The following is a 72,089-nucleotide window of genomic DNA, read 5'->3' on the forward strand; positions in this document are numbered from 1 at the left end:
CCTGAAGCCGGAGGAGAACGGGCTCAAAGAAGAAGAGGACCAAATTTATCGAATGAAATTCGTTCAACACTAGTTGACCATGTAATGAACCACGGATTGACGCTGAGGGAGGCTGGACTAAGAGTTCAGGCAAATCTTAGCAGACAATGGCATCTGTCATAAGGACATTTCGACAAGAAAACAGGTAATAAAAATCTGTCTACAGTTACAGTGTCACGGTCTAGCATTTTAGTTTGTATATTAGTCCAATGACTAGTATATTAGTATACAGTCCAATGACGGTCTGGACGTTTCTAAATGTAGCATGGTCAGCCAGGATTTTAGTTTTTATTTGTCTGAGTGTGATAGAGTTGTTCTCACAAACCAGATCTACAATTTCAGTCTCCTGTTCGGCTGTGTAAATGCTATGAAATTGCTCAACAGACCTGAATGTTTAGAGATTTGAGTATTTGTGTGTTGTAGGTTGATGCTTTGAGATTTTACTTGAGAAGTGTGTGCAACAACTGAACATTGTGTGTAGTGTTTTGACAACAAGGTGATGTGTAATTGACATCAGAGTGTAAACAAGGAAAGTCAGATTCTAATGCAGATAAGGGAGTGTGAAGTAGTGCCAAATTGGGTCAAGCGATTGGTGCATGAAGTGAAGGTTGTGCAAATTGTGCCGAATTTTCGCTTTTTGTGTGTTAACAACTGAGAAAAACTGTAATGCCATGCTGATGAAACAAGTGTACAGGGTCCCATTTGAACGGAACACAGCCATCAAGGAGTTATGGTGAGAGTTTGTGCTTGTAAGTACCATACATTCAGCACTGACACATGCATGTATTGTACCTGTAATCCAATATTGTTCCTTTTCTACAGTGTCTCAGTGTAGCCCACTGTGTTGACCTCTCTGTGTCCATACTGTAACTTGCATTCTCATGCTGATCCAGGAGCATGACACAGCTCATGTGTTGTACCAGTACATCTTTATTGATGAGGTGGGATTCAACCTGGTGAAGAGGAGGTGACGGGGCAGAAACGTCATTGGCCAGCATCACAATGTGTGCTGCAATGAATCACCATGGGATCTTGCACCGTCATGCCCACCTAGGGGCCTATAACGCTGCCCGTCTCCTCGTCTTCCTGGATGGCCTGCATGACCTGCTGGTACCACCTGACCAGACAGATGACCCACAGTGGATCAATCACGTTGTCATCCGGGACAATGTGAGCTTTCAAGTGCGGGAGTGGTTCCAGGACCACCCACATTTTTCAATTCTATAACTTCCACCTTATTCTCCTTTCCTGAATCCCATTGAGGAATTATTTTCAGCTTGGAGGTGGAAGGTATATGAACGGAACCCACAGGACCGGGTCCCACTGCTCCAGGCCATGGAGAAGGCCTGTGGTGACATGAGTGCCGAGGCCTGTCAGCATTGTGTGTGTGAGGTTTTTAGTTTTCTGTGTGCAGTTTTGAGAAAGCCGTTATTGTTTTGAAAAACGTGTGTTCACGATTGTGAAAAACTGTAATTTTTGTGAAGGGGGGGGGGGGGGGGGGGTTGAGTAGGCCGGTTTACAGTTCTGTACTGTTCTCTCTGTGTACCGAAATAAACCTTTTTATGCTGCATATTTGTGTGCTGTTTTATGTTTGACTATGAAAAAAGTAGGCCTAAACTGAAACATTTTACAAAAGGAGAAATGGCTCATTCATTCATATGGTGTCTTCCATTTCGATGATGTGTTTTCAATTTTGCACTTCAGTGTGCTGTAAATGCTTGGTAGTGTGCAAGCAAATGCTTAGTTGTGTGTTCCCAATGAATGTTATGTGTGTGTCATTTGAAAATATGGCTGTGTGTACCAAATGAAAACACGAGTTCCATTTTGTGAACAGTTAAGAGATTTGATGGCAAAGAGTCATCTTGCAAAGGGAGTGTCAGGTTCAGCATTTTGTGTGTGAGGTTTTCAGTTGTCTGTGTGCAGTTTTGAGAAAGCCGTTATTGTTTTGAAAAACGTGTGTTAACAATTGTGAAAAACTGTAACTCTTCACAAAATGGAACTCGTGTTTTCATTTGGTACACACAGCCATATTTTCAAATAACACACACATGCCATTCATTGGGAACACACAACTAAGCATTTGCTGCACACTACCAAGCATTTACAGCACACTGAAGTGCAAAATTGAAAACACAATCATCAAAATGGAACACACCATATGAATGACAATGACTCCGGAAAATGAGTCATTTTTCCTTTTGTAAAATGTCTCAGTGTAGGCCTACTTTTTTCATAGTCAAACATAGAACAGCACACAAATATACAGCAAAAAAAGATTTACTTCGGTACATACAGAGAACAGTACAGAACTGTAAACCGGCAATGTTCTCCCTGTCCGAGCAGCGTTGGAAGAAACACCTTGAGTGGCACATGAAGCCCTGACAGGCCTCGACACTCATGTCACCACATGCCTCCTCCATGGCCAGGAGCAGTGGGACCCGGTCCTGTGGGTTCCATTCAAATACCTTCCACCTCCAAGCTGAAAATAATTCCTAAAGGGGATTCAGGAAAGGAGAATAAGGTGGAAAATATAGAGCGTACAAATTTGGGTGGTCCTGGAACCACTCATGCACTTGAGCAGCCCCGGTGGAAGCTCACAGTGTCCCAGATGACAACGTGATCGATCCGCTGTGGGTCATCTATCTGGCCAGGTGGTACCAGCAGGTCATGCAGGCCATCCAGGAAGACGAAGAGACGGGCAGCGTTATAGGCCCCTAGGTGGGCATGACGGTGCAAGATCCCATGTTGATTCATTGCAGCACACATTGTGATGTTCCCACCACGCTGGCCGGGTATCTCAACAATGGCCCGCTGGCCAATGACATTACTGCCCCGTCGCCTCCTCTTCACCAGGTTGAATCCTACCTCATCAATAAAGATGTACTGGTACAACACATGAGCTGTGTCATGCTCCTGGATCCGCTGACACAGACAACATGAGAATGCAAGTTACAGTATGGACACAGAGAGGTCAACACATTGGGCTACAGTGAGACACTTCTCTGGTTATCGATATCTTCCAAATTCTCTATTGTTCATCAAACAAAAAAGAGGCTCAAGGCACTTTTATGCTGCAGTCCTGATTACAAATTGCTCAACAGACCTGAATGTTTAGAGATTTTAGTATTTGTGTGTTGTAGGTTGATGCTTTGAGATTTTACTTGAGAAGTGTGTGCAACAACTGAATATTGTGTGTAGTACAACAAGGTGATGTGTAATTGACAACAGAGTGTAAAGAAGGAAAGTCAGAGTCTAATGCAGATAAGGGAGTGTGAAGTAGTGCCAAATTGGGTCAAGCGATTGGTACATGAATTGAAGGTTGTGCAAATTGTGCCAAATTTTTGCTTTTTGTTTGTTAACAACTGATAAAAACTGTAAATTCACCAAACACTACACAAGACCAATGCTGCAGACTGATGAAAGTATAATTTATTACTCTCTATACACCCAAATCAGTCAACACGTCAACATGTAGAATCACAACAATCATTTTCATTTGAAAGTTAGTGCTTGTAATTGCAAGGAAGGGACATCTTGATATACTTTTGTATTGTTTTGCAAAAAGTGTGAGTCTGACATTATGTTTATAGAGGTGCAAATCTGGGCCGATGTTTTGCTCCTGGAGTGTAAGGTGTATAATTGTGTAATACTTTTGATTTTAGTGTTTATGCAATTGAAAAAACTGTTAGTACTTCCTGCACTGTCATCATGTTTTTTTAACTCAAGGCATGCACATGCAGCTCTCCCTGATTTGCATACACTGGTATCCCACAGGGAATGTGTGAACTCATCCCACTTCAACCTGTTCACTCAGCAGTTTACATGAACATGAACACGGACATGAACAGGCAGGTTTAACCTTTACAATTGTCATTCCTTTCGATTATAATACCCTCAATCATTTGTCAATCACCACTGGCTACACAGAATTCTTTACAGACTGAGCTAGTATTTGTCTCGTCACCCGCAGTTTGGTATGTTTTTCAATCATGATAATACTAAGAATGATAACAGTAATTTCAACCTGGATGTTTTTGGCTTCTTCCAGGTACAACCTCAGATGGGGGAACAGAGCTCGCCCTTCACTCAACTTCCATATTTCTAGCTGCTGTGCTGACATCCGTGCATCAAATGTATAAAGCTAACCTAAACAACGTTGTGACTTTAGCATCCTAATCAATAATCAATAATTATTACATTGGTCGGTAATGCTTACATCTTGAGTGTGATTTATTAACTTTAATGTCAATGTTATTTTTTCACGCCTGAAGAACTTTGTCAATTGCTTAATTTCCACTTTACTCGACCTCTTCATTTTGTAAAACTATGCAAACAAAACAAAATCAAAATGATCGGTTTTAAGTTATGATCTAACGGGATAAAAATACTTGGATTTGGGAATGAAATGTTAATGACGACAATTGTGTTCAATTATTATTAAAAGTGTAATAGAAATAAATACTCAAATTTACTGATCATTTTATAGTTTTTCACAATTGTTAACACACGTTTTTCAAAACAATAACGGCTTTCTCAAAACTGCACATAGACAACTGAAAACCTCACACACAAAATGCTAAACCTGACACTCCCTTTGCAAGATGACTCTTTGCCATCAAATCTCTTAACGGTTCACAAAATGGAACTCGTGTTTTCATTTGGTACACAGCCATATTTTCAAATGACACACACATACCATTCATTGAGTACACACAACTAAGCATTTGCTTGCACACTACCGAGCATTTACAGCACACTGAATCAAAATCATCATCAAAATGGAACACACCATATGAATGACAATGACTCTGGAGAATGAGCCATTTCTCCTTTTGTAAAATGTCTCAGTGTAGGCCTACCTTTTTCATAGTCAAACATAAAACAGCACACAAATATGCAGCATAAAAAGATTTATTTCGGTACACACAGAGAACAGTACAGTACTGTAAACCGGCCAGCTCCCCCTTCACAAAAATTACAGTTTTTCACAATTGTTAACACACGTTTTTCAAAACAATAACGGCTTTCTCAAAACTGCACACAGAAAACTAAAAACCTCACGCACAAAATGCTGACAGGCCTCGACACTCACGTCGCCACAAGCCTCCTCAATGGCGTGGAGCAGTGGGACCTAGTCCTGTGGGATCCGTTCATATACCTTCCACCTCCAAGCTGAAAATATTTCCTCAATGGGATTCAGGAAAGGAGAATAAGGTGGAAGGTATAGAACGGAAAAATGTGGGTGGTCCTGGAACCCCTCACGCACTTGAAAGCTCACATTGTCCCAGATGACAACGTGATTGATCCACTGTGGGTCATCTATCTGGCCAGGTGGTACCAGCAGGTCATGCAGGCCATCCAGGAAGACGAGGAGACGGGCAGCATTATAGGCCCCTAGGTGGGGATGACGGTGCAAGATCCCATGGTGATTCATTGCAGCACACATTGTGATGTTCCCACCACGCTGGCCGGGGACCTCAACAATGGCCCGCTGGCCAATGACCTTTCTGCCCCGTCGCCTCCTCTTCACCAGGTTGAATCCCACCTCATCAATAAAGATGTACTGGTACAACACATGAGCTGTGTCATGCTCCTGCATCAGAATGAGAATGCAAGTAACAGTATGGACACAGAGGTCAACACAGTGGGCTACAGTGAGACACTGTAGAAAAGGAACAATATTGAATTACAGGTACAATACATGCATGTGTCAGTGCTGAATGTTGGTACTTACAAGCACAAACTCTAGCCGTAACTTCTTCATGCCTGTGTTCCGTTCAAATGGGACCCTGTACACTTGTTTCATCCACATGGCATTCCTATGAAGAATACGGTCCAATGTAGAGAGGCTGACGGTCTGGACGTTTCTAAATGTAGCATGGTCAGCCAGGATCCTAGTTTTTATTTGTCTAAATGTGATAGAGTTGTTCTCACGAACCATATCTACAGTTTCAGTCTCCTGTTCGGCTGTGTAAATGCGGTGAAATTGCTCAACAGACCTGAATGTTTAGAGTTTTGAGTATTTGTGTATTGTAGGTTGATGCTTTGAGATTTTACTTGAGAAGTGTGTGCAACAACTGAACATTGTGTTTAGTGTTTTGACAACAAGGTGATGTGTAATTGACATCAGAGTGTTAAGAATGAAAGTCAGAGTCTAATGCAGATAAGGGAGTGTGAAGTAGTGCCAAATTGGGTCGAGCGATTGGTACATGAAGTGAAGGTTGTGCAAATTGTGCCGAATTTTCGCTTTTTGTGTGTTAACAACTGAGAAAAACTGTATTATAATTTCAACTGTATTGCTATTCTTAAAATTAATAAATGTATACAAGTAATCTGTTGCTTGTATTTCTCTCTTGAAGCAGATTTGAAAGAAATTCAACATAATATGTTCTGATGTTTTCCTACCTCAATAAAATCCTTTACTGCACTTTTTACAGTTTTTCTCAGTTGTTAACACACAAAAAGCGAAAATTCGGCACATTTTGCGCAACCATCACTTCATGTACCAATCCCTCGCCCCAATTTGGCACTACTTCACACTCCCTTATCTGCATTAGACTCTGACTTTCCTTGTTTACACTCTGTTGTCAATTACACATCACCTTGTTGTCAAAACACTACACACAATGTTCAGTTGTTGCACACACTTCTCAAGTAAAATCTCAAAGCATCAACCTACAACACACAAATACTCAAATCTCTAAACATTCAGGTCTGTTGAGCAATTTCCCCTCATTTACACAGCCGAACAGGACACTGACATTGTAGATATGGTTCGTGAGAACAACTCTATCACACTCAGACAAATAAAAACTAGGATCCTGGCTGACCATGCTACATTTACAAAACGTCCAGACCGTCATTGGACTGTATTCTTCATAGGAATGCCATGCTGATGAAACAAGTGTTTAGGGTCCCATTCGAACGGAACACAGCCATCAAGGAGTTATGGTGAGAGTTTGTGCTTGTAAGTACCAACATTCAGCACTGACACATGCATGTATTGTACCTGTAATCCAATATTGTTCCTTTTCTACAGTGTCTCACTGTAGCCCACTGTGTTGACCTCTCTGTGTCCATACTGTAACTTGCATTCTCATGCTGATCCAGGAGCATGACACAGCTCATGTGTTGTACCAGTACATCTTTATTGATGAGGTGGGATTCAACCTGGTGAAGAGGAGGTGACGGGGCAGAAATGTCATTGGCCAGCATCACAATGTGTGCTGCAATGAATCACCATGGGATCTTGCACCGTCATGCCCACCTAGGGGCCTATAACGCTGCCCGTCTCCTCGTCTTCCTGGATGGCCTGCATGACCTGCTGGTACCACCTGACCAGACAGATGACCCACAGTGGATCAATCAAGTTGTCATCCGGGACAATGTGAGCTTTCAAGTGCGGGAGTGGTTCCAGGACCACCCACATTTTTCCATTCTATACCTTCAACCTTATTCTCCTTTCCTGAATCCCATTGAGGAATTATTTTCAGTTTGGAGGTGGAAGGTATATGAACGGAACCCACAGGACCGGTTCCCACTGCTCCAGGCCATGGAGGAGGCTTGTGGCGACGTGAGTGTCGAGGCCTGTCAGCGTTTTGTGCGTGAGGTTTTTAGTTTTCTGTGTGCAGTTTTGAGAAAGCCGTTATTGTTTTGAAAAATGTGTGTTATCGTTTGTGAAAAACTGTAATTTTTGTGAAGGGGGGGGGGTTGAGTAGGCCGGTTTACAGTTCTGTACTGTTCTCTGTGTGTACCGAAATAAACCTTTTTATGCTGCATATTTGTGTGCTCATTTATGTTTGACTATGAAAAAAGTAGGCCTACACTGAGACATTTTACAAAAGGAGAAATGGCTCATTCATTCATGTGGAGTGTTCCATTTTGATGATTGTGTTTTCAATTTTGCACTTCAGTGTGCTGTAAATGCTTGGTAGTGTGCAAGCAAATGCTTAGTTGTGTGTTCCCAATGAATGGTATGTGTGTGTCATTTGGAAATATGGCTGTGTGTACCAAATGAAAACACGAGTTCCATTTTGTGAACAGGTAAGAGATTTGATGGCAAAGAGTCATCTTGCAGAGGGAGTGTCAGGTTTAGCATTTTGTGTGTGAGGTTTTCAGTTGTCTGTGTGCAGTTTTGAAAAACGTGTGTTAACAATTGTGAAAAACTGTAATAGCATATGAAGTAACGGAGCATACACTTACAGAAAAACATCCAGATAAGTGTCTTACTTGTTTGTACAAAAAATAATAGCGTCTGCATATTGTTTTTTAAGGGACACAAATGACTGATCACAAGTCAATGCATTGTCACCAAAGTTAACTTAATCCATTCTCTTTCCAACATATCAAGATATCTGCAAGGACTTTAAAAGATAAAGAACTGTTCATACATTTACACTGAATAATATCTTTATTTTGTTAAATTCAATCAAAAAACTTGCACCCAAAAATAATAACATTGGAAAAAGAAGTACCACTGAAAACTGAAAGAGCATTACCCCACATATAAAATAATTCTACTAATATTCAATCCAAGAGACTAGTTGTAAGATTTCACAAGACTTGACATGTTGACATGTTAACTACTGTATGCTAACATTATTGCTAACAAGCTGATAATTAGCAGGTATAACATTTACCATACTCACAATCTTATTTAAGCACGCTAGCATGCTAACATTGGCTAATTCCCCCTGTGTCGCAAACATATTACTTAATAGTATTCATGAAATTACACTGTTTACATGGACACCAATGTTCCACCTGTTGACCTTCATATAGAATAAGACATCATTTTGATATAATGTTTACATGAGTTGCTCATAGAATTCTATTCCTGTTTACATTTCACAGAGCAGTCTGGTTAGGACTCATTACTATGTCCACTAAACCATTATGTCCAATGTCAATCCAACAGATTTAAAACCCCAACTTGTAATAGCATCTTGTTTACACCCGTGCAAATGTCATCAAGCAGTTGGTTACTGCCGTATGCCGATGTCAGAAAATACACTGATAACTCCAACAGGACCTTTTAATGTTATTAAGACCTATACATGTTGTCATAATCTGATTTAGCTTGGAATACTCCACATTTCTTGATTTGAATATTGCTTATTCTGAGTAGGACCTATTCAGGTTAAAGTAATCAATAAATTATCTTTATATGACATTGTCTTATTCTAGTTTCTTGATCGGATTAATATTGAAATGTTGCTGTCCATGTAAACATTCACTGTTAACAACATAATAATCATATAGAGACAAAGGTGGAAGATTAGAGAAGTGATATGGCTTCATGGGTAACAGTGATACATGCACACGTTGTACATTAGTACATTGACTAGGGTTGTAGCCATGATGCACGCAGTGAATGATTTGACCTTTTAGTTGCCAGTTTTCAGTGTAGCATTTGTAAAAAAAAAATTCAGTATCTGATAGCATAACTGTGTGTGTATCCCATTTGTTCTCCCACTCGAATTGCAATGGAGTCAAAGAAACGCCCTGTGGTTCAAAAAATAAAGAACAGCTGAATTGAAAAAGAAATTACTTTGTTTGTTCTTTTATTCTATTTGCACATCGTCTGCTGCAGTTGTTCCAAATGAGTCCTGCAGCTCATCTTCTCTGTCAGTTTAAGTGTACATGGAAAGGTACATCCACTGTAAATAAACAAAAGATAGATTATTTATTTGCTTCTGCATTTCTGCTAGATGCTCAAAATTCATCAAAACAAAGTCGATTACCAATAAGACATTTTCAAATCAACACCTGTGCAGGTTATGAAAAGATAAAACCATTTTGAGATACTCTCAAAAAATAAGTAAGAATTCTGTAGAGCTTGTGTTACCTCTGATTCACGAAGACTCATGGCCGATCCATCAGACAGCTGCTTGAAGATTTCTATTGAGAAAAAGCAACGTATTATTACTTCAGGTTTCCCATGATATAATCATAGCCATTAAAATGCAATGGACAACGGTACAGAGCAGCTCTGGCTTGCTCAAACACTACAATTTCTCCAAATGGTAATAAGTGAAAGGACTTAATGGACTGCTGACAAGTAGTTGATAAAGTGGCTTAGGGGAAGGGGGGAAGGACGAGGGGGACTGGGGGGGTCAACGTGGTTGGAAAAGATGGAGAGGATTCTTTGGGGGGTTGGAAAATGGGGATTGTAATTTCTGTTTGGTAAAAATAGCTTTTGGCTGCAGAAATAATGGCAGAGAAGAAAGAAAGAAGAGATTAATAAGTGAGCAGGTCATCAGGGTGAAGACTTTCGCCATTTCCTTTCTCATGCTCGCATAATGGCTTTGTCGGCTGTCCAAATGCACTTACGGGACATGCATTCAAAGCGAAGAATGAGGCTGATGAAACTCTCCAGCGTCATGTGTCCAGAGGAGGCACCGTAGCGCAGAGCCATCAAATTCAGCATGTCATCGCTGACACGCTTTCCTGAACAATAGACATCAGACAAGAGTTCAGAACATATTCCATTATTTTCCTCACTGATTCATCTGCAGATTATTTGTAATAGGACTCTCATACTGTTGAATTTTGTTGCAAGGAGGCTTGAATCGAACAAAACCACGGTGAAAGGGAGAATGTTCAAAAATTGGCCAATATTTGAATTCATAAATAAAAATATCGGAGGCAGCATATTGCCAAAAAGCGAAGTTCTCCACTCGGTTTAACAGGATAATTCAGTATCTCAATATTTGCAGCAATGGAGTCCAATTCAATACGAATGTGCTTGGCATAAATTCAAAGCATGTTTGTATGTGTTGCTGACCGTATAGTTAAGTGATGACTGAATTAATGAATTAATTAAAAAAGTAATTTGACAAATAAAAAACAAATTAAAAACACTATATTTGAAAAGCACATCAAATGTAGCTCAAACGTTTTACAAAAAATGTATTATATGGGCAAAACATGCCCTGACCAGCAGGATCCCTCTTCAGTTCTTCCCTATTTACTGTCCTCATTCCCCTTTTGTCTGCTGCTGAATTTCCTGTTTCTCCATTGTCTCTACCTATTAAAGACACAAAGATCCCCAAAAATGACCTATTAAGAAATAACTAACCATTGTAGATACTGGTTATTTTTTTAGGGATGCTAGGGGGCAGATCTTGAGTCAATCCCAGCTGACATCTGGCGAGAGGCCAGGTACGCTCTTGACAAGTCGCCAGTGTATCACAGGGACTAACCACTATTTACTCTCACGGTTAATTTAGAGTCTCCATCAACCTATCCCCAATCTGGACATAAAGACCACGGCAAAACCGGGATCTGAGCCAAGAACCTTCTTGCTTTGAGACGACAGAGCAACCTATTAAACCACTGTGACAACAATGTGACACTAGATGGAAAAAACAAGTTGAAGTGTACTGCTTGGTGGAAAACAGTGAAACCCCTTTCACATGTCACAGTCTGACTTCCCATTGAGTACTTTGTCAACATCTGGTGGATACCTTATTTATATGGCACCTGGTTTCCTAGCATTAATTTGTGTTAAAAATTGTTTGGGTATTTTCTGTCTTTGTACACAGTTCATTTGTTTTTAAACAAGGGGAATTTCTCCCACAAGGCAGTGACGTCTGCCCACATGAGACAAAAATAACAAGTTTATCATCCACCTGAGGCCATGACAGCATTCCTGAGCTCATTCAGAGACAGTGTTCCTGTAAGTGAAACGTCTTTTTGGGTGAAGATGTCCTGTGTAAAAAAAACAGTTTTGTTAAATCATGAGGTTATCAGGTAGATCACACAATGTTCAGGATATAAAGCAAGATGTATCATAACTGTTCATTAGAGTAGTGATGTAATAAGTATGATGTAACTAGTCGTTGGGTCCTTTTACCTTGTAAACGATGACCTTCTTCCACAGACGAAGGAATTCCTCGCCATTCAGTTTGCCCGTAATAGACGTCTTTAACCCAACATTAAGGTATTAAGTCAGAATGCTGTCTCATGTGTCCACCTGACTTTTAAATCTTTTCCTGACTGTTAAACGAACAAAAGGGCAGACAGATCTAGTGTAGCATAAACATCACGTAGGATACATCCATCAGAGAAATCATGCTGCGACAGGCATCGATGCTGAAGCCTCCAGATTTCAAATCTCCTGAAAAAAAAAAAAAAGATAGCAAGAGTTTCAGTTCGGCCTAAACTCAGCAACTAAGCAATGCAACAAAAGATTATTACATTCGAATATTTTTAGTCAAAGTTTTCAAACCTTTCAAGATTCGGTCATTTAGAATCGTCTGGAGCATCTCAGCATCCACTTCTTCATACTGGAAAAGAAATCAAGTTCTTTGAAAGAAAGCAAATACAATTTCTCACTATGTTTTGCTATTGCCTAAAGACACATAAACTACCTTGTCAGAGTATTGACGGAATAATTGTCTCTTATTTTGGTCATCCACTCCATTTTTGTCTGGTGTTTTCTGAAAAAGATGCAGTGTTCAGTTCAAGCTGAGCTGAGATAATACATATATATATATACATGTGTCATATATGATCAATGCAATCAGTAAAGAACATGGATCAAAGCACAAACACCAAAATTATATTAACACAGACGTTCAATTAAAAAATCTTGTGCACCTCTTCTGTTCCGTTGTGTTCGTGGTTATGGCCTCCAGAATCCTCACTGAGAGGAAGAACATAAGTCGTCAGTACTCTTGGTCATTGCAGGGAATTATCACATACGCTACTTAAAACTTGAGATTTAGTAATTAATAACTACAGACATTCACACGAGAAAAATAAAGATGTTATTTTTTTCAAGAACCTGTGTAGAATGGTCCTGTTTAAGAGAGGATTTTTAGAATTTATTTCTCAATTGAGTGAAATACATTTCTACATTACACAACAGTTACTTATGCCAGCAAAGCCATTTTCAGACATGAAACCTTGAGAATGTCTGTAAAATAGCGTCCAGACTTTCTCCAGATGTTACCTTTCACACGAGGAACGTAGCAGCTGTTCAACTGTTCAACTGTTCTCTCATTGGCTTATTCAGACATTCTCCAGAGTTCTAACTATATATCTTAATTCATATTTGACCAGTATCCTTTGAGACCAATGACTTTATTCACCTTATCACTGGAGAAGAGTTTTAGGTAGCCTCAGCAAGACAGGACACACATGCTACTCTTGTAGAATTGCTAATAGACCAGCAGATGTCATTCTGGTTGTGCTGGGAAGATGAATCATTGCTTTTATTATTAATTTTTTTATTTTAAGCAGCTGGCAGGTTAAACACCCCAGAACATTCAGAGATTCTCAATTTTTTTTGCAAGCAGCATAATATTAGACAATAGAAGGAGCAGACATTAGATTGAACGTTGACATCAGTGTGGTCTTTGCATGTACAGTGTTCAACCTGTTCATGGACTTACTTATATGCACATGCCATTGTAATGTCATGTAGGATATGCTATGTGGCATATACAGATAAACTGTACATCTACAACACCTTGAAAGCTAATGAGGGAGATCTTAGTGACTTACTGCACTTCGGTCTCGGCCTTGGACAGGATGGTCAGGATGAAGGAGGCCGTCTCATTGGGTTGGTAGGTGGACGGCACAATCAGGTATTCACCAGGCTTCAACATGACGAACTCCGTCACCTCACGTGCGTTCAAATAGGTTTTAGTTTGGGCCACAACTTTGTTTCTGCCGAAGAAAGAGGCTGGGAACCTCCCTTGGTGTGCCTGGTACTGTAATGCCAATAATAAGCAGATGTTTAATTTCTATGCAGCTCAGCTCAATCTCCAGTATGGACGGGCAATGTGTGAGAAATTTTACTTACCTCTTTGGTCAACTTGGATGAGGCCAGAGGAAAATGAAGTTTGTGTTGGGGATAAAAATCATTTGACATTATGAAGTAAATAAAATAAAGATAATGCACTACATGGAATTTAATTTCCCACTGGTACGTTAACATGATGACATGTAATGGCTGAACCCACAGAACGATTAAATGTTTATCTTTACGTCACTATTTTCAACTTAGTTCAATGCATGAACTATTTCAAGTTTAATCCAAATGTAACGGAAACCAAGAAAAAAAACTAAACTTACCTCAAATACGTTGAGTCCAATGTGGAGATTTTCGACCAGGCGTCTGTTCCTTTTGTCGGGCATTTGCATGAGAGACATCAGAAAGTTTTTTTCCCCCTGGTTCTCTGAACACTCACTGAATAATTTGCCGACCTTGATCCGATACTGTGGATTGGTTGAGAATTTTTCTGGAAGATTGAAGGAGAAGGAAACCTCAAATACAAACTTACTGCAGCCAGTTCATCCATGATTGCAAAATTCAAAGTTTTGTGTATGTGGAGTCTGGTGTGCGCCAAAGAAATAATTATAGACTTTAGATTTTGATTATCATTTGTTAATAATTTCTTTCTACATTTTGAAAGGTGATTATAAATTCATTAAATAAATTGGAATGTGATCTTTTAACTGACAAATGATTAGAACCGGCTCTATTTTTCAGGCTTGTTGCTGTTATAGTGTTCCATCTCACATTTGTCTCTGGTTTTACTATTCACAGTTTCCATTTGGAGTTATGTTTGCCTCTTTTAGAAAGTACAGAGCAGAAAAGTGAAACTGCCTCTGTATCTCTGCAAAAGGCAAAAACAGTTTAACTTATTTACAGATATTTGGAAAGTACCAAAGTTCTGCATGCATCCTCCAGCCGTGGTTCCTGCAACCCATCTGCCCTCATAGAATGACGACTTCCAATGGCACGAGGAGCTTCCATCAAGGAAGTCTGGACACAGGCAGCAGATGTCAAGATCATCGTAGAACTCACAGAAGTCTTCCAGTCTCATCCTGTCCAAATCAGAAATGAATTTAGTTGATTATTATCATTGAATTATAAGTATGATAGAATTATTATTTAATAACACTTTGATCCACAAGAGACAAAAAAAATTATTCTGCGTCAGTCACTTGGCTGTCACTTGAGCTTGATCCAAAAATATAATGTAACAAAAGGTGTGTTACCATTTTTGGTATCATTTTTAGCAATTTTAACAATTAAATTAAATTTTGATTAGAACATACATCACACTTACCAAAACTCTCCATCATCTTTCACTGAAAGGCACATTTCACGATCCTGAAGACTCACAGTTTGCCACAAATGCGAACTTTAGCGACAGTTTGACAATAAGAGAGAAGGAAAGAAACCGTTATGAATTTTATAAAAAGATGCATACACACACCGACACGTGTCTCTCTATAGTTGTGAGGACACTCATTGACATAATGCTTTCCCTAGCCCCTTAACCCAACTCTCACATCAAAACTAAATACCTAAGCCTAAACATAAAACCAAGTCTTAACCTTCAAAAGCCAATATAATTTGTGAGGACCAGCCAAAATGTCCTCACACTGTCAAAATGTCCTCACAATGATGGTATAGAACCAACGATTACCCTCATAACATATATGAATGTATTGACATAGATTAACATATAAATATAAATACATATAAAATACAACTGCCTCCAAGGTATTAAAGCTAATTAAAGATACTAATAGAAAGGTGTCTTGTCTCTTGTTTCAGATATCCTCAATCCCTTCATATGTGACTTACAAAAAAAGGTGACAGTGAAAACATCAGAAACATGTTTTTTGGTGAGGATAAAATAACTACTATCTTTATAAATCTTCATAAAACATTTGCTGGGTAGTCATTCTTACTTATCGCTCCACTGTCCGTTCCACTCTGTTTGGCCCCAGGGGTTCCACAAACGCACCAGGTTAACGAGTTTCCCTCGGCTCATAAACTGACGAGAAATGAGCAGCAGACCAAAAATCAGGGATATTTATACAAACACAGAATTCTGTATGCTGCCATGCCTTCACTGCAAATATGACTAGTTACCTGTTTCACACCAGTGACAGCATAGGCATGGCCTTGGACCAATCCATTTGGCAGCACATTGTTGGCAGATGTCTTCTACAAGATAGATGTATACAGTATAGAGAGATGTCACTGAAATGGCATTGATAGACTCAACATATCCTGAAGGTACAGTTCTGAAATTTATGAGCAAACACCATGTAGTAAAAACTTAATTGCACTTGTCAAATAACATTAGACTTGAACTAAATTAACCTGGTAACAAACACAGCAAGTTAAATGCAGAAGCCTGAAAATAATGTACTCAAAATCTAAAGGGAAAAAGCTAATTTGATGACATCAATAAGAACATTATGTGAACTCTCGATGTGACAGCTGAATTGACTTGAATAAATGCTTTCATGCATTATTGGACCCATTCAAAACCCTGACCCCACCCTCTCGCTCGACCAAATACTTTAACTACAGCTTAGAGCACTTCATCTTTTCCTTCAGGCATAGGCTGTTAGTCAAATGCCAAAGGTAATTACATACAGTTGAACTGTTATTATGCCCTACAGATCATTTTCTGAGTTACTGAGCCTTGGGAGCCACTGCTGGCCTTTTACGTTGGGGTAGATTATACTGGAATCTGAAGTGCATATAAGGGATCGATCAAACTGTATGTGAAGTCAAACTACTGTATAATGAATTTAGCTTCCTGCTATGAAAAGATAAAATGCTGGAAGCTAGACAGGTCTATTCATTTTTCCATCTTAGATACTGCTCGAGGACAACCTTAGATTATCTAAGCCTTGAGATGCTTTGATGTTATGCTGTCAACTCTGTGGTTTTGTGTTGTAAATAAATGCTTACCCCCTGAGGAGTCCCACAGCCCATCAGGGAATTATTTTGTCCAGCTCTTGTCATCAGCTCCCATAGGTCCGGAGGAGGTTCTGTGAGGTTGATGCACATGTGGACACCACCAGTGAAGTCCACCAAAGCCTCAGCAGGAGTTCCAGCATTCATGTCTGCGTATGAACCACACACCCTGACAGCAGGTGTTAAATTACTTTCAAAGACTTTAAGAAAGTAAGCTCAATATCACTTTGAGACTATGAGGACTGTGTGATTGAGAAATGCATTGTTTTTCATACTTGGCATAGGCTTTCTCCAGCAAAGCAGGCCAGAACTCAGTCGGAGTTTTGGATTGGACGAAGATTAATCTGCCATCGACTGTTGGTAGCTTGTCATCAATGATAACATCCATCCATTTCCCAAACCTCCAAAACTGAATAGTTGACAATATGAAGAGGGTTATAGCAAAAGGAGATGTATATAATTGATCAAAACCTATTTTTTTGGATGATGTTGGCAATATTTACCCTGAAGTGGAACAGCCCGCAGTAGTCCTCATTAAAACTTTGTTCAAGAGGAACAACTTGCTTTAATATTGAATCCTGGAATGTAAGAGCTCCGATAGATGCAAGGAACCAGCAGTTTCCTAAGTAAAATAGAACCGTTGAGTTGTCAGGACAGTATGTTAAGCAGACAAGACAGTAATATTTGTTTAATCAGGTTTACATCTAAGAAACATTCAAGTATGCTAACACAGCCAAGAGGCAGAATACACTTTGGTACAGTGGTTAGTGTAGGTTCTTACTGTCCCATGAACACAGATGAGGTTAGGTTGGAAAAAACATGGATTTCTTCTCAGTATCATTACACTGATACACTAGCATTACTTTTTCTGAACATTCTAAACCACATGCTGGAATTCAGACTGCTGTGCATAACCACCATTATCTTTCAGACTCGACTTGTTACCTTTTGATCTCGAGGTACCATGATTCATTGAGCTTTCATTAAATAAAAATTCCCTACTTAAATAAGTACATTATAAGTTAAATACATTGTAAGAAAGACATTTTTATGTCGCTCTGAGTCCGTTCCACAGAGATAGAGAACAAGTAGCAACTATTAAATCTTGAAAAGATTGTTGAAGGAGAGGCTTGAGGATTTTCGATTTGTTTTCTTCCAAACTTTTGAAGGGCTCTGCTCTGCGACATATGTGTCACACATGCAAAAAAAATGTGCAATGGAAACAATTACCGCTGTTGCACCTGTGCGATAAAATTGTGTGTGTGTGCAATTTACAAGAGTTTGTGTACTTGCTTGTAAGGAAGTTGACTTGATGACACATCACTATTTTTCGTGCGATTTAAATTACAATTACTTGGCTACAATGCAACAAGTCATTGCTTGTCACATGCAGTACCTGTACAAGTGCGCTGTAACTGTTTTCAGATACCGATAACAGCACAACCCCTTGCCGGTGACAACATGGGTGAACATGTTTGAAACTGAACTACATTGGGCTTGTTTGGGCTCATAGTGCTGTTTTCTACAATTTCCTGAGGATGCAGTTGTGCCACTTGGCTGTGTGGGCATCTCTTAATGACACTGCTGTAGAACCAAAGTTTCCTACCAATCAGGCCTTGACCAAAGTCAAATCTGGAGACCCCATCGACAACAAAAGATGGATTGGAAATTATATTCTGAAACAGAGGAATTATTTACATGTTATTGTTGAAGCTTTTAATATATCAGCTGTGAGAAAATAATATTGCAATAAAATATTACTATAGTTCATACTAATATTGTTTTGCAATATTATTTTTGTCAGGTCGGTCATTCAGCTGGCATCAAGTGACATAGTAAAACACTTAACAGGAGAGAGACCAGGAGGTGACAGACCAAAGCAGGTCACAATAATTTGTAACTACAGTATGTTGGCCTGTTATTGCTGTGTCAGTAACGTGCCATGACAAAATATATGATCACTAAAGTGTTAGTGTTATCTTGTTTTTTGCCACTCACTTATGGAGTTAAATAAACACAAACAGACAGTCACTTGAGTTTGCCTTTTTAACGACATGTTCATTTAACCATAAACTTAGATAACTGTTATGCTTAATCCCATCTTTTCAGCTACCACACAACTCACCGCTGGTCTCAGCCACACCACACGGTCCAGGTCAGAAGGTGTCAGTAACCCTTCGCCGATGGTGTTACTGTCAGGGGGGAACATCTCATCAATGTACCTTACTCGTCGGCTGAGGCAGTACTGTTTCATCTGCTCGTAGTCTTGGTTGAGGAAGCTAATGGGGTTGGTGATGGTCCCGCGGCCACTTTTCTGATGCCGGGCATTGATGATGTTCATACACACACCAGAGGTAGGCATTGCTGCAGTGGTTGAGCTCTGTTCAGAAAAAAATAAGATAAAATATCATCTTGGCATAAAACAAACTTTACACAAAGAAGCTTTATCTTATCACCTCTATGCAAATATAATTACAACAGCGATCTCTGATACTGATACAAATAATTGTAATTACCAAATCAGAGGTTGTTCTTGGGTTGGCGAAGCCAAGTGTTCGGTTTAGGAGCAGGAAGGTAACTCCTGACTAGTTTGTCCTTGGTAGTTGAGGCCCTTCTGAAACTGACCCCTGGGGTTCAGTGAATACCTCCCGTAATGAATGATTGCGCTCAATGATGTCCCAATTTTTCTTTATGATATGTTTCATCTGGATAGCTTATAAGGTGTAACAAAGTAAGTAGTAACCCTTTAGATTAGCGGTCACTAACAGGCCGACCGCGGTCCAAGTCCGGACCCAGATGCCCTCTCGTACGGACCCGTACCTACAGCCAAAACCGAAGGTTCTGTTTTTAAAACCTGACAGGGCACTTCTATTTGTTACCGGCGCAGTTTTTGTAGTCTTTACGGTAGTTGTTTATCGGATAAGGAAACGCACAGACCAATTGCATGCAAGGTTAACCCATCCCACGTGATACTACTAAGCCAATCAAGTCTGTGCATTCCAGGTGGGTAACATTGCGACTCTACAATGCACGCAGATGAGAGAGCTAGAGGCAAATTAATCCCACGGGATTAATAAAGTATCCATCTATCTATCTATCTAAGTTACAAATGAAAAGACGCTAGAAAGAAAAAGAAAGACAGCGATACAGGTAGAGAAAACAAAGGGAGAGAGACAGACGACTGAGCCGGAGAAAATTGAGAAATAAGAGGGGAAGAAAATGATTCTAAAACTGTTCAATTGTTAAAATGTGTTGAGATTTATTATCTGTAAAATTGGTTGAGACTTTTGAGTCAAGATGTAAAACAGAAACATTTTTATCATAGCTTTTGCTCCCTTTATTTTTCTGAAGTTAAGCCCTTTATGTGAAAAATGTTCACATTTTATTTATTTTCTCTCATTATGAAATGCAACCCTACTTTATTTAGTTAATGAGAGAACAATATACATATCTGCAATCATACATATACGTTCATTTCTATGTTATGTGACAATAAATATTGTCCAAACGTTTTTGAAACGTACTGAATTCATTTAATTTGACAGTCAGGTATTTAGTACATGCAGATGTTGATACAACTACTTGGCTACTTAAATATATATCACACTAAATAGTTAGATATTATGATCTTCTGGAGCTTTGCTTCAGTCTCCAACTGGATCTATTTAAATTTGAGTTGAATACCCCTGCTTTAGATAATACCCTTAGACGTCTTAAGTGTTCCTCAAACTAAAGTGGAAAGCAATGCATTTAGATTTATAACATTTGCCCATCTTTGTGATTAGATGAATCTTGGTAGTAACAGATGCATTTCTCAGCCTTTGCATGCCCCATAGTCCAGAAAACATAATATAGAAAAATACAGGCAACAGATTAATTTTCCTTTTTCATAATAATAAATTGTGAAGAGAAGTTAAAGAGCAAAGCTATCTACTGTTGTGATCACCTCACTTTTTTTCAGTATAGGTTGTTATTTAGGATTGCAGTAGAAATAAGTTATTTTCAATGTCTCCTGTGTAGCAACAATTGTTCAATAGCGAAACTCAGAATGATAACACCACAAGCTATGTTAGAGACATTGAAATTGGCTTCTTACCTCAGCATCCACACAGAGAAATTGTTCGGGTGGATGAAAACATATGAGAGAGGAAGCTCTCATTCTAAAAACACGTGCAAACGCTTGAGGCCACCCATCTCAGTGTACAATTACATCTACCTGCATTTTTACCTGGAGTGCAGACATGTATTGACAGATCAGACAGATACAGAGATAGGTTAAGTTGATGATTGCTATTTAAACAGTCTTCTTAATGTGTTGTAGGAAGAGATGTGTCTTTAGTCTGCGGCGGATGATGTGTACATTTTCTGCTGTCCTGATGTCTATGGGGAGCTAATTCCACCACTTAGGAGCCGGGACAGCTAAACAGTTGTAAATCTGTTGAGGGGTTAGCTCACAGTGAGGGAGCAACAAGCCGATTGGCAGATGCAGAGCGGAGTGAACGGGCTGGGGTGTAAGGTTTAAACATGTCCTGGATGTAGACTGGACCCGCTCTGTTTGCAGCACGGTGCGAGCAGCCACTGGTAACCAGTGAAGGAAGCAGAGGAGCGAAGTAGTGTGAGTGAATTCCGGTAGGTTTAAGACCAGTCGAGCTGCTGCATTCTGGATAAGCTGCAGAGTCCGGATGGCTGGTTCTGGTTAGAAATGAAGTGACATTTTTTTTACTCTGTTTTCTTTCATAAACAACTCGAAACAAGGTCATTTACACCGTATTTTAGGCCTAAGTGTCCACTGGAAGTAGACTAAGCTAGCAAACGTGGCCACACAATTGTGTGTTCGAGGGTCTGTGAATGCATCTTGTAGGAAGATATCAGAGATTGGTTGAACACATTGGCAAATTAATTTGAATGTCACGGCTTGCGGACAGTTGGGTGACACCACAGGAGCAGTATGGAGGCATGTTAATTATATAGTATCGTTTTTTTCTGTTGTTTTATTTTACGTCTAAGTGTATGAATCCATTAACTTTAATTTTGTATTGGATTCTGGTGCCATAAAGTTTACCCCTGAAACTCCAGAGGTGTTTTGTTGACTTAAACAAATCACCCACACCTCCATTGGCATAGTGGTGAGTTTATAATGAGTGCATTTTCATTTTTCGGGGAACTATCCCTTTAAAGGGCCCATATGGTGTAAAATATATTCTCTGGACTTTAACTATCCGTAATTACTTTAAAGGGGTCAGTAGGGGCCCTCAAAGTATAAAAACAGTCACTTTGCAGAGAATCAGAGGAGGGGCTCAAAAGGCAGGTGAAAACAGCCTGTTCTGTCTGCAGCTCCAGAGAGACGCAAAAGAGAGGACATGGAAATACACATTGCAGCAGTTCTTTTGACTTTAAACCACTGACATATCAGCTTAGGGGTACAAATACAATTCAAATTAAATTCAAGAAAGGTGTAAAATATGGGGCCTTTAATGTCCAATCTTTTGTCGGGTTAGAAAGAGGAATCTGACACTTCCCAAGTTCCCAGAGAAAGGGCATTTTTCAACATGGTAAAGTTTTATATTGTAAAACTTAATGCCATGAACAATCTCATGAAGTGACACATTCTTTCAACAGTATCAAACATAATTATTTAACCTCTCACTGATAAACCCACTATGCTTACATGAATATTAATTTAGACTTTGTGGTGTACTTCCACAGAGATACACAATTTAATTCGTGAATAACAAAAAATAATACATAATAATAATCATAATAGGACATATGGGGCTCAAGAGAAGGATGACTTACGATTTTATCCATTCTCACCTAAGTGCTTGTTAGATCTCTATATATATATATAGTGTATGCTATAGTGCCAGCATATTATAAATGAAAGCATTAGATGAATATCAGAAATAGTCATCATAGCCTATTAGGTACTCACAACATTTCTTGTTATAACATATTAACAATCACACAATGTCACACATATTCACACAAAAACATTCATACATTATAAACTAAACATGCGAAGATCAGCTGCCTTGCTTCACTGCACTGTGCAGGATTATTGCTTGTATGCATTCCAAAATTTTGAAAGTCTTACCTGATGACCTGCTTGGTGAGAGGATGTTTCATGCAGTAAGAAGTACAGGTGGATCAGGAAGTAACAGAAGACAGGCTTCCACACTTATATAATGTCTGTAAATGCCTCAAGCTATCTCGTAAAACTTGTGGCTAGCTGTGGGACAGATTCCAAAAAAGGAGAGTTTCACTGTCAATGAGGATACAGCTGCCACATTGACAGCACTGGTTGCTCATAGTATAAATGCAGTGCACTGTTGTTTGATTAGTCACCAAGGCCAGTGCCTTGGTGGAAAAGTGATCAAAGTAATGATAATTTACAGATTCTACATAATCTATTTTTAAAAGTTATGTGCATGTGTATGTATATAGAAATAGATTATTAATGATCTATTGTACAGTCTTTGTCGTCTTTTATGTCTTTCTGTGTAAAGAGGTAATTTTGTCTAATGGTTTCAAACATAGTGACAAAAATAACAATAACAAATATGTAAAGGTTGTCAAATAATTCTTAGAGTATATAATATTAGCTTTCTAAGGTAATTTAAATATATGGATATACATTCTGATGGGCCTCAACATGAAAATCTAGATGATATATAGTTTATTATATTAATCATAGCATCACAAATCTTAGTTGCGAGTACAAAGACCACTTTATTCATATAAGTAAATGTTCCCTCTAATTACTGAGCCCTTTAATGGGATTACAGTGATTCCCTTTCTCCTTTGCAATTTTAGTCCCTTATATAACTGGGACCATCTTTCCCCGCTATTTTTACATAGTGTTTTGCTCTGTAAAGAATAAACTATAATCTGTGGTGATTGACAAATGACTCAGTACATTATAATATAAAGGAATGACGATTATAAAGGTTAAACATGCTCGTTCATGTCCCTGTACATGTTCATGTACACTTCTGAGTAAATCGGTTGAAGGGGGAGTTCCCACATTCCCTGTGAGATACCAGTTTATGCAAATCAGGGAAAGCTGCATGTGCTTGTCTTGAGTTAAAAAAACATGATGACAGGCCCCTGCACCCTGGTATTACATTTTCAGATTTGCTTGGTATAAAGAGAGAGAACACTTTCTGCACAAGGAAGCCCTTTCACTTTGTGCACAAGCAGACCATCTGTGTGTTTTACGACACACACGATTATCTCTTAGACTGTAAATTAAGTTGGACAAAGTCGATCTATCACACATCACTCAATTTGGGGTTCAGTGGCGATTGTGATGTGGAGCCATTGTAGCAAGGTCCCACAGATACTGTTGTAGAAAATTCTGTACACATTTATTCTTTGAAAGCTTATGTATTTATACTATATGTCATCAGAAACTGCAGGCGGCCTGCCCTGGGACAAGATCCAAGTTAAACAGTTCAACAGGCTAATGAGGCTATAAATCACGGTGTGACAGCTTCGATACTTCTCTTTGTAAAATAATTAACTCTAATGCATTGAACTCTGACCCTTTCCAGTGAATTATTTCGACCAACAATTGAAGACTCCAGTCACAATGGAGTTAACGTGTTGGAAAAGAAGTATACTCCTAGTATCTGGCCCAGTATTAGACTTTTATCTCAAGCAATACACCTTTTTGACCAATTATGAGTCAGTCTCAGCTGTCAATCATAACCTGCCCCCAATAGTGGTCTTCAGAAGTAGTCTTTGTGGTTATCAGTCACTAAAAGTAACTCTTACTCTCTGTTGACAACCACATACATTTCTTCGACTTCCCCTATGAAAATTTAAGTCTTTGTGAAATAAATGATTGATGCGTTGGAATACCCTAAATTTCCATCTTCTGTCCTACAAAGACAGGCTCATACGTTTGAGAACAAGCGACTTTTAAGAAAAGTTCAAAGAAATACTAATTTCGACATCGAATAGTGGAGCTTTGTACTAGAAAAAGCCCAACAAGAAAACGCCTCCGGCAGAGGATGGCTGTGGATGGATGCTTGACAGACTCTGATGACAGATGCTCAGTGACTCGAAGAAATCAAGTCCTCATTGCGTGACTCAGGTGCCTGAATGAAAACAAAACTCACATGAACTTCTTTCTCTTTCTCTGATTGGACTGGATTTTTAGCAAGGGATCTATCTCTTTCTCGAAAAGAAGAAGTGGGGAGGAAAGAGCCAGTGTGAGTGAGGGACGGGGAGAAAAGAGTGAGAGTTGGTCCAGCACTGTAGAGATGTCTGATTTAGTATGCTATCAGCAAGCGCTCAGGGGAGCGAGAGCAGAGATTACTGGAGCACAAACACACACACACACACACACACACACACACACATACACACACACACACACACACACACAAATCCACAGTCATGAGATTCTTCATAAACCAAGTGGCAAAAGTGATGTATAGATATTCATGGTCTCCAGAGGCTCAGTCCTAATCAGCGAACACATTCGTGGTCTTGGCTAATACTGGTGCCTCATTAACTTTTCATCAAGCACCATCTTTATGGTAAAATAAAGGTTGAAATAAACCTTTATATTCAATGACATCACATTTTTAACGGGTCTTTGTGCCTATTAGAGTTGTTTTGTAAGTACTGTACTCCAGTGCAAATATCGTGTACTTGTACATTACTCTTGTTTTTCAGAACAGGCACCATCACCACTTAGTTGGTTCTGTTATGACCTTGATGATTTCGTTGGCTTCCATTGGCCCAGCTCCTCTTTTACTGCTCTTAAGATGGGGATGGGGACTCTGTGTGCCGTGCTCACTGCATAGGGCTTTTCTTGTAGTTTTATTTTCACCGGTTATGTTTATCATCATGTAATGTGTTGTTAACTGAGCCAAGGTAATACTCTTCATCGTGTTTCTTCACTCACCAACCTCCTTTTGCACACTCCACATTTATTGCAAGAAGACAACGCTGCTTGGCACGTATCCTGCTGGCTGTGTGGTGTATCAATGCACTGTTGTTCGGTGCAGTAAAACCAAACCAACTGATCATGAAGCAGCAGCGCTGATCATTGAGCAACTTTGACGGGAGTGAAACTCGGATTTTTTGATGTTTCCATTGTTCTTCAACAAGGTCAATTTACTGGCTGCTTCACGTTAACGGATGGCTGGTTCTGGTTAGAAATGAAGTGACATTTTTTTTACTCTGTTTTCTTTCATAAACAACTCGAAACAAGGTCATTTACATCGTATTTTAGGCCTAAGTGTCCACTGGAAGTAGACTAAGCTAGCAAACGTGGCCACACAATTGTGTGTTCGAGGGTCTGTGAATGCATCTTGTAGGAAGATATCAGAGATTGGTTGAACACATTGGCAAATTAATTTGAATGTCACGGCTTGCGGACAGTTGGGTGACACCACAGGAGCAGTATAGAGGCATGTTAATTATATAGTATCGTTTTTTTCTGTTGTTTTATTTTACGTCTAAGTGTATGAATCCATTAACTTTAATTTTGTATTGGATTCTGGTGCCATAAAGTTTACCCCTGAAACTCCAGAGGTGTTTTGTTGACTTAAACAAATCACCCACACCTCCATTGGCATAGTGGTGAGTTTATAATGAGTGCATTTTCATTTTTCGGGGAACTATCCCTTTAAAGGGCCCATATGGTGTAAAATATATTCTCTGGACTTTAACTATCCGTAATTACTTTAAAGGGGTCAGTAGGGGCCCTCAAAGTATAAAAACAGTCACTTTGCAGAGAATCAGAGGAGGGGCTCAAAAGGCAGGTGAAAACAGCCTGTTCTGTCTGCAGCTCCAGAGAGACGCAAAAGAGAGGACATGGAAATACACATTGCAGCAGTTCTTTTGACTTTAAACCACTGACATATCAGCTTAGGGGTACAAATACAATTCAAATTAAATTCAAGAAAGGTGTAAAATATGGGGCCTTTAATGTCCAATCTTTTGTCGGGTTAGAAAGAGGAATCTGACACTTCCCAAGTTCCCAGAGAAAGGGCATTTTTCAACATGGTAAAGTTTTATATTGTAAAACTTAATGCCATGAACAATCTCATGAAGTGACACATTCTTTCAACAGTATCAAACATAATTATTTAACCTCTCACTGATAAACCCACTATGCTTACATCAATATTAATTTAGACTTTGTGGTGTACTTCCACAGAGATACACAATTTAATTTGTGAATAACAAAAAATAATACATAATAATAATCATAATAGGACATATGGGGCTCAAGAGAAGGATGACTTACGATTTTATCCATTCTCACCTAAGTGCTTGTTAGATCTCTATATATATATATAGTGTATGCTATAGTGCCAGCATATTATAAATAAAAGCATTAGATGAATATCAGAAATAGTCATCATAGCCTATTAGGTACTCACAATATTTCTTGTTATAACATATTAACAATCACACAATGTCACACATATTCACACAAAAACATTCATACATTATAAACTAAACATGCGAAGATCAGCTGCCTTGCTTCACTGCACTGTGCAGGATTATTGCTTGTATGCATTCCAAAATTTTGAAAGTCTTACCTGATTACCTGCTTGGTGAGAGGATGTGTCATGCAGTAAGAAGTACAGGTGGATCAGGAAGTAACAGAAGACAGGCTTCCACACTTATATAATGTCTGTAAATGCCTCAAGCTATCTCGTAAAACTTGTGGCTAGCTGTGGGACAGATTCCAAAAAAGGAGAGTTTCACTGTCAATGAGGATACAGCTGCCACATTGACAGCACTGGTTGCTCATAGTATAAATGCAGTGCACTGTTGTTTGATTAGTCACCAAGGCCAGTGCCTTGGTGGAAAAGTGATCATAGTAATGATAATTTACAGATTCTACATAATCTATTTTTAAAAGTTATGTGCATGTGTATGTATATAGAAATAGATTATTAATGATCTATTGTACAGTCTTTGTCGTCTTTTATGTCTTTCTGTGTAAAGAGGTAATTTTGTCTAATGGTTTCAAACATAGTGACAAAAATAACAATAACAAATATGTAAAGGTTGTCAAATAATTCTTAGAGTATATAATATTAGCTTTCTAAGGTAATTTAAATATATGGATATACATTCTGATGGGCCTCAACATGAAAATCTAGATGATATATAGTTTATTATATTAATCATAGCATCACAAATCTTAGTTGCGAGTACAAAGACCACTTTATTCATATAAGTAAATGTTCCCTCTAATTACTGAGCCCTTTAATGGGATTACAGTGACTCCCTTTCTCCTTTGCAATTTTAGTCCCTTATATAACTGGGACCATCTTTCCCCGCTATTTTTACATAGTGTTTTGTTCTGTAAAGAATAAACTATAATCTGTGGTGATTGACAAATGACTCAGTACATTATAATATAAAGGAATGACGATTATAAAGGTTAAACATGCTCGTTCATGTCCCTGTACATGTTCATGTACACTTCTGAGTAAATCGGTTGAAGGGGGAGTTCCCACATTCCCTGTGAGATACCAGTTTATGCAAATCAGGGAAAGCTGCATGTGCTTGTCTTGAGTTAAAAAAACATGATGACAGGCCCCTGCACCCTGGTATTACATTTTCAGATTTGCTTGGTATAAAGAGAGAGAACACTTTCTGCACAAGGAAGCCCTTTCACTTTGTGCACAAGCAGACCATCTGTGTGTTTTACGACACACACGATTATCTCTTACACTGTAAATTAAGTTGGACAAAGTCGATCTATCACACATCACTCAATTTGGGATTCAGTGGCGATTGTGATGTGGAGCCATTGTAGCAAGGTCCCACAGATACTGTTGTAGAAAATTCTGTACACATTTATTCTTTGAAAGCTTATGTATTTATACTTTATGTCATCAGAAACTGCAGGCGGCCTGCCCTGGGACAAGATCCAAGTTAAACAGTTCAACAGGCTAATGAGGCTATAAATCACGGTGTGACAGCTTCGATACTTCTCTTTGTAAAATAATTAACTCTAATGCATTGAACTCTGACCCTTTCCAGTGAATTATTTTGACCAACAATGGAAGACTCCAGTCACAATGGAGTTAACGTGTTGGAAAAGAAGTATACTCCTAGTATCTGGCCCAGTATTAGACTTTTATCTCAAGCAATACACCTTTTTGACCAATTATGAGTCAGTCTCAGCTGTCAATCATAACCTGCCCCCAATAGTGATCTTCAGAAGTAGTCTTTGTGGTTATCAGTCACTAAAAGTAACTCTTACTCTCTTTTGACAACCACATACATTTCTTCGACTTCCCCTATGAAAATTTAAGTCTTTGTGAAATAAATGATTGATGCGTTGGAATACCCTAAATTTCCATCTTCTGTCCTACAAAGACAGGCTCATACGTTTGAGAACAAGCGACTTTTAAGAAAAGTTCAAAGAAATACTAATTTCGACATCGAATAGTGGAGCTTTGTACTAGAAAAAGCCCAACAAGAAAACGCCTCCGGCAGAGGATGGCTGTGGATGGATGCTTGACAGACTCTGATGACAGATGCTCAGTGACTCGAAGAAATCAAGTCCTCATTGCGTGACTCAGGTGCCTGAATGAAAACAAAACTCACATGAACTTCTTTCTCTTTCTCTGATTGGACTGGATTTTTAGCAAGGGATCTATCTCTTTCTCAAAAAGAAGAAGTGGGGAGGAAAGAGCCAGTGTGAGTGAGGGACGGGGAGAAAAGAGTGAGAGTTGGTCCAGCACTGTAGAGATGTCTGATTTAGTATGCTATCAGCAAGCGCTCAGGGGAGCGAGAGCAGAGATTACTGGAGCACAAACACACACACACACACACACACACACACACACACACACACACACACACACATACACACACACACACACACACACAAATCCACAGTCATGAGATTCTTCATAAACCAAGTGGCAAAAGTGATGTATAGATATTCATGGTCTCCAGAGGCTCAGTCCTAATCAGCGAACACATTCGTGGTCTTGGCTAATACTGGTGCCTCATTAACTTTTCATCAAGCACCATCTTTATGGTAAAATAAAGGTTGAAATAAACCTTTATATTCAATGACATCACATTTTTAACGGGTCTTTGTGCCTATTAGAGTTGTTTTGTAAGTACTGTACTCCAGTGCAAATATCGTGTACTTGTACATTACTCTTGTTTTTCGGAACAGGCACCATCACCACTTAGTTGGTTCTGTTATGACCTTGATGATTTCGTTGGCTTCCATCAGCCCAGCTCCTCTTTTACTGCTCTTAAGATGGGGATGGGGACTCTGTGTGCCGTGCTCACTGCATAGGGCTTTTCTTGTAGTTTTATTTTCACCGGTTATGTTTATCATCATATAATGTGTTGTTAACTGAGCCAAGGTAATACTCTTCATCGTGTTTCTTCACTCACCAACCTCCTTTTGCACACTCCACATTTATTGCAAGAAGACAACGCTGCTTGGCACGTATCCTGCTGGCTGTGTGGTGTATCAATGCACTGTTGTTCGGTGCAGTAAAACCAAACTAACTGATCATGAAGCCGCAGCGCTGATCATTGAGCAACTTTGACGGGAGTGAAACTCGGATTTTTTGATGTTTCCATTGTTCTTCAACACGGTCAATTTACTGGCTGCTTCACGTTAACGCTCCTCATCTCATTGTGTAACGCTCTGAGCAAGAGAGTAGGCGCGGGCCCCCGGGGCCTGGGTGTGTGTACTGTCTTGGAGCACTCACACACATTTTCCCACAGTCCTGGTATTTCAAATGATGGCCTGGTATGATGACAATTTGTGAGCGACGTTTACGCTCACATTTTATGTATGATGAAAGCACGTTAGTGTGGGCCCTGTTGGAAGTTAGTGAGATTGCATTGCAGTGCCTGCAGTTTGAAAAAAAACTTTCTTAGTCGGAAAGTCTTTGAGAGTATGGGGGATTTTCAACAAGGCTGAAATAGCCCGGTACTACTATTGAACAGGACGCGACGCTGCAGCTGATTGGACTATAATATTCAGAGGCAGCAGGCAGAAAAAACATCTTGAGAATTTGTATAATTTAAATAATAATAAAGACGATTATAATGATAATTAACTTAATTGATAAGTATAATATCATATTCCTTTTTCCTTTGGGAGGGCGGCACCCTATCCCCCTATTGGACAGCCGACCCTGCTCCACACGTATGTCAAACGTACCACTGGTTTCGCGTTGTGTAACCACTTAAGTCAGTAACTGTCGTAAAACACATCTATGCAGGACTGACGTGCACTTAATTTTTGTTGGGAACAAATCTTATGTGTCCATAGAGATTCCATTGAGGTTGGCTGTATGTGTGTGTGTGTGTGTGTGTGTGTGTGTGTAAGAGAGAGTGTGGTGGAATGTGTTACAACTGCTACTTCCTGTGATTTAAGTTGGGGTGTATCCTCCTTTATACAAATACAGGAAACGTCTGCATGATGTACTTCACAACAACACAGGCCACCTAAAAACACAGCTCTCGGGTGATTTGTGATTCCATGGAAAGTTTACCTCATTATATGAAGCCTGCCCAACAGTACCATGCTCAGTATCATGGACTTTATTTGAAAGGTGTATTGTCTTCGAAGTATGAGAGACCAAAACTTTCAATTGCAGATCTGAATCAGTTTATTGCAACAAACTAACCAGATAAGAATAAATCAATATCAATATATATATATATATATATTGTATTATATTATACTCATAGAGAAACTACAATTATCTCTCAAACACAGTCAGGACAGGTTATCCGTTCAGTTTAAAACACACACACACACACACACACACACACACACACACACACACACACGTTTGTACTTCTATTTTAGTGAGGACACTCATGACATCTAAATGCCCAACCCTAATTCTAAACCTAAAACCAAGTCTTAACCCTCAAACAAACATTTGAAAAAGAGAGGACCAGACAAAATGTCGTCAATGAAATGTCTGTGCTTAAAATTGTCTTCACAAAGATACATAAAGAACACACACAAACATATTGTCCCATTTACCTCAGCTGATTTCATCCATTCAAACATTGAAAGTTTCAGCTTGTTCAGGAAGTTTATTGTTTACGTTTACATTCACCTATTTTCAAACATGTATTATTTTATAAATATTAATATTAATATTTCTGCAGAGTTGTTTTCAACTCTTCAAAACCATCAGCTCCTTGAACTATACCTATTTCTTCATACTTTTCGCTATAAACTCTCTCTCTCTCTCTCTCTCTTTCTCTCTCTCTCTCTCTTTTGCTCTCACACACACACACTCACATATACATTTTTTAAGCTATGCAAGTTAACAGCTATGTATTTCAGTTCATTCTGGAATTTATTTAAACTTCTTATTTCCAATAACTTTCAACTTTCACTCAAATTTGAATTCTTTTTGGTCTTCATCTAGTTTGCACTACACCTACATAACCTCCCAGGTTTTTCAATCTATCAATGCTTTTAAGACCTATTCATTTTACAGTGAGCCAAGCTGTCAGTCATTTGCATGCCTGTTCAAGTTCAGACAGGTCTGAGGAGAGGTGTAATCAGGGCCGGTCTTTCCTAAAGGCGACATAGGCGGTTGCCTAGGGCGCCACTTGTTGCAAGTTTTTTTGCTGGGCAGAGTTTTTTGCGCCCCCTTCTATATGTGGTATGTACGGTAGTACGGCCCAAAATATTGTATTTAATTACTTTGACAGTAATTTCAGTAGTTTCATTAGAGAAATCAGTAAATGACAGCAGCACTCAGGAGGAACGTTTGGCACGGGAGCAGTTGCACCCCGTACTTTCTCTTTGGGGGTAACGTTCGTCCACATGCCAGGTGCAGTCTGGATGAGGAACTGAATGGTCCGTGTCTTTCTTGCTGCTGCATTCATCCTGTATTCTACAGGTTAGTAGTGGGTGAGAGTCACCTACGTTAGCTCCTAAACTTCGCTTGATCACCACGCGTGTCATTGAGACATGTTGATGTTGTTTTGATTGTCTACTTAGACTTGTAAAACTCAGAAACTTCGCTGGGCAGTGAGGGGAGACACTCGCGCACTAGGTGGGCGGGGCTACATTCGCGTGTATAGGTGTTTATTTTACCTGCACGTCGTCTTGCAGGCGGGTCGCGATAGTATATTGTTTACTTTACAGTGTGTAGTTCAGCTCCGACACACACAGACTCTGTAATTCATGTATTGTTATTGTGCCTTATAAAGACCAGTTATAATCTAATGTTCAATAGGTCTATATTGTAAATGTTTATATTTCTTTATGAGTGATAATGTATATTAAGATGTTTGGAGGAAAGAGACAACATAATAATTGAATGTATGTTTTATGCACTTTAAAATGCAGTTACACTCAGAGAAACTTGTACTGGAAATTGTGTTTAATTTGAATAAGATGCAGTCTGGATGAGGAACTGAAGGCTCTGTGTCGTTATTGCTGCTGCATTCATGCTGTATTCTACAGATATACTTTGTTGCTGTGGTATCAATTTTGGGACACATAAAATATATCTCACATTAGGGTAAAATTAGGCAAAAATAGAGGTACGTACCTCCTTGGTGTTGTCAGAACATGCTAGAACATTGAGGCTTATGGTTAGAGTGTGTGTGTCCAAGCAACTTCGACTCTTTAAAAAGCTAGAACAAATTTCATCAGATGGTTAAATGCTGCAGCTGCTGAGGCTGGGAATCCCGTAAAAGTGGTTGTTAAAATGTTCTTTGTGGCTATTTATCGTGCACAAGGCTTCGGTCTCCCTTACTGCGGCCCCAGACACACTGCTTTCGCATGGAGAAATTAAAGGCTTGATAGGCCTTGTTACAGTCGCTACACTGTGATCGAACCTTCAGTAGTGGTCCCTCACAGTTTGAGAACAATCCTCTAACCCCATAACCGGTCAAGGCAAATGACGGCCAACATTGAGTCTGGTTCTGCTGGAGATTTCCTCCAGTTAATCTGGAGATTTTATCTTATATATTATTATTATTATTGTTTTTTGTTTTAAGCCATTTAGTTTTGCTACTGTTGAGCTACCCTACAAAAAGTATTTCAGATTCTTGACATTGATAGACTTATACATCTTGAATCTTGAATGAAGTTTACAAAAGGCACAACTTTATTTGATCACTTACAAACCATGTGAACTTAAGAAGGCAGTGTTGGAACAGAGTTACTACTCCATCTGATGGATTATTAGGAGAATGCTGTACTGCAGGATGCTGGACTGCACACTGTTATAAGAATAATGAGAAGAATATGTAAAAGCAGTAAAAAAAGAAAAGAAACTATTGGGTTTCATTCTACAAGGAGATAATCACCCAAAACCTAAGAGGAGATCCAGACATAGATGTAAATCAAACAGACAAACGTCCATTCAAGAGACAAAAAAGTGATAGCAGAGCAAGTTCAACCCATTTATGGAAACCTCTGCAACAGCTGAGATGAACTTTTTTGGAACAATATGATGGACTGCTAAATGCGTCAAAAATTTGGATCAGGTTACATTTAGGATTTTGGATCAAACCATGATTCCTTTTTTTTTGTATCCTTACCTTAAATTCCTAGTCATGCTTATCAATAAAGGTCATCAATAAGTATTGCTGTTTATGAAGCTTTTTAAATTCTCAGTCCATAAAGAAGATGTTTTGAACCACAGCCTTCGCTAAAACATCTGTCTTTACTGTGACCATATCACCAGGTTACAATTCCTAGTGTTCCTAATGTTTCTTCAATCTGTTCTCTTTAAATTTAGAATTACATTTTAAAATATTTTAAATTTGCGTCTACATTGTATGTTATAAACTTGGAGCTGCATTTCTATACAAATAAAGATGATTATTATTATTATTATTATTATTTGTATTAACATTATTCATAGTAGTAGTGTCAGAGCACACATTACACTATATTAATGTCAATAAGAACTGGAAAAATTATTGAGAATGTATGGAAAACATTGAACACATAACATGTGTCATTGTGTGAGTTTTCACTGGTGCTACTTAAAAAAAATTATCCTGAACTGATGTCCATCTTGTTAATTGTTTATTGTGTGAATGTGATGTAGGATTTCAATGGCTGTCTCTTGGAATTCCTAAAAAATGAAACAAAGGAATAAATCTGCAGATTACATTTTTTAAGTAGATTCTATTTAACTGCCTGTGGGTGGAGAGTGTCTTTCACCCTTTCCTGTGATTGTAGTTGAGGTACTTCCTGTGGTTACATGAATGTCCTTGACCCTTATTGCCATCTAAAAACAGTGCAAACAGAAAACACAATTTCACACAAATGTGTCCATGTTGCATTGTGAACAATCATTGTTAATGAGGTTTCCTCCAACTCATAGCAACTGTTTAAATCCTCATGAAGAAACGAATACAAAAGTGACGAGAGGGATCTCACAGTGTAAATGTCAAAGCATTGGCTCAAATAATGGACAGTGTTTGTGTACATTAAGTTATGGGTGTATGTTTTTTTTTATTGGAAAGTTCAACTGAGGTTTGCCCAAGATTTTGGATTTTGCTGTGAGTGAACAATCGAACAATCTTTTACCGGGGGTATTCATATAAATAAAGAGACTAGAAATCCCATAATTCCCACAAGTCAGGTCCTGTATCAGTCTTTGTGCAGGCCACTCATATCTTACTTCCTACAGAAGAGACAATCACCATAAAATGAACCAAACGTATATTTTGTATCTTTACTCCTGATCACAACATTAAAGTCACTTATAACATCACAAATGAAACTCTTACGTGCCTGGTTATTAAAAAACCTTTATGGATGATTATCATATGAACTCTACCTTTATCAATAATAATGTGTATGTCATGGGTTCATTCTCTGCAGCAGTTTCTCGTAATGTCACTGTGTCTCTGAGGCTCTGACCCCTGCATGTGCATGTATTGTGAGGCACAACAATTAAGGGAGTAACTGCCCGAGGCCTGCTGGGGCCGGACACATCTGGCGAACCAGTCATAACACTGTGGAGCCTGCCATTGTTATGTGCTCAAAAAACAGAACTGGAAAGAAAAGGGCAGGAAGGAAGGACTTACAAGTGCTGCTAAACATGATTTCCGTCTTTGGTTTGTGCTGCAAACAGGATACTGGAGCTTGACGGCTAGTCTCAGAACCACATGACTTGTTTTTTTGGTTACGAATGGTTAACCACATATTAGTCTAATTTTACTGCCAAACTTGCAGGGACCCTCTGGATATCAGCTAATTTCGTTCATCATTTCAACAACTATGTTGTGGATTTTTCTACTGCAGCTCATCAACAGTGTGAGAGGTTTATCTGGAGCGGACCATGAGACTCTGTGCATGTCTAACACCTGCTTCACCATACATATGGACAAGGTGAGCTTTGCGATGGCCCAAGAGAACTGTGTGCACAACGGAGGTAATCTGATGACGATCAGAGACACAGAAGAAGAAAATGTGCTGCGTTCGCTTCTCTCACAGATCAAAGGACAACGTCAGGACAAGGGGCTGGAATTTTGGATTGGATTAAAACTGAACAGAGGGAAGTGTGTGTTGGCTGACAAGACTCTCAGGGGCTTCATGTGGGCATCTGGGGAGGAAGATTCCCAGTACTCCAACTGGGGAGAAGAACCTGTCTCCACCTGCACAGAGAGATGTGTGAGGGTTAGTTACATGCTGGGTCAGAATCAACTGAAGTGGACAGCTGGAGCTTGCAAAAGCCTGACTTTCTATGCATGTAAGTTTTACTTTAAGGGAATGTGCAAACCTTTGACTCTGATGGGGTCTGGGGAACTAAACTACACAGTGCCCTTCTCAAAAAGACCAGAAAGAAGTGACCTGAAAACATTTCCACTGGGAACTTATGCTTTTATTATCTGCAGTGACGAACAGCTTCACTATTCTGTGTGTAAGGGGTCTCGATGGACGGACCCCGGCCCATTTTGCAAAACAGGAGAGCAGAATTGCTCAATCAATAATGGCGGATGCAAAGATTCATGCCATCAGGATGGAGGGGAAGTTAAATGTTTTTGCAAAGAAGGTTACGACCTAGATGAGGATGGACTCTCTTGCAGGATAAAAGACCTGTGCAGGGTTGATACATGTGAGCATCAGTGTGTGATGGAGGAGTCTGGATATTCCTGCAAATGTCCACATGGGTTCAAACTGGATGAAAACCAGCGCAACTGCTTTGACATTGATGAGTGTCAGTCACAAGCCTGTGGGGATCATTTGTGTGTAAATACACTGGGAAGCTTCACATGTGAGTGTAAAGACGGTTATAAAATGGTTGATGGTGAATGCATTGATGTGGATGAGTGCGTACAGTCAAGATGTGAGCACAGCTGCTTGAACAATATTGGATCCTTTTCCTGTTACTGCAATCAAGGTTTTACTTTATCCCAGGATGGCCACTTTTGTGTAGACATAAATGAATGTATCAGTAGTCCCTGCCACTACATGTGCATCAACACTGCAGGCAGCTTCTCCTGCTCGTGCCCAGGGGGCTTCCATCTGGAGACTGATGGATGGACTTGCGCTCCAGATGGGTCCGAAACATCAGCTGCTCCATCAGATGACCCAGCTGATGAGGGAACACATGAGAACTTCACCCGGTCCTTGACGAGAACCCCAGTGGAGCTCCAGCACCAGTCCCCTCCTACCGACTCACCACTTCCAGACCTGGGGAACGTTACACACAGCGGTCAGCAGAGCAACGTGTCCCTGCCGCCAAGCTGGGTCCAGACCGTCAACTCAAGGCTCATAGTCTGTGTCCTCGGCTCAGTCATCCCTCTGTTCCTGCTCGTCACAGTGACATTAGCTGCTGCAATTTTTCGATGCAGTCGTTCCAAAAAAGAAGCCAAGAACAAAACAACAACAGACGGTTACTGTTGGGTGTCATCGGGCCTAGATCCACGTCTAGAGAAACTATACGAGTCCATCTCCACTGATGACCTATGACCTCATGGTTTCGGAGAACACTGTGTGCATTATGTTTATTTATCTAATTTATGTCTTTGCACTTTCTGTAAGTTAGGCGGTGTATTGTTTTGTATTGATTACATATCAAATCACAAATCAGAGTAAAAGATAGAAAGACAGAGTATAGAGAGGAAACAAGTTGGGTAAAAACAAAAGTATGAAAAACATGACACAAAGTGTAAATACATGCAGGTTTTCCTTCAAAGGGTATGTGAGGGGCTCTGTGTTACCAGACTGATTGTATGTAGAGAACTGATGGATTGGTTTGGCTGCTTGCTGTTTGTTTACTGACATGGTGAAAATGTACATATGGTTTAGGGTCAGAGGACTTCATTTAATGCCAAGATCATTGTGCTTCTTTTGAAATATGTCTCATCATCAGCAGCCATATTTCCTACTAATTACTCTGGTCCCCTCCAAGCGCAGTAACAGGAGCAATATTCAGATGATCCCCCTGCCATTGTTATATCATCACACGATTGGCTATTCTCACTAAAGCATTCAAATGTAAGCGTTACATTAACGCTATCGCTGGTTGAAGTGATATAGTCCTTAGTAGTTCAATCTATAATTAGTAGTTTGTAGATGTTATGTTCCCATTTACATCTGAAATTTTGTGAAGATAAAGTGACAAAATGATGAAGTAATGTGACTTAAATACTGCACTTGGGTAAATGCACATTTACATTTATGAAAAAAATGGGGCATTTATAGACAAAAGCAATCAAGCACATTTTACTTACAGAGGGGAGGTTGCACAGGTGATTGTGTTGCTGTAAAATAAATATGATGTAATGATAAATGCACTCTGACTATCAAACCTGTGTATGTTGTATAAAATGAAGTCTCCACTGAACCCAGCAGTCCAACTCCAACTCTATCTCAGTTCCTTCCTGTCTTTAACCCTGAGGGGTGAGGCTTCCGGAGTTACTGGACACAGAATCTACGTCAATGCTTTTAGTCTGGCGACGTTATAAGATGATCTTCTGTGCGACATCATGGACTTCCTCAAACTGCCAATGATTATACTTATTTTAATGTCAGTTATTTTATTATTGTTTTTAAAGGCAGGGTGTGGCATGAAGCAGGCAGGCATCTGTAGGCCTGTTTGTACTGGTGGGGACTGTATTACTGTTAACCAGGACAGAGTGGACTTCAGAACAGCTGAGACGGCATGTCGAGATAGGAGAGGAGAACTACTGACATTTGATCCTGAGACAGATGGGCGCATCCTCCACACTGTGAGTCAGGAGTTGTCTGGAAACTTCTGGATCGGACTGCGTTTACCAGCTAGCGCATGTAGCAACCTCTCATCTCCACTCAGAGGCTATGAGTGGATCTCTGGTAGCACACAGAAGAGCTTCATCCCATCCTCCGACACCTGGAAACACAGCACTAAAGTCTGCTCTCCGCACTGTGTGTCACTTTCAAACGATCAAAAGTGGACAGAGAGACTGTGCTCAGAGGAAACTGATGGATATCTGTGCAGAACACAGCACAAAGACGCGTGCCGGGCACAGGAATTATCAGATCCAACTATTTTCCGAAGTACTGAAGGCTGCTCAACAGGCCCTTGTGAGCAGGATTGCAAGAATGTAAAAGGAGGTTATATATGTTCTTGCTTCACAGGATACATCCGAGACAGCAAAGAACCCAAGCAGTGCAAAGTGCACTGTGGCGAGAGCAAATGCCCATGTGTAGGACATAGTGTGGACCAGTGCTTCTGTCCTGATGGCTACATCAGGAACTTGAGTTTCTGTGAGGACATAAATGAATGTGAGGAACGGCCTTGTGATCAGGAGTGTAGAAACACATTTGGAAATTTTGAGTGCTTCTGCACAGAAGGATTTGTAATGGAAAAAGAAAACAGATGCGTCAAAGCAAAAGACAGAAAGAGTTTTTTCACCACGACTCCTGTAAGTGTGCGTGCTACCAAACCCGCTGTTGATAATAGCCTGAAGACGTCTTCTGCACCTGCTGGAGGGTTTCTCTGGGTATGGGTTTTTGCTGCTGCGGCTGTGGTGGTGTTAATCTGTGTGGTGAGGTTTTATGTTGTGAGGCGTCAGAAGCGCAGAGAACAAAACTCCACTCAACAGTCTCCTGCTCCTGTGGATCATAATGAGTGTTAACGGTGAGTCCACCAGATTTAATATTTATGATTTTTGTGAACTGTTAAGCCTCAATTTTCTCAATAGTGCACCATAAGAAATTGACGTGAGGAAATATGTTAACATGGAGACATTTTAAATGAGAGCAGGCTATTATGAATTCACTCGCAGTTTCACATATGCATCATTAAAGTCAACAATAACGGGAAAGAATATTTTGAAAATCAATTATTATATAATTATTATATATTATCTATATTATATTCAGATTAAGTGAATTAATACAAATATAAGCAATTTAATTCAAAACTGTCAGATAATTTGCAGTATAGTTAAGATAAAATTCACTGTGTTATGAAATGGTGATCAAATCTGATAAACTGCAAATCATCAAGAGTTCGTTCATTAAAATGACCCTGAAATAAATGTACCATGTTTCTTTTGGCATTTAAATAGAGTAATCATTTGTATATGTGCATATCCATTCAATTTAATGTAAGATGTGAGTATTGACATGAATGTGCTTTAACCCTAATCCTAAATGGAACACAGAGGAGGTGACTGTACACTTGGTCATTCATTAGACATGTTAAAGAATGAATTAACGAATCAATGCTCCATTTCCTTCATCATGCATGCTCTTAGAGCGCCATCTACCGTTTTGCTCAACAAATTGCAGTAACAGTTATCAGTTTTAGTTTGAAAGAAACTTTGCTTGATCTTATTGTTTAGTTACCTGCTGAATGAACAGTACTTACTTCATGTTTTGTAAACAACCAGTTTTATGAAGAAAAGTGGACAAGTTGTAGACAAAAAAGATAGACACTCCAGCGTCAGCGTGTAGTCTGACACGCTGAACTCGTTCACAGTCTGTCTGGATTGATCAAGCCACAACAGACAATAACATCCAGTATTAATTCATGGTACATGTGTGTCTTGTAGTTTTATGCTGAAACCACTGGATGTTACTAGAGAGATGTGCATGAATTTTACTGATAGTACATAAACTCAGGATTGACCTCGTCCTGCCTTTGTTCACACACACACACAACACGCACACACACACGCACGCACGCACGCACGCACACGTGGGTGTGTGCAAGACATGCAAGGACAAGTGAGTTGAGTGTTGATAAAACTGGGTGGTTCAAACCTAACCTGGCTGGCACCGGTTCTGGTGGAGGCACTCTTACCTCACCTGTGCCAGTAAACAAGGATGGCCCTCTGTGAACTTTATCAGCCAATCACAACAGGAGGAGTTCACTTAATGGGAGGGAACAGAGACACAGTGTTTTTTTCCAAATGTGTGGGGGACAGGCTCTGAGAGTTTTCTTTCATGTTGCTCATACTTCATTTCAAGTGGGCTATTTAACCAATCTTATATGTATTGATTCAAATGTGTGGACAATTGTTTATGATATATATGCATCTGTCATTTATTATTCAGACTCAGTGTCCCTATGTAATACAACATAATCCCATGGAATAAAATACATTAATACACAACAAATGTTGTTATGGTATTTTGTGAGTTTTCAAAATAACAATATATACACTGCGAATTAAGGAAAATACAGTAAAAAGAACACTTGGCTGTTGCATAAAATTGCAAATAAATTATATTCGTTGAGCAAAACTTTTACACACATCATTTCTTTCATGCAGCTGTGGGACCATCTTCATGATGAAATGATAAGTTTGTCTGGATAAGTATGATAAGTAAGTCTGGGCGCTTTAGTCATTGAGTAAAGTCTTAAAGTCAACTGCTCTCTCTAAGGTCATTCATAAAGAGTCACATTGAGCAGTATATGAATGACCCCATACATGTAACTTCTTCTAACGCCAACCACTACTTTAAATACATTACTGTGTAACTGTATTATCTAAGAAGGCTAATTAAGGTAAGAAAGACAATTTCCGTAGTCAACGCTTGTTATGTAAAAGATTAACTTGGGGCTGCATCTCTACTTTAATCCAATAGGAAGTAGGCCTCAGACCAAGTCAGAGCAGCGCGACCAGACTGTGCCATTCCTCAGGCTCCTTTAAATGCAAACTTCCATACGTGAGAAATGAAGGCTCCAGCATTTGAGTATCAGGCTTCAAATCAAGCAAATAGAAAAATAGTAAAAAAAAATAAAAACCGAGGGGCAACTTCAGCTCTGTTGCTATGCAACAGCATTAAGGGTGGGATGAGCTGGTGACGCCGATCACAGAAAGCCACTGTAGACCAGACCATCCCATTCCTGGTCGGTCTTTAAGGTCTCACCTTCCCAAAAAGTAGATGGTCTTTATGACCTGCGTAGACGGCATCCTTTTGAAGGATGCAGCCCCTGAATTGAGACCCTGCTCTGTGGTATTGGGTCCAAAACATTTTAAATGCATGGGCTAGTATTGTGAATGGACTAGGTCTCTTATTAGATTCAATGAAGGGAAAACACTATTCAAAATTTAATTGTATAATTCACGCCTGTATTCAATTAAGTGCATCTTAATCCAAAATTAAATTCAAGCAATATTAAGATACAGGAAATATTTAATGTTAATGTGCCAGAATGAGCTGAGGAGTGATTTGAATATCCTGCCTGGTTGTTCCAACATAGTAACTATTCTTATTTAATAAGTGAAGTTAAATGTTCATCCAAACAGCAATCACATGATTTCAACTATCAAAAATATTTTTTTCTTTTATCCAACACTAAATGATTTTTTTATTCTGAAAAAAAAAAAAAGCAGGTTCCACTTCCTGTACGTAAACATTAACTCGGAGGTGGTCTCTCTCATCCAATCAGAAAGTAGGCGTCAGTCCCCTCACTGTCTCATTGGGTCAAAGTTTCTCCGCCTATAAATAACAACAACCTGGATGTGGACCCACACGTGGACAGAACGACCCGCAGCCCACTCACTGAAACACACGGAGCACTCACAGCGGCAGCAACATGTCGGTCGACAGCGTGTTCAGGACCCGCTCCCTCGGTGTAGCCGCCGAGGGTCTTCCTGACCAGTACGCCGATGGCAAAGCGGCCAAAGTGTGGCAGCTGTACATCGGGGACACGCAGAGCCGGACGCAGGAGTACAAGAGCTGGGTGGTGTCTCTGCTGAAGGAGCAGGGGGTGCGGAAGGTGCTGGATGTCGCTTGCGGAACCGGGTAACATGAGGCCGACTCAGCACTTTCACACTGGCACGGTTCACTGGTGGTTTGGCCGGTGTGGCGGTGAACGCCTCACCAAACCGCATTCAATGTGGCCTCATTTTGAAGTGTAGCCGTGTATAACAACAAATATAACTCACTTGGTTGAATGTCACGTGGATTGCCTGAATCTCTAGCTTCCAATGGGCCATTCGGCTATGAAATAAAAGGCTAACTCTGTTGTCATTCCATAAGTTTAAGTTGTATTTAGTCCACCAGCCGTAAGGAGCATTTCTAAAACCATCAGGTTTGTGTTAGGGTGTGACGCGACAGTGTATTTATAAAGGCGATTTGTCACGTGTCACATATGAAAATATAACTGCAATATTTCATTTATTCCCACATGCAATTTGTGATAATTCAACATTTGAAAGATATGATAAAAATGGAACAAATACAAATGAATAAAGACTGATAAAAATATATGAAATATATCTTACGTTTTGTAAATTATGCATCCTCTAAGGCAAATAGTTTGTTTTGACTCTGTGGAATTCCAGCCGACTGGCCCTGTTTTACCCTGGAATGAAATCCGGATTAGGTCAGGGAATAATGAAAGAAAGTGCAGAGTTGCACAAGCCACTGTACCAGTTACTGCTTAAAGCAGCAATCTGGGGGCTGGGATCACAACTTTACTGAGTTCATTCAATTTTCTCATATGTTATAATGTAGAAGGCTCACGTGCAGCTTTTCAGCCACCAGTTACCCACGTTTGACATATGTTCTGCCCCACATAGGGCCACTGAGTGAGAGCTGGGGGTTGGGGGGTGTACTGTTTATTCAGAAAAAAAGGATGCGCACTGTCTCTTGCGGAGGAGCAGCTGTAGGGTTCAGTGGTTGTGCAGCTGGTGCCGGCTTGTTGCAGTGGGTTTTGACTGGTTCCCTGCAGCGTGTTTACTTCCAATGATAGTGTATCAGGGATCTGGGACAGCAACAAGGCCATTGGCTGAACTCAAGACAACAACACATCATACTTTAGCCTGCCGGCCAAGCCCCCCTTGCCCCCGCTATACTCAACTGACCTAATCTTAGAAATGTTGTGCAGGAGATGCAACACTATCACCTATAAGACGAGGGTCGACCTTTCCTCTTTCAGCACGGCAGTCATATACATTTCAAAACAAACATTGTGAAGCTCCATATCTCACAGAACACAGGTGGTGTGGAGAAAATAAGCACACTAACTTTGACCCTGTTCCATAGTAGCATTGCGTGTCACTGCAGCACGACCATCTTGGGTGATGTAAACACGATCATAGTGGAATGAGGTTACAAACGGCACTGCTATTTTTGGCCAAGTGTGCTTCTGATCCCAGGCTTTCCAGGTCTGTCATCACAACTAGCCGCAACCCATGGAATAGAAGAAGAGCCTGCAGGGTGCGAGATGCAAGTTATTCCCTGAACATCATGACTTGTATAAGTCGAACCATGGAGGACTTTTAGTTTTGCCTTCAGATATTAGCTGCACAGTTGCATGTGAATCAGAGAGCTCTTTTACAAGCTGTGCTCAAGCATGAGGTTTAACTTGAGCTTGAGTCATAAAATCTTACTCTGCATTAGTCACTGTCATCATACAACATATACTTTTAAATTCATTAAAATAATCATCTGGGTGCTTTGTAATCTCACTTTACCGTGGCTAGCTTCATGGATTCATTAGCTAGTACTTAGAAAGTTGTCCGTAGCTGCTCTCAATAAAACTAAAGCCGAGATAACTGTCATCATATTTTTTCCAGTTTACCTGGTTGGGGCTTTGCATCACTTGATGATGTGACTGACTTACATAAATCTGACATGATTACTAGCTAACAGGTTACTAAGCTTGAAGGCAGCAGGAGGGGCACACAAGTGCTGCCTGAGGGAAAGTTAGGTGATGTTTCACAATCATATGTGGGAGGTAATAATTGCCACAATATGCTCCTTATATTGGTACAGTGGTACTTATCTGTATTTGTGCTCTCTTTTAATGATGTGGCTTAATTTTCAATTGATAACAATTATTACAAGAACCTTCAAGCTATGGGCCGTGGTCCCCTGCGGGTCTTGGATCCCAACTTTGAGAAACTCTGTTATATTTAAATGATGGATGGAGGTATGCTGGTGGTGAACACTGCCTTTTCCACAGGTAGATAATGTAACTTATGACTGATGTGTATCTAGAGAGGGAATGTTCAGGTTATTGTTTCGAAGCTAACTCGACTGAAATCCTCTCAATGTTGAAACTTTCTTAATGTTATAGAAAGTGTAAAAGGTGATTTGTGAGTCGGCTCCTTTGTCCATAACCTCACCAAATTTTACTTCCTGAACACAAATCAATCTGCTAACTATCCGACAGACAAACGTATAAAACTACATTACTATTTTTGGTGGGGATAATAACTTCTACCCCTGTTCAGGCAAATCAGGTTTCTCCTGAAACACAAAAAAAAATCCGTCAAATCAGTAGATAGTCAACATCAATAAAGATTTCACAAGTGCTTCTTTCGCTGAGCTTGTGAGGTTATGCTGTTCTTTTTTAAATGCAGCACTTGTGTTTACAGTGTTTTTTGTTTTTGTTTTGCAGAGTGGACTCCATCATGCTGGTGGAGGAGGGCTTCAATATGGTGAGTGTGGATGCCAGTGACAAAATGCTGAAGTACGCGCTGAAGACAAGATGGGACAGAAGAAAAGAACAAGCTTTTGATCAGTGGGGTAAGAAATGTTTTATGTTGTCAAGATGGAATTGAGACTTTTGATTATTCAAAACATTTGAATTTGAGCATATTTTCCTGTCCTTCTTCTCTGCAGTTATTGAAGAAGCCAACTGGCTGTCGTTATCAGAAGATATTCAGAAGCCAGGGGATGGTTTTGACGCGGTCATCTGCCTGGGCAACTCATTTGCCCATTTACCAGACTTTAAAGGTACAGTCACCTACTTTCATTCCTTTTTCAAATTAGGTCGGCAAAATACAGACGTAATCTTTTAATCACAAATTTAAGGTTTTGTGATTCAAATTTCACTGATAAATAGATGTGTCAACGAAATGTGAAAGACTAAAGTGTGGTGACAGTGTACTGACACACTCCAGAGTACACTTGTACATCAACACAGCAGGGTGAGAAGTTGTGGGCAGCAAAGTTCCACTTCCAGTTAAAACTCTTATTCCAAGTATGTCATTTGAAGATTGTTCTCTTAATTTGTACCTGATCATATTATGGATTTTGTATTGTTCTCAGGGGACCAGAGTGACCATCAGCTTGCCCTTCAGAACATTGCCAGTATGGTCAGACCAGGTGGCATCCTCATCATTGACCACCGAAACTACGACTACATCCTTGAGACTGGGAAGGCGCCGAAAGGCAAAAACATTTACTACAAGGTACTATAACATGACTCAAACAGGAAAGTAAGAAACTATTCAATGACTAAAACTAGCTGCCTGAAGAGAACGTAGATATCTAAACTTTCTTCATTTCTCTGTAAGGAGGACAGACACTTTTGACAGACACTATTGTTTATGAATGGTTTACTGACACCATTCACTAGCAGCAGCTGGGTTTAAGACCTTTAAGCTTCACCCAGAGACTCCCGGATATTGAGAGATTTTCAATGAAACTGGCACCGATGAAAGAAGGAAATGTGCATGAGATAACAAACCAGAGAAAATCAACACAAATAAAGTTTGAGTATGCAAACTCAACATAGAAAGACCTTGGCCGAATGGGGATTTGAGCCATGAACTTATTTGCTGTGAGGAGTCAGTGCTAACTGTGTTGAAAAGCAGGTGATGTCTGACGCACTGACTTACAAATGATATTTTGGAGAAAAAATACATGGATCAGCCGACAACATTAAAACTACTTTTTTTAAATTTTATAGTATAACTACATTTATTTATTTTTGACGTGTTGTGTATGTTTATGTTGTGGTGTGTATGCATATCCCATTTTAAGTGTGATACATATATCAGGGGTCGCACTTTTATACTTTTTTTCTCATCCTGAACTTTATGATTTGGATACCTTTACATAAATAACCAATCCTCCAGGAAATATGAGCTCGAAAGAGACATGACAGCAGGTGCTGACGGCAATGAGCCATTTTCAATTAGCATTATTTTCCTCATAAAAAGAACCACATTCTTAAATCCAGCCAAAGCGAGGACTATCCAGCTGGAATGCCTGGATATAAATACTAAGTCAACAGCAGCGTGTTAAGAGTCAAATCCATTTCTGATTCCCCATAATCCCAGTGTCTGCTCTCATGGTCCAACTCAACAATCCACAGCAGTGAGAGCAGCTTCCTGGTGTTTTTGAGTCGCTTCTAAACTGCTCACATTTGGACATCACTGAAGAGTTATTCACCAGCGTGCTGTGTAATCACGTGTGTGTTGTGTTGCAGAGTGATCTAACTCAGGACATCTCTACCTCGGTGCTGTGGGTCAACAGTAAGCCTCATATGATCACTCTGGATTACACCATCCAAGTGCCCATGGCAACCGAACAGAATCTCCCTGAAGTCAGGTATGGCTGGTCGCTTTGCACAGATGTTTGAATGCTCACTGTAGGGCTAATGTGAAAAAATATTGGCTGTAAATGTCAAGGATTAAAATCAATTTTCTTGATTAACCAATTAATCATTTGATCCAAACAATTACTTAAATTCAAGGAGACGTCATCAAATTGCTACTTTATTATAAGTGAAATACCGTCCATACAGATCACTGTGGCATGAGACACAGGGAATGACTCAAACAGTTATCAATTATTGATGTTGTGTCCGATCAATAGATCTTATTTGAGCGTTAACTGCATGTATAGGTACCTTTTGTCCTGAAGGTTTGATGAGAATTCAAACTTTGGTCTCTCGTCTGTTTGCTGACTAGAAGCAGCAGTCAGATTTGAAAAAGTTTACACAAGTACACATGAGATGACGTAACAAGCACTTCGGCAGAAGATTTTAAAATGTTCAGTAGACGACACAAACCCTGAATGTCTGCCATGCTTTAAGACTGTGAGACAAACTTGTGACAGAGTGATAACCCTGTATGAAATCAGAGGGGGAGAAAGATTCATGACCCTGTAGTAACTGTCAAATAAAGCATCTATGACACATATTGTGTTTTGAAATTGCACCAACTCATAGATATCAGTCCTATTAATATGTCGTCATTTTTCATTTAAACTTTTTTTTCTGTCAAGCATATTTTATTAGATAATCTATGAAAATGTCAAAAGGCAAAATAGGTGGATAAGTCGTTTTTGAACGAAAGTATTTTTGAAAAGGCAGTAATGAAATCTTTGAGCATATTCTTTATGTTACAGTGTGTATTGCTTTGTTTCACCCTGATGACCCTCTTATGTTTTTGTGTGATATCCCACACTGTACAGGTCGAGATACTCCTTTCCCAGACATGGTAGACACATTTGGGAGAGCATTTGTTGAATGGTTGTGGAAATAGTAACTTATGTGTGTTCTGTTTGTCCTGACCAGTAAATTCCGTCTGTCCTACTATCCTCACCGTCTGGAGAACTTCAAAGGGCTGCTGAACAAGGCCTTCAACGGCAAACTGGAGCACAGCGTCTATGGAGACTTCAAGACATACGTCCCCAGCCAGACCCAGGCTCCCTGCTACTTCATCCATGTCTGTAAAAAGTCCGCCTGAGAGTCTTATAGCCCTAAAAATGAAACGGTTCTGTTTTGTCAGCAACAACGATTACATCGAGTCTAGTTTATCGGATATTAACCCAATTAAGCAAATATTCTGAATAAGACACTACTGTTCTGATTACCTTAACCCTAATAAGGTCATACTCAGAATAAGTAATATTTGAATTAGGACATGAGTAGTATTTCATCCCTGGTCACATTATCTAGACAAGTATACATCTTGATCACAGTATAACGCCTTATTAGAATTTATACAGCATTTTGCGACATCAACATTTGTAGCTATTGAAAAATTAGGAAGAAAACACCTAGCAAACGGTAGCATTGTACATTCAGGTTGGGATTTTAAAACCTGAGGAGCATAATCGGGTTCTGTTATGTGACATGGAATATGTATGGAGAATTCTATTAGGAACTCATGTCAACATCAAAATCGCAGTAATGTCTTATTCAGAATAAGGTGAATTGTCCAAATTTTGGTGTCCATGTAAATGGCGTCATTGACGAGAACATAGAGACTGAACATGTTCCTGTTAGACTGTGCATTATTATTGGATAAATAATATGATTGGCCTTTTAAGAAAATGTATCAGTACATTTAATGACCTTGAAATTTGTTTATCGTACAGCCGCTAAAAGTTTCCATTTTCTTTAATAACTTTAAAATGATGACTCTAAACTGTTAGTGGCAGAGCCTCTTTTCTTTCCAAGGAGCAGCTGGTTGGTTTTCATCTCAATATGTTCTCACAGCTCAAACCTACTTTGAAAAATTTATTCAATATGTATCGGACCACCGTTTTTGTCCAGATGTGATATTTTCCCAGAATGCAGTGCTTTGTCTGCTGTGGCATTTCCCCCATTTCTGTTTCCCATTCACATTAGTGATATTCCTCTTGATGGAATACTTGATTTTTGTTGCAAATAATGTTCAAAGTTCTAAGATTTACCATATGCTTAGTCATTTGTATCCTGTGAGTTCATCACAAGCGTCTTAAAAACACAGATGAAGCCTTTATTTTCAAGCTTATTTCATTCTGTGTTCATTTCTCAGTTCATTTATTTCAGGGAATAATCACTGATACAGCCAGTGAGGCTTGTGACTCACATTAGTGTTCGACGCCTTTCAGACATGGTATTGACATCCGTCCTGAGAGCTGCAATCACAAGTGGTCAGTGCTAAGTTCAGGGGTTAACACACCCAAATGTGTCCTGAGATCTGATCACTCTTACCACATTCAGAGGTGATCTGATGTGGCCACTGTGAGTGTGTGTCCTCTTTGACCGCTGTCCACTTGTGAGCAGATCTCTCACGATGAAAAATATACCTGGTCTCAAAAGGGCCTTAGTTTAACTGGCTCAAACAGAATGGAGAGTGGGTGTCAGTCAAAATCCATCTTCCTGAAGTCGTATATCTCTTCACTAAACCCTGACCGGCTCTAGAGCTATTTGACCTCTGACCTCTTTCATGAAAAACACGTGAATTAGGTGAATTTTCTGTTATATATATTTCTCTTATTTTGTGGTACTGTTAACTCATTTCTGGTTGTTACTTGCAACAGACCAGCAGTGAGTCTCTTATGTTTGAGGTAAAAAATAAATCTGAATTCCTGCTGAGGATTCAATCCAAAACCACTAACTGATTAATTTCAGGAAAAATCTGCTGGGTTTAGTAAACTCGCAATATAATGCATGACTTTAATAAATCCCTTAAAAAACATTTTAGCAACCAAAGATGTTCAAAAAATTTTGTTTGCTCTATCTTGTAATTTTTGTATGACAGATTTATTTCGCAGGGTCTCAAATAATTGAGTTTACCCAAATAATGAAGGGGAACGTGATGGGTGAATAGTTTATTGAGGTTAAAATGTGTTTCACTTTGAAACTAAATTAGAGTTTTTTTGATTAGAAGTAGTCAAATATTATCGCGTTCTTTGACTTTGCTGTGTGAGATAGTTTGTGATTGAGTTGAGATTTAACAGCATCAGAGTGGCTGAATGTTTGAGTAGGTTCAGGTAGAAATAAAACCATTTCAGAACATTCTTACTGTTATATAATTATTAGACAATGTAAAATTTGTATACAGTTTATTGCTGATACAATTCTTTTGCATGTCATTAAAGTTGGAAAAAGTAACCTTGTTTTCATGTTGTGTCTTTGAATTGTAGAAGCCTAGACGGACTGATTGATCCGTAGTACAGAGTCAGTGAAAAAAGTTTTTCATAAAGTCAAAGTAGCAAAGACCAGATCAGTCGAGTTTGAACTGGAATGTTCGTTGTTTGTACAGTTAGTCACTCTTCAAGACAGACTGGCTACAACCAGTGATAAATAAACACATGTCGCAAGTGTTTGTTCCCTAAAATACAAGCTCATAGGTCCAAGCATTGAGGAATGTGTCGATAAAGTAAAACTGTCTCACAATACTTTGAAGTTCAAATTTTCCCTGGTCTACTCTAGTTGACCTTTGACAGTCTTTCTGTATTCAGTGCTCGTCTTATGGTTGCCCCTGAACCACTTGGCCCGGCCTTCATCTTGTCATCATGTTGATGATTTGCAGTGACACAGGGGTTTTTAAGTCATCCTTATTAAATTACTAAAGGCTCTCAATGCAATGTTGGTCTTTCTCAAGTGGCCAAGCAGATTTGCAGCTGTGCAATACATTTTAAATTTCCCTATAATGCTCCCAATGGTGTCTCTTGGAATGTTCCAATTTTTGGAAATCTTCTTGGGTTTTAAAAGCAGCATTATTAGGGGTGGAATTGTGACATGGCAATGTTAACAAAATATCTTGTTACTTCCGCATACTACACGATTCATTTCATGTATCACTCAACATATATTCATCTAAAGTGAAATCTAGCTCCCTTGGTTGTACTGTATGATTGATTGAACTATATATAACATTTTCTGTAAATTATTTTATAAGGAGTGCAACAGACACTCCAGTACATAACAAAATGTTTCCATCCTCTCCTGGATTTCCAAAAGTGTTCTATCACTGACAGAGGTGGGGTTGAATCTTAAATGCACCTCTAACGAAATATGGGTGCTTTTTATGTATGTGGGATACGCTCGGACAGATAAAACTAGATACACAAAACAATTAAAACAGACAAAACCATGCTTGGAATACAGCTAAGGTAATATAGGTAAAAAATACAAGAGAACTAACCTGTCAAATGCACAACAATTTAGAACTTTGTTGATTCAAACTTGGTAAAAATTTTAACTGAAGGATTTAATTCTTCAAAAGTACAGGACTGATCATTGGTTACATGAAACATTAAACAGACATTGAACTTTAAAGTAAGAACCAATAAATCTGAGCCAGGTCTCCGCTGAAGTACATCAGGACCAAGTTCCAAGGGTGCACTGCTGGTATCAGAGTCAAGAAGCTAATAGTAGAAAATCCAACAATGCCGTTTTTTTTTCTTTAAGCATTATCAAGGATTGTACAACATTTTGGGATGTATATTCTTATTAAAAGTGGTATAACTAATATTGAATTTTACCGTTATAGACTAGTTAAATCTGTATTGAGCTTATTTCCGTTTAATTATTCTTAAATGTTTTCCATGAGACATTTTCATTATATCCGAAGCTGAATGTTCTTATATGTACAGAGTGTGATTTTCTGTAAATGGTCTGTATATTGTATTTATATCTAGTCTTGATGACCACTCAAAGAACTTTCCAGTACACTTCTGCATTCACCCACTCACACACACATGCATACAGTGCATCTATGTGCATAAATGAGAGGGCAATTTGGGGTTCACCATCTGGCCCATGGACCCCTAGGCATGCAGAATGGGGTAGAACCGTCGACCTTCTGTTCAATGGATCTGGCTATTGGAAGTGTGGAAAATAATCTTGTATTGGAAATTAGGTCAGTAGTGGTTTCTAGAAAACAGTAAAAAGTGACTTCTTTACTGCTGTTGTCCTAAAAAAAACACTTTAATCAATAAGTTCAGAGTTAGACTGATATGCCTGTGTTCAGGACCTCTCTGACTACTGTGGGAGCCTGGCTTTGCAAAAGCAAACAGTGGGTACACAAAACCGGAAAAAGAGCAGTCAGACGCAGGGGTTGTGGTGAATATAACATAAGGTTTATTTATAACTTGAGGGGAAAGGGGAGGAGGGCGTCCAAAAGTAACTCAAAACTCTTCACCTTGTTGGCAGTTTGCATCTGGGGCTCCGTCGGGCTATTCCAACAAGAGAGAGACAGCAATTATTCCTCTTCATGAGAGTAGACAGGCAGGCCGCAGGCCGCTGGCCTCTTACCCTGATAGTGTTTGGCTGTAAGCATCTGGGTCTCTTTCCTCTGCAGCTCTGCCTCTCACTCCTTTGTTTGGAGTTTTTAAGATGGCTCCTGATTGCCCGGCTGATTCCCTTCACCTGTGAGGGACAATCAGAGCCACCTGGGAGGGGAGGAGTTCCCTATGATGATCCTCTCGAGTAGTACCGCCCATCAAACACCACACCCCTTAGCTTCCTCTGCCTGGCTGTCCTCAGCACTGCAGGGCACTGCTCACCGGCTGGGTCCTCACACTACCTACAACCTGAATATCAAACATATTAACTGTTTACATTAAGATATTTGTCAAAGTGAAGTCCAACATTTTTACTGTATAGATTATGAGATTTTTCTAAGTAAGGCCCATTTTCACTGGGGAATAGATCATTACAGGATACTTCAAAGTACTTTAAAAACACTTTGCTCAATAAGTTCAGAAAGAGGCTGATATGCCTGTGTCCAGGTCCTTCCCGACTACCTACATACTGAAGATCAAAACTTTTTACTGCATAGATTTGTAGATTTTTCAAAGTAAAGTCCAACATTTCAACAGTTGAATATATAATTTCTGGATATATCTGGTATAGATTTGGAGATTTTTCAAAGTAAAGTCAAACATGTGTACAATTAAATCAGTTCATTTCTGGATATTTCAAACTTCTATAAAAACACTTTGCTCAATAAGTTCAGAGTTAGACTGAAATGCCTGTGTTCAGGACCTCTCTGACTACCCATATACTGAAGATCAAACCTTTTTACTGTATAGATTTGTAGATTTTTCAAAGTAAAGTCCAACATTTCAACTATTGAATATATAATTTCTGGATATTTCAATGTACTATAAAAACATTTTGCTGAATAAGTTTAGAGAGACTGAAATGCCTGTGTTCAGGACCTCTCTGACTACCTACATACTGAATATCAAAAAATGTTACTGTTTAGATTAAGAGATTTTTCAAAGTAAAGTCCAACATGTGTACAATCAAATCAGTTCATTTCTGGATATTTCAAAGTTCTATAATAACACTTTGCTCAATAATTTCAGAGTTAGACTGTAAGGCCTGTGTTCAGGACCTCTCTGATTACCTACAGTGCCTTGCATAAGTATTCACCCCCTTTGGACTTTTCTACATTTTGTCATGGTATAACCACAGATTAAAATTTATTTCATCGTGAGTTTATGTAATGGACCAACACAAAATAGTGCATCATTTGGAAGTGGGGGGAAATATTACATGGATTTCACAATTATTTACAAATAAAAATCTGAAAAGTGTTGAGTGCATATGTATTCACCCCCTTTACTGTGAAACCCCTAACAAAGATCTGGTGCAACCAATTGCATTCACAAGTCACATTTGCAAGTCACATAATTAGTAAATAGGGTCCACCTGTCTGCAATTTAATCTGAGTATAAATACACCTGTTCTGTGATGGACTCAGAGTTTGTTGGAGATCATTACTGAACAAACAGCATCATGAAGACCAAGGAGCTCACCAAACAGGTCAGGGATAAAGTTGTGGAGAAATATGAAGCAGGGTTAGGTTATAAAAAATATCCAGAGCTTTGAACATCTCTCTGAGCACCATAAAATCCATCATAAGAAAATGGAAAGAATACGGCACAACCGCAAACCTACCAAGAGGAGGCCGTCCACCCAAACTGAAGAGTCGGACAAGGAGAAAATTAATCAGAGACGCAACCAGGAGGCCCATGGTTACTCTGGAGGAGTTGCAGAGATCCACAGCTGAGGTGGGAGAATCCGTCCACAGGACAACTATTAGTCGTCTGCTCCACAAATCTGGCCTTTATGGAAGAGTGGCAAGAAGAAAGCCATTGTTGAAAGGGATCCATAAAAAATCCCGTTTGGAGTTTGCCAGAAGCCATGTGGGAGACACAGCAAACATGTGGAAGAAGGTGCTCTGGGCAGATGAGACCAAAATTGAACTTTTTGGCCTCAATGCAAAACGCTATGTGTGGCGAAAACCCAACACTGCCCATCACCCTGAGCACACCATCCCAACAGTGAAACATGGTGGTGGTAGCATCATGCTGTGGGGATGCTTCTCTTCAGCAGGTACAGGGAAACTGGTCAGAATAGAGGGAAAGATGGATGGAGCCAAATACAGGGAAATCCTTGAAGAAAATCTGATGCAGTCTGCAAAAGACTTGAGACTGGGGCGGAGGTTCATCTTCCAGCAGGACAATGACCCTAAACATACAGCCAGAGCTACAAAGGAATGGTTTGGATTAAAGAATGTTAATGTCTTAAAATGGCCCAGTCAAAGCCCAGACCTCAATCCAATAGAGAATCTATGGCAAGACTTGAAGATTGCGGTTCACAGACGGTCTCCATCCAATCTGACTGAGCTTCATCTTTTTTGCCAAGAAGAATGGACAAACCTTTCCATCTCTAGATGTGCAAAGCTGGTAGAGACATACCCCAAAAGACTTGCAGCTGTAATTGCAGCGAAAGGGGGTTCTACCAAGTATTGACACAGGGGGGTGAATACTTATGCACCCAACAGATGTCAACTTTTTTGTTCTCATTATTGTTTGTGTCCTCCAAAAGTACTATGCATGTTTTGTTGATCAAACTGGAAAAAGTTTATTTAAGTCTATTTGAATTCCAGTTAGTAACAGTACATAATGGGAAAAAGTCCAAGGGGGGTGAATACTTATGCAAGGCACTGTACTGAAGATCAAACCTTACTACTGTATAGATTTGTAGATTTTTCAAAGTAAAATCCAACATTTCAAATGTGGAATATATAATTTCTGGATATTTCAAAGTACTGTAAAAACAATTTGCTCAATAATTCCAGAGATTTAGACTGGTATGCCTGTGTTCAGGACCTCTCTGACTATCAATGAATATAAAACATTTTTACCATATAGATTAAGAGATTTTTCAAAGTAACGTCCAACATTTCCACTGTGGAATGGATCATTTCTGGATATTTGAAGTGCTTAGTGTTTAGTACATAATCCAACTAGTGTTGAAGGAAATGCTGGAGATAACCCTGCAGCTGGGCCTTATAGCGGACACACAGCGCGTGTTAATAACAGAGTACCGACAATGAGTCCAAAGAGTAGGTTTCTAATTTAATTAACGAATAGTTTTAAGTTAAATCCATGGTCCAAAGCAGTTTTTTCAAGTTAAGGATGATATCTGTCTCTGCTTTCCTCTGTGTGTCTGTGTCTGATGATGGCGGGGTTAAATTCCCTTTTGAGGTGTCACAGCCAGGTTCAGAGGTTAGAGTGGAAGGTGCAGAGTTCATACATTTACACTTAGAGATTTAATTAAAAGACACTTGCTTTCAAAAATCCTCAATGAATATCGAAAAAAGAGGAGATGTGACCCGGCCCGGAGGAAGCCCGGGGCCCCCGTCTGGAGCTAGGCCCAGACGGAGGGCTCGATGGCGAACGCCTGGTGGCCGGGTTTGCCACGGAGCCCGGTCGGGCACAGCCCGAACAAACTACGTGGCACCCCCCCTCTCTTCATCTCATGGGCCCACCACCTGTGGGAAGACCCGTTGGGGTCGGGTGCGCAGCCACATGGGTGGCAGCGAAGGTCAGGGGTCTCGACGGACCAGACCCGGGCGGCAGAAGCTGGCTCTGGGGACGTGGAACGTCACCTCGCTGTGGGGAAAGGAACCGGAGCTTGTAAGGGAGGTGGAGCGCTATCAGTTAGATCTGGTGGGGCTTACCTCCACGCACAGTCTCAGCTCTGGTACAGTACTCCTGGATAAGGGTTGGACTCTATTCTTCTCCGGAGTTGCCAAGGGCGTGAGGCGCCGGGCGGGTGTGGGGATACTCATAAATCCCCGGCTGAGCGCCGCGGTGTTGGAGTTTACCCCGGTAGACGAGAGGGTCGCCTCCCTGCGCCTAAGGGTTGTAGGGGGGAAAACTCTGACTGTTGTTTGTGCGTATGCACCAAACAGCAGCTCAGAGTACTCGGCCTTCTTGGAGACCCTGAATAGAGTCCTGTATGGGGCTCCAGTAGGGGACTCCGTAGTTCTGCTGGGTGACTTCAACGCCCACGTGGGCAACGATGGAGACACCTGGAGAGGCGTGGTGGGGAGGAACGGCCTCCCTGATCTGAACCCGAGCGGTTGTTTGTTATTGGACTTCTGTGCTAGTCATGGATTATCCATAACAAACACCATGTTCGAACATAAGGGTGCTCATAAGTGTACCTGGTACCAGAGTACCCTAGGCCGAAGATCAATGATCGATTTTGTGATCGTGTCATCTGATCTGAGGCCGCATGTTTTGGACACTCGGGTAAAGAGAGGGGCGGAACTGTCAACCGACCACCATCTGGTTGTGAGTTGGATCAGGGAATGGGGGAAATTTCCGGATAGACCTGGTAAGCCCAAACGAGTAGTGCGGGTGAACTGGGAACGTCTGGAGGAGGCCCCCGTCCTAGGTATCTTCAACTCACACCTCCGGCGGAGTTTTTCTGGCATTCCTGTGGAGGTTGGGGGCATTGAGCCGGAGTGGGCGGTGTTCAAAGCCTCCATTGCTGAAGCTGCGGCGGCTAGCTGTGGCCTCAGGGTCTTAGGCTCCTCAAGGGGCGGTAACCCTCGGTCACCGTGGTGGACACCAGTGGTCAGGGAAGCCGTCCGATTGAAGAAGGAGGCCTTCCGGGATATGATATCCTGGAGGACTCCTGACTCGGTTGCAGGGTACCGACAGGCCCGAAGGGCTGCAGCTGCTGCCGTGTCGGAGGCTAAGCAGCGGGTGTGGGAGAAGTTCGGAGAGGCCCTGGAGAAGGACTTTCGGTCGGCACCAAAGTGTTTCTGGAAGACTATCCGGCACCTCAGGAGGGGGAAACGGGGAACCATCCAAGCTGTGTACAGTAAGGATGGGACTCTGTTGACCTCAACTGAGGAGGTCGTCGGACGTTGGAAGGAACATTTTGAGGAACTCCTGAATCCGAATAACACGCCCTCTATGTTGGAGGCAGAGCTCGAGGTTGATGGTGTTTCGTCGTCAATTTCCCTGGTGGAGGTCACTGAGGTAGTCAAACATCTCCGCAGTGGCAAAGCCCCAGGGATTGATGAGATCCAGCCAGAAATGCTAAAGGCTCTGGGTGTTGAGGGGCTGTCATGGTTGACACGCCTATTCAACATCGCGTGGGAGTCGGGTACAGTGCCAAAGGAGTGGCAAACCGGGGTGGTGGTTCCCCTGTTCAAAAAGGGGGACCAGAGAGTGTGTGCCAATTACCGGGGTATCACACTTCTCAGCCTCCCTGGTAAAGTCTACTCCAAGGTGCTGGAAAGGAGGGTTCGGCCGATCGTCGAACCTCAGATTGAAGAGGAACAATGCGGTTTTCGCCCCGGACGTGGAACTACGGACCAGCTCTTCACTCTCGCAAGGATCCTGGAGGGGGCCTGGGAGTATGCCCATCCGGTCTACATGTGTTTTGTGGATCTGGAGAAGGCGTATGACCGGGTCCCCCGGGAGAAACTGTGGGAGGTGCTGCGGGAGTATGGGGTAAGGGGGTCTATCCTCAGGGCCATCCAATCCCTGTACTCCCAAAGCGAGAGCTGTGTTCGCGTCCTCGGCAGCCAGTCAGTTTCGTTCTCAGTGGGAGCTGGTCTCCACCAGGGCTGCGCCTTGTCACCAATCCTGTTTGTGATATACATGGACAGGATATCGAGGCGTAGTCGTGGTGGGGAGGGGTTGCAGTTCGGTAGTCTGAGGATCTCGTCACTGCTTTTTGCAGATGACGTGGTCCTCATTGGATCATCGGCCTGTGACCTTCAGCACTCACTGGATCGGCTGGCGGCCGAGTGTGAAGCGGCTGGGATGAGGATCAGCACCGCTAAATCTGAGGCCATGACTCTTAGCAGGAAACCGATGGATTGCTTACTCCGGGTAGGAAATGAGTCCTTAGCCCAAGTGAAGGAGTTCAAGTACCTCGGGGTCTTGTTCGAGAGTGAGGGTACTATGGAGCGTGAGATTGGCCGGAGAATCGGAGCAGCGGGGGCGGTATTGCGTTCGCTTTACCGCACCGTTGTAACGAAAAGAGAGCTGAGCCGCAAGGCAAAGCTCTCGATCTACCGGTCGATCTTCGTTCCTATCCTCACCTATGGTCATGAGGGCTGGGTGATGACCGAAAGGACGAGATCGCGGGTACAAGCGGCCGAGATGAGTTTTCTCAGAAGGGTGGCTGGCGTCTCCCTTAGGGATAGGGTGAGAAGCTCAGCCATCCGTGAGGAACTCGGATTAGAGCCGCTGCTCCTTTACTTAGAAAGGAGTCACCTGAGGTGGTTCGGGCATCTGGTAAGGATGCCCACTGGGCGCCTTCCTTGGGAGGTGTTTCAGGCACGTCCAGTGGGGAGGAGACCTCGGGGAAGACCCAGGACTAGGTGGAGAGATTATATCTCAACACTGGCCTGGGAACGCCTCGGGATCCCCCCGTCAGAGTTGGTCAATGTGGCCCGGGAAAGGGAAGTCTGGGGCCCCCTGCTTGAGCTGCTTCCCCGCGACCCGACCCCGGATAAGCGGACGAAAATGAGATGAGATGATGAGACACTTGCTTTGAAACTCCGTTTTGACACCAAGTACATGACAACTGAGAGATAATTGTAAGGGGATTGACTCATTCAGTAAAAAGGAAAAGGAAAAAATTAAGATAATTAAAATTTAATTGGAAATTACCATACGGAGTCAAAAGTAGCGCTTAATGCAATCGGCCCTGGCACTTAAAGGACTCATCGTATGCCCATTTTACCACAAGTTGATATGATTCCTTCTGGTCTTAATGAAATGTCTTTAGCATACTTTTGTCAAAATACCACAAGGATCATTTAAAACAGCACCTTTTTACCCTGTCTAAAACAGCCCAACTGAGATTGACCTGTTTTGAGTGCCCCGCCCCCTCTAATGCAGGCGTCTCCCTGCGCTGGCTGACTATGCTGGTGTCTGCCCCGCTGTAGCCGGGGAAGCGGCGGTGACACGGTGCAATGCAGGGACGTCCGAGGCAGCGGCGGATCTGCTGATGCGATGACCAGTGTTGTACATGAACGAACGCAAAAGAACGCGTTCAATGAACACGTTCACTTTTATGAGAACGATGAACTGAACGCAACTCAATGACAAATAATGAATTTGAACGGTGAAAACGTTCATATTGTAGCGTCCTGGCGTATAGACGACAGGAAACTTCTCTCTTTATGTGTAACTTTATTAAAGTCCAGCGAACACGACATGCTTCTTGTTCGTAACTCTGACACTCCTCTCATCCACCACTGTATTCCTCACTCCGCTTCCTCATTCACCCTTGATACGCCAACTCATCAGCCAATGAGAGCCTGGCATCCCACAAAACCCTACAGCCATTGGCCTAGAACTTTCACGTGCCCCACCCCTACCTGTTCACTGACCCTCGGGACATTTCAATACTTTCTCCTCAGGACAGACGCTGTCTAAATTGAATGCTTTCACCATGTTCAGTGCCCGTAAAATGTCCGCGATTTAGTCTAACCGAAACCAACTAACTAGACTTATCACTACGTTACCCATCACTCATGGCACACATATGCAGACCAAACAAGCAACGTATTCCAATTGTTTTGTTCTCTGGCCAGTGTCTCGGCTCCGTACCACACAACTTGGTAGAAGGAAGCTTCATGGATCAGAGATGAGCTCTGTTGAGCCGTATAGTGAATTAATCTGGAATCTTCTCTCAAAAAAATATCCCCCCCCCCCCCCCCACTGGGTTATTCTCTAACAATAGGTATCCAGTATCTGAAAGACAAAAATATAAAAGTAACTTTTAAGTAAGGCTGTATATATATATGTAGTAAAGTAGAAAATATTTTCTCTGAAGTGTTTATCAAAAGCAGCATAAAATGACACCAACACACGCACACGATAATTTGTCCATCATCTTAATGTGCTTAGATCCATGCAGAGACCATCAGCTGAAGTGGCCTAGTTGGTAAAGCGTTTGGTCTCTAACAAGAGGGACCTGGGTTCAAAGCCCATCTTTACCATTTTCAAGCTGGCAACATGTTACACTTAAAATTGGCAGGACTTCTCCCATTAATTGCAAAATAACTTACACTATGTTAATTAAAATTAATTAAATAGAAAAACAGGAAAACATTTTATTGAAAAAAAAAAAAAAATGCGCGCGCAATTCCTGCGCATTGGGCTTCTGCGCAGAATGTGCGCAGTGGGCTTCTGCGCTGGATGTGCGCAATGGGCTTCTGTGCAGAACGTTCGCAGTGGGCTTCTGCGCAGGATGTGCGCACGCAGTCCTTTTTTTTTTTCTTTTTTTTTCCCCATTTAATTTAATTAAAAAATATATATATTTAATTTAATTAATTTTTTAAATAAATTTTATATTACATTTTTTTTTTATTACATTTCATCATCATTTCTCCGCGCTGGTTCAGGGGTAAATGATGCTGGTCTTCACAGGTGACTGACCTACGCAAGCCTGTAGCCGCCACCCCCCCACAGGATATTATGTGCTTGTGTGTGTGGCTGCGGCGCTTCCTGGTTCTTCCCGGCACTACGCTGCCGGTGCGAACAGCTAAAGTATTTAACATGGGCGAGGAAAGGAGGAAGAGCGCTTTTGACAGCGCTTCTACCTCCGGTGCGTCCCCAGGGTTAGAGGATGATGGTGAGACGTTAATGTATTGTTTTACATTGCATGTGTCACGTCATGATAAATCAGTCTCCTATGTCGCCTGTACCAGGAGCCGCCCCTGTCCTTGGTTATCTTGGCTCGCTGTCTGGCCGGTAACCAACCGCTCCGTGAAGAAGGAGGAGGAGATGTTTCTTTACTTGGAATGCGGCCACTTTATTTCTCGGATATAAAGCAGGACCAACACTTGCATCACCTCTAGGTGCTCCGTCACTTCTCCTTATAAACACACTTTTAGCGTATTTTCCCACAATACCCTGGTGCACTACGTCACACACTACAAACTTTCCTTAAAGGGGCAGGCCATACCTGCAACACAACAGCTCTCGGTCTCATATACAGATGGCAAGAGAAAGCAGAGACGCAGACTCAGCAACTACATCCGAGATGCGATGGAGCTTATTATTATCTGAGGGATTTTTACAAACGGTCTGATAAAGATTCCGACAGTAAGGCAAGGGGTAGTGATGGATAAGTTTTTCATTCTCACTGTCCACCTTAAAACTATGAAATGAACTGAAATATGAAGTAGTTCAGAATTTAAATGGTGAACTATGAACGTGAACTACTCATGTTTACTTGTATGAACTGAACTTTTAACTAGTTGATGAGATTAGTGAACTTGCACAACACTGGCGATGACATAGGGGCTGGACGTCAATGCGCGTTTGGCTTTTTGCAACGCGTTCCGGTATTTGCTGCGCGTTTCTCTATTTGCAGCTCGTTCCGGTATTTGCAGCGCTTTTCTCTTTTTGCAGGTGTTTTGTCAACTTGCATGTGTTTCCTTAAGTTGCCGTTCGTTGAGCTTTCAGGGCCACCGTAGTAATCCCATTCGACGCCAACCAGCGTATCGTTTCTGACATAGAGGACCCACAACAAAATCGCGGGAGTAATTTTTTTAACTTATATGGGTATTTATTATACAATCAATAGACCCCAAATATATTCCATTGACTCTTTATGTTTTTCCCATTTTAGAGTCTTTGTATTTCCTTCCTTTGGAAAGGTGAGTGTTTTTTTTACAACTGTAATTACTTGTAACTTGTCAAAGTTTGTCTACATGTCCTTTACAAATTTAAAAATGGTATATAAATGACCCAAAAATTAAACTTGTTATTTCAATTTAAGTCCAGAAGAGTTTCCATTACGGCAGAGGATATTGTGTTGGTCATTAAAAAGCTTCAGGCCTCAGCTAAGCTTCATTAAGAGAAGAAGGACACAGCTCTCTGGGGTGAAGCATGCCAGGATCTAGGAATTGCGAATGTAAATAGCAATGCCTATCTTCGACACATAAAGGTAATAAAGATTGTAATTTTACTATTTCAATATTTAATTATATCATATCTTTGTAAAGAAATCCATCAATTCCTGAGCTAATTATTCTTTTCAGGGTTTCCTTTGATGTGAAGATGGAAATTCTGAGAATCACTCAAAATGTGTTTCAGATCAATGAAGCGGTGAGCCCTCCACAGAAACCTGGACCAGTTTCCCCACCGTCAGCTAACATTACAGCATGGCCAGTTTCCCCACAGCTTGATGACATTACTGCAGAGCCAGTGCACCAACATACATCGACATCTCCAGCGGAAACTGCTGTAAATATTGCAATGGTCAATGATGACATAATTGTTATGAAATAGTGAATACTGCATCAGTTTGTTCTAATCATGGGGATTGAAAGTTGTACAAAAGAACTGTTAGGTCTCCAGTAAATACTACCCTGTGACAACAATGGTTAGCGTGAAATTCGGTATGTAGGTAGTCAGGAAGGTCCTGAACGCAGGCATATCAGTCTCTCTCTGAACTTATTGAGCAAAGTGTTTTTAAAGTACTTTGAAGTATCCTGAAATGATCTTTTCCACAGTGAAAATGTTGGACTTTACTTTGAAAAATATCTTAATCTAACAGTAAAGTAAATATGTTTGATATTCAGTATGTAGGTCAGGGGTGTCCAAACTTTTTATCCCGAGGGCCAAATATAGAAAAAAATACGAAGGTCTGGGCCACTCACGCCGCCACGCCCCCCTGCCCTGGAGCAGACTGTTGACAGTGGGCCATAGTCCATCACATTACATTTCATTTAGCTGACGCTACAATAAGTGCACTCAAGGGTACAAACCCAGCTCAAAATAGAGCAAAACTATAAAGTACTATAATTAAGTGCCATTTAAGTGCTACTAAATTGTTAGTTTAAAAAAAAAAAAAAAATTATAATTTTGTTTTTGAGGCGGGCCAATTTTAAATGGATGGCGGGCCGCAGATGGCCCACAGGCCGTAGTTTGGACACCCCTGCTCTAGGATGTCCAACATGAGACACAACTCGAATCCAACCAGAATGAACACTGAGTCATCACTTCAACACTGACTCCAGGTACAGACCTGTTTTCATTACTTACAAACAATCAAAGCAAAGTATTGCACATAATACATAATGTATTAAATAATATATGCAATACTTTTAATGTGAAATAACTCCATACTGTACATTCATTGTCTTGGCAGGGCAGTTTAATCCAAAAACATAATCAAATACATAGTTGAATATCCACAGAAAATAAGGATACAAACTTTGTTCATAAGTAACACTTCCTCTACAATAATGCCATACTTTTATGTTTCCTATCATTACCTTAGGGACGGACGAGCCTGAAGGACACAGCTGTGATGACCATGTTCTGTCTCTTATGGCAAAGAAGAAAAATAAAACACTGGGTTCCTATCTAAAGTGTATCAAATCAGAAAGTAAAAGAAAAACATTGTTCTAATAAGTGTTCATTTTTTTTACCAACCATAATGAATATAGAAATTAACTATATTATCCATGACTCTTAGCAATGAGCCAGTTCTAAACAGTTGCAGGCCGTCTTTAGTTAATCGAGGAAAACATGAAGCTGGTGCAGTCGTCCTCGTGTTGACCAGCCTGAAGCTACCAATCTCAACCATGTTGCTGCTGAGGACATCAGTGCTTCATCTAATGAAAAGAAGAAACTCACTATAAAGAATGTTTTGTGTTGCGTATGAAGCACCACAGATGTCAGACAGAACCGATGTACTGGGCTCTGGGTTTGTAACCTCATGGTTAAATGCATATATTTTAAGTCGCTTTGGATAAAAGAACTTAAATAAATAAAACATTTTACAAATAGATCAAATGTCTTTCTACCTCATCTGTAATATTCAAGGTGATAATCTCCCACAGAGCTGTTGATAACAGTCCACATCAAGTCTCTCCCTTGCCTCAGTGTGAAAACATAATTATATAATTAATATGAGAACTGTCTAAACTGTCTAATTCACTCTAAATTCCATAGCAGGCTAAATAAACGAGGTGAAATAGTAATGGTGGATATACCAGCCTGTATCAGAATATTTGTGAAACATAGTTACTATCACATGCAACTTACACATGTAACTTATTGATATTAACTTTTTAAAATAAAAAATCAAGTCACAACCAAACAAACGACTCTGTAGTTAACTTGCATCAATCTGTTTTTTAGACGTGTTAAATAAACGGTAACTTTTATAACAATTACTAATTAAAAAACACTTGAGTCATGTAAGCATATGATGATAGATAAAGCAATTTACCTGTCTGTCTGTCTGTCTGTCTGTTACTTGTGTGTCTGTCTGTTTACCTGTCTGTCTGTCTGTCTGTTACTTGTGTGTCTGTCTGTTTACCTGTCTGTCTCTCTTTCTTTCTGTTTACCTGTGTGTTTGTCTCTTTACCTGTGTGTCTGTCTCTTTACCTGTCTGTCTGTCTGTTTACCTGTGTGTCTGTCTCTTTACCTGTGTTTCTTTCTGTCTATGTGTCTGTCTGTCTATCTGTCTGAGTTCTTGTGAGAATTTCGCACCGACATGCTCTGCGGTGCTCACAACCCCCACCGTGCCCCTCCCTCCTCCTCCTCAACTTAGTGCTCATGCAGTGCTGAGCGCCAAACGGCTGCAGCCTACTTCTTCTCTGACCCGCAGCATCAGACAAACAGGTATTGACGATGTTTGTGCAATCCTCCAGCGCCGCTGAAAACATTACGATGTGTCGTTGCGTGTTTGTTTATCCTAAATATGTGAAGAGGCGAGCTCGGTTTGGTTCAATCAAGTATTTATTTAGAAAGCAATGACAAGGTATGAAAAGTTCACAGCAAAACAAAGGGCATCCAACACACTACCCAGGAACTCTAGCAGCCCCGGGGAAGTCTCAAGTCGCATCAAACAGCAGGCGTCTGTAATATTTTATAACAGTATATAGACGAGGATTGGTCAACAACGAGGGGAAGTCTTCCTTGGTTCTTCCTCGATAGTGTGCAGGCGTAGTCCATCCTCTTGGCATTGGAGTAAGGAAGTGACCAGGAGCAAAGTCTCCCAGTCTCACTCCTCCTCTGATAGTTGCTAAGCGAAATGTTTTCTTCATGACAGCCTTGACACAGCTGACGCCATGTAGGCCGATCCTGTTGTCATTGGACTAAAGAATATTGTGTTCCTCGTTTATCAAAACAGTATCACTCTGTCCTTTTATCAAGACAGGTGTGAGACTGACCCGCGTTGTGACGCACTTTTACGTGCCGTGATTTGTGTCTCTTTCTCTCTCTCGTCTCCTCCAGGTGGCTGCTCTGGAAGCACCTCCACTGGCACAGCTGAGGCCACTCTGGCATCAGGGTGTGGCCATAAAGACCCTGAGCAGAGCGTCAGCTGTAGCCAGTGGGCCAGTGAGCCAGTGTTGCCGGTGAGCCAGTTGGCCAGTGAGCCAAGCATTAGTGTTGTGCAATAGTAGTAGTAGATTTGACGTTGGCTAATTATTAATAATCATGAAAAATGATTATTAAAATAAAAAGTATTTATTAAAAATAATTAAAAATTATAAAGCTATTAATTAAGAATAGTAAAATAATTAATTAGAAATGATACGGTTATCCATTAATAATGGTTAAATAATTAATGGAAACAATAAAATTATCAATTAAGAACGAAACAATCTGTAATTATTGCTTATCGTTGCGCCGCACCACCCTGGGAGGGACCAACAAGTCAATCTTTAAATATCAGTCTCAAGTGATATACGTTATATTAATAATCTCAATATTCAATATTAATGATTATATAATAAACAATGAAGAGCTTTAAGTTCGAGCACAGGCTATAGTAATCCAGCTGTATTCACATACACATGTACAAATAATCACAGAAATACAAATACTTCAATTACAAAAGTATTTATTAAAGGGAAATAAAGTTAATGTTATTCCATGATTCTTCATTTGACAAACTCCAATATTTCAAAGATGGCAACAGCAGCAGCAGCACTTATCACAATTGTCACACATGTAATACTGAGTATCTACTGGTGTGTGTGTGTGGTCGTGTGTGTCTGCCTGTCTGTGTCTCTATGTGTGTGTGTGTGTGTGTGTCTGAGAAAGAGAAAGGGGAGTGGCTATGGCGTAATGACGAGGTCACGTGGTGACGTCCTCTGGTCGAATTCAAGGTGATGTTACATTCACGTACTTTCAAGATGGAGGTTGCCTAAGTTAAGCCACGTTGCGAAAAGCAAAATGGCTGCCGGTCACTGACCTTAACAAAGGGGATCTTTAGACAAAGAGATTTCTTATCTCCTGGTTCTGGCGCCGAATGGCGTCGAGATGTATTAAGGCTCTTTAAATCTAGAGTTTTCTATGCCACATGAAATATGTAAGTGTAGGTCGAGACGTGTGTAAGAACAGGTTTAGGAGAAAAGAGAGAGAGAGGGAGAGATAGAGAGAGATCAGGAAAGCTCTCAAAACATCGTCAGAGACAAACTTCCAGCGAAGCATGCAGTCCAGTTACGTGAGATGTATCTTTTAACAGATGTAAATCTCCGCACAATAACTCTGACGGTAACACGTAAAAAGGAGGTGCCGGCTTGTTACGCGCGCTTCTCAGATCATAGTAGACAAAGGAACCGGATGTGACGTCTCCAGTTCGTCGCGCGTTACACGGCTAAAAACAGATCAGCGATCTAAAAAACAAACACACTCAAATAAAATGACACGCTAAGTATTTAAACTAGTCTCTGCCCAGACAATAAAGCCTCTTACTGTGACCTTCGCGGTGTTGCTTGCGCGTGGCGCGCGGATTTTCCGGAAGTCCAGTGAATCTCGTTGTTAACCTCAGGATGCGTGCACTAACGGCGTATTCCTGGAAAACAAATGAGTGAAGTCCTGGCCTCTTAAGCGGGCTCCGGTGGGTCTCGTGTTTACAACGGAGGTTAGCGCTGGGCCGAATAGCGCGAACTTCTCTTGCTCTTGGAACGGAATTCGGCCTCGTCTCTTCTGCGACAGAATGATGCTTTGTCCTGCAGGGATTAACAGCTGTGGCGCAGTTGTGGGGATCGTGAAAAAGAAAGTCTGTGATCTCGGCCTGCGAGTCGACTTCCTGTGGCGATCTCTTTCAAGTTAAAATAACAAAAATCCTATCAAAATAAAACGTTGACTGAATAAAGAAATAAAAGAAAATGAAATTAAAGATGAAAAATAAAACAAACGTTTGTGGATGTTGCCCCCTTTAGCAACTAAATCATCTGGAAGACCCGGAGGGGTCCTGGTGACGTCTTCAGTGCAGGGTAAATGGCAGCAATTATTTGGAGTCACAGGGATTTTAAATTACCTGAGAGGTCCTCCTCCTTTATCAGGACATTGTTCAATAAGATTCTACTCAAGCAGACATTTATCCTACTCAAGGATTGATTACTTCTTTACCACTAAAGCAGAGCTCCATAGGATAGTAGACATTGAGATTCTTCCAATAACTATATCTGATCACGCACCTATGGCATTAAAATGGGACATAGGCAAAATACCAACATCTAAACAATGGAGACTTAATGCATCTCTCCATAATGATAAAGAATTCACCTCCTTTGTCACAGCAGAACTCAAGGAATACGTGGATAATAATATCTCGGCTGAAAGGAATCCTCTTATATTGTGGAACTGTGCCAAAGCATACATCAGAGGCCGTATTATTTCATTTACATGTGCTAGGAGAAGAGGTAAGGAGGCTAAACAGAGAGAATTGGAAGATAAAATAAAAGATTTGGAGAATAAACATAAACAATCAACATCGAGCAGTCTCTTAAATGACTCAAACGCAACCCGGAGAGAACTCAACACCCTACTATCAGATAAAATTGAGTGAAGTTTAAGATTTACAAATCAAAGATACTATGAACACGGCAACAAGGCAAGCAGAGTATTAGCATTTAGATTAAGAAAACAGCAATCATGTAATACAGTACAGAAAATAAAATCAAAAGAAACGTTTGTTACAAAACCAGATAAAATAGCAGAATCCTTTGCTGAGTTCTATGAATCTTTATACAAAAATACAGATACCTGCTCTGATGATGCAAAACTTACAGAGTTCTTAAACCCTATCAAATTAACTGTACTTACAGAACCAGCAGCCAAGGAATTAGATGAGCCTATTGAGGAATGGCAGATCAAGCAAGTGATCTCAACGCTCAAAAATAATAAAAGCCCAGGGCCAGACGGATATATTAATGAATTTTATAAATCCTTTAAGGATATTTTATCACCACTGTTGCTAAAAGCATACCACCATGCATTAGAATCTAAAACTATGGCACCATCTTGGAAAGAGGCCACTATAGTGGTAATTCATAAAGAAGGCAAGGACCCCACAGAGTGCCAATCCTATAGACCGATATCGCTGCTGAATGGGGACCTGCGCATCCTAACAGCAATCCTAGCAAGAAGAGTCAATCATATAATCACTGAAATTATCCACCCAGATCAGACGGGATTCATCACTGGAAGATACTATGGCGATAACTTAAGACGCTTTTTAAACATTATATCCAATCAAAAAGAAGAGCAATCAGAATCAATGATTTTGTCCCTAGATGCTCAAAAAGCATTTGATAGAGTATCATGGCAATATTTATTCCAAACACTAAAATGATTAAAATTTGGCCCCAACTTTCTAAATTGGATACATACATTATATTCATCACCACAGGCAGCTGTTAAAGTTAATTGATATAGATCACAAAGATTCACACTTGAACGCGGCTGCAGACAAGGCTGCCCTTCATCACCCCTGCTGTTTGCAATTAGTATCGAACCCCTGGCCCAGCTCATCCGAGATGATAACAACATAAAAGGAACTGTAATACAAAAAAGAAGAGCATAAAATATCCCTTTACGCTGATGATGTATTATTATATCTGACGCAAACTGCATCAACTATACCACATCTAAAGGAGCTCATCTCACAGTATAGATACTACTCTGGATACAAGGTGAATGCGGAAAAAATGATGCATTAATAGTGACCTGGAACGATGGTCTGCGCTCCCTTTATCCCTGCTCGGTCGTGTTGAAAGTATTCGTATGAATGTTCTGCCCAGAATTCTCTACTTATTTCAGATGTTACCTATAGAAATTCCAAAATCGGTATTTGATAACCTAGATAAAATCATTTCCAAATTAATCTGGCAAAAAAAGCGCCCTAGAATTAGACTTAAAACCTTACAACTATCTAAGGTAAACGGAGGCCTTAAACTTTCAAACTTAAAATATTACTTCTGGGCAGCACAAATTAAACCCTTGATAGCGTGGATTCAGAATAGCACGTACACTCGCTGGCTTAATATTGAGAAAAACCTATGACCAGAGCCCTCTCAAAACTTTTATAGATACACCCATAAAAGAACTAGCAGAGTGGACTAAGATCACTCTTAAAATCTGGAACAAAAAAACAAAGTTAATTTCATCATTAACAAGTGTTGGATCTATGAAGACCTTCACACCTAACAATCTAGACACAGGCTTTAGAAAGTGGTCAGATACGGGATTGGTCTACCTGCATCAACTATTTAATGAGGACAATCTCAAAACATTTGAGCAGCTGAAAAGGGATTTTGATCTCCCCAAAACAGATTTCTTCAGATATCTGCAATTGAGAACTTTTCTAACATCACACAAAGAGTGGGGAAAGCTTTCTTAATAGAAATACAGATGGGGAGCGAAGATAAGAAAACAATAAGTAAACTCTATAACATATTTCCATCTATGGATCTACATAATTCCCTGCAGATAAAGCAGAAATGGGAGGCGGAAATGAACATGGTCATACCACAGAATACCTGGGAGGGGATGTGCACAGAGGCACACCTCGCTACAAATTCAAACACCTGGAGGGAATTTAAATGGAAAATAATTACCAGATTCTTCAGAACACCAGAAATATTAGCTAAGATGGGCCCGACAAATTCCAACTTGTGCTGGCGGAACTGTGGAACACGTTCTGCCAATCACACACACATATTCTGGCTCTGCCCTAAGTTAAACACATATTGGAGAGAAATCTTTGATGCCCTTAAAGAGATATTCCAACAGGACATCCCACAAGACCCCACAATAGCACTACTGGGAGCAATGCCTGAAGGCCTGAATGGGAGGGCCAAAGAATACCTGCTAAAGATACTACTCACAGCAGCATTGATATGTATAACCTTCAAATGGTTAAAACCAGACCCACCCACATATAATATATGGACCCAAGAAGTATGGGACATCTACCAAATGGAGCAAATCACATATTCATTAAGGCTCCAAAAATCTATCTTTACTAAACGATGGGGTCCTGTCTCTGCGTTATTAATACAATGAGGCTTACTAATTAATATCGCTCTGGGCCTCCGGTTGTGCGGCTATCTGTCAACTTTGCCTACTTATGTACATCATAAACCATCCTCTCGGAAAGCATATATAGCACCTATGATACTAAATTCTGGAGTGGACAATAACTTTTACTTTATCCCTGGTTTTATTTTCATTTACTTGTTTTTCTTTTTTCTTTCCTTGTTTAATTTAATATATTATGTATGTAATCAATCATCTATTCTTATCCCCCCTTTTTCTCTCTTGGAGTGAGCACTGTTTGATGTTTGTTGTTTTTTCTATGCATTGCACGCTATACTTGAATACCATGTATAACAGTATTGTATGCAGTTGAAAAATAAACAAAGAAAGTAACTGTCTGGATATGCATATTGTTTTGTTGAAAACCAAATAAAAAAAAAGTTAAAAAAAAAAGTTTAAAAAAAACACTTCTAACGAAGCGTATTGCATCCAGTTGAGAAACAAAATTCTCTGTTTAACGAATAAGCCCCCCCCCCCCACCACCAAAATTAATCTACTGTTTTTTTCTGAATTGACGAGATAATTTTTCTTAATAAAAAAAAATCCTCCCTGGTTTCTGAATCAACTAGAGGATTAAGTCTTAAAAGACAGAAATACTATTGTTTTTCTAAAAATCTAAAATTATAAAAATATGATATTAAGTATATCAATTTATAAATATCGATTATAGGAGTATGTAGGTTTACTTCTCATTCGGGACAGTATTAGCAGCATCAGGACAGTATTTGCTCTGCAATAAAA

The 72,089-nt window shown here is 40.3% G+C and overlaps 3 protein-coding genes across 6 annotated transcripts; 2 read left to right on the forward strand and 1 right to left on the reverse strand.

The window, feature by feature from the left end:
- Window positions 1–8,430: 8,430 nt before the first annotated feature.
- On the reverse strand, window positions 8,431–27,421 carry LOC128450817 (calpain-1 catalytic subunit). 4 transcript variants are annotated; one of them, XM_053434508.1, is made up of 22 exons: window positions 27,346–27,421; window positions 18,906–19,160; window positions 18,387–18,456; window positions 17,284–17,402; window positions 17,056–17,189; window positions 16,775–16,949; window positions 15,941–16,015; window positions 15,757–15,842; window positions 15,126–15,200; window positions 14,720–14,880; window positions 14,125–14,291; window positions 13,853–13,864; window positions 13,552–13,760; window positions 12,643–12,688; window positions 12,414–12,482; window positions 12,272–12,329; window positions 12,099–12,160; window positions 11,897–11,965; window positions 11,673–11,751; window positions 10,372–10,488; window positions 9,887–9,939; window positions 8,431–9,698 (listed from the first exon to the last, which is right to left on the reverse strand). In XM_053434508.1, the coding sequence occupies exons 2-22, from the start codon at window positions 19,140–19,142 to the stop codon at window positions 9,672–9,674; spliced, it is 2,100 nt and encodes a 699-aa protein (XP_053290483.1). In that variant the 5' UTR covers window positions 19,143–19,160; window positions 27,346–27,421; the 3' UTR covers window positions 8,431–9,671. The 4 variants fall into 4 exon arrangements, with proteins under 4 accessions (XP_053290483.1, XP_053290482.1, XP_053290484.1 ...); XM_053434507.1 differs by having other exon boundaries at window positions 27,354–27,396; XM_053434509.1 differs by lacking the exon at window positions 27,346–27,421 and adding an exon at window positions 22,875–23,025.
- An 8,409-nt stretch (window positions 27,422–35,830) lies between these two features.
- LOC128450362 (complement component C1q receptor) lies at window positions 35,831–40,468 on the forward strand. Its single transcript, XM_053433772.1, has 2 exons — window positions 35,831–37,719; window positions 38,721–40,468. Exons 1-2 carry the CDS (start codon window positions 36,027–36,029, stop codon window positions 39,869–39,871), a joined length of 2,844 nt encoding a protein of 947 aa, XP_053289747.1. The 5' UTR covers window positions 35,831–36,026; the 3' UTR covers window positions 39,872–40,468.
- A 2,237-nt stretch (window positions 40,469–42,705) lies between these two features.
- gnmt (glycine N-methyltransferase) lies at window positions 42,706–50,820 on the forward strand. Its single transcript, XM_053433908.1, has 6 exons — window positions 42,706–42,995; window positions 45,601–45,728; window positions 45,825–45,938; window positions 46,254–46,396; window positions 47,419–47,540; window positions 48,511–50,820. The coding sequence occupies exons 1-6, from the start codon at window positions 42,787–42,789 to the stop codon at window positions 48,680–48,682; spliced, it is 888 nt and encodes a 295-aa protein (XP_053289883.1). The 5' UTR covers window positions 42,706–42,786; the 3' UTR covers window positions 48,683–50,820.
- The last annotated feature ends 21,269 nt before the right edge of the window (window positions 50,821–72,089 follow it).

Source organism: Pleuronectes platessa, chromosome 11, assembly GCF_947347685.1.
Source record: "Pleuronectes platessa chromosome 11, fPlePla1.1, whole genome shotgun sequence".
In the NCBI taxonomy this organism is placed as follows: domain Eukaryota; kingdom Metazoa; phylum Chordata; class Actinopteri; order Pleuronectiformes; family Pleuronectidae; genus Pleuronectes; species Pleuronectes platessa.

What these genes read in the sequence shown, in the direction of transcription:
- gnmt (XM_053433908.1), top strand. Translation starts at nt 42,787, where the DNA reads ATGTCGGTCGACAGCGTGTTCAGGACCCGCTCCCTCGGTGTAGCCGCC. An exon ending in GATGTCGCTTGCGGAACCGG is followed by an intron (nt 42,996 to 45,600) that starts GTAACATGAGGC and finishes TTTGTTTTGCAG; the next exon opens with AGTGGACTCCATCATGCTGG. An exon ending in CAGAATCTCCCTGAAGTCAG is followed by an intron (nt 47,541 to 48,510) that starts GTATGGCTGGTC and finishes TGTCCTGACCAG; the next exon opens with TAAATTCCGTCTGTCCTACT.
- LOC128450362 (XM_053433772.1), top strand. Translation starts at nt 36,027, where the DNA reads ATGTTGTGGATTTTTCTACTGCAGCTCATCAACAGTGTGAGAGGTTTA. An exon ending in CATCTCCACTGATGACCTAT is followed by an intron (nt 37,720 to 38,720) that starts GACCTCATGGTT and finishes CGACGTTATAAG; the next exon opens with ATGATCTTCTGTGCGACATC.
- LOC128450817 (XM_053434506.1), bottom strand. Translation starts at nt 20,939, where the DNA reads ATGAGAGCTTCCTCTCTCATATGTTTTCATCCACCCGAACAATTTCTC. An exon ending in TTCTCTGTGTGGATGCTGAG is followed by an intron (nt 19,161 to 20,876) that starts GTAAGAAGCCAA and finishes TTTTCTGAACAG; the next exon opens with AGCTCAACCACTGCAGCAAT. An exon ending in AAAGATGATGGAGAGTTTTG is followed by an intron (nt 14,881 to 15,125) that starts GTAAGTGTGATG and finishes TGATTTGGACAG; the next exon opens with GATGAGACTGGAAGACTTCT.